The following is a 71,442-nucleotide window of genomic DNA, read 5'->3' on the forward strand; positions in this document are numbered from 1 at the left end:
CCAGGACTTCTGTCCACATGAGCCACTTAGCTGTTAGCTGCAGCCGCTGGGCCATTTCATACATTTGTCCTGTCTCCTTGAAGGCAGGGCTCAGGCACTTGCTCAGCTATTGTTCCCAAAGCAGGGCAGCACCCAAGACACACTTGTGAAATCTCACTAGGTGGGCAAGGCCTGGGGGCGTCTGGGGTGAGCTGGAATCATGTCAGCTCCCGCTCATTGTGCACCCACTGTGTACGGTACTGCGTACTCAGCCCTGCGCTGAGTGTGATACACACTGCTGCTACTGCCCGGACAGGAAACCCGTGCCCCCAGAGGGCAAGAAGGTCACAGGGTGCAGCCCACACCTGGGCTTCCTCTTCTGGGAAGGCTTCCAGAGAGAGGCAAAAGCTGGATTTCTGTGGGGTTAAAAAGAGTTGGAGGGACAGACAGGAGCGCGTGTGCGGAGATTTATCTTCCCAGAACTTGAATGGAAGCTGTTACTGTCAACTTCATCTCTAAAGAGCCCTCCTGGACATGTTTTAGTGTCCCAAGACGGGGTAAAAGGTCTGCTTTCATCTCTAATCATAACCATCACCAGCTTTGCCTCATTGAACCCAGAGAAGGTCGGTTCCTTCCTCCTCTTTCCAGGGAAGTAAATGGGAGACTTGGAGAGGTGACTCCACCGGCTCTGTTTAGAGTCCGGAGTCAGGGAGGACTCTTTGCGGACCAAAGCATGGCGTTTCCAGTGCTGCGGGATTCAGAGTGATGGGCATCGTGGTGCGTCATTACCCAGATCCTTGGTGGCAGTAGCTTGGTGTGGATGGTTGAGGAAGAGGAGAAAGCGGAGGCTGGTGAACACCGCTGAGGGAGCAGATCTTTCTCTCCCTCCTGGGAGTACAGGCTCCCTGAGGCCCATTTCTCTCTCCACTGGGTGTGACTGGATGGCGCCACGTGCTTGTGCTACCCCAGATACAGAATGATGCCACACTGCAGGGAAGAGGGCCCCAGGCATGCTCAGGAGGCCTTCATGAGCCCCAACGAGCTGGGATAAGGAGTTCCAACTCTGCCACCCCAGAGGTTTCTTCATTGGTAAAAAGTATGTATCCTTTCATTCAACAGTTACAGAGTAACTTCCAGTGTGCGAATCCCTGTAACAGTTATCAAGAGAGAAGACGGCTTGTAAGTGAGTGCAGTGCCACCTGGGGAGTGATGATGCCTTATAAAGGGTATGGAAGGTGCCGGGGAATCTGGCTGAAGAATCATGATAGGATTTTGACCAAGCGAGGTCTGTCAATGGGGCATGTCATTGGCACAGAGCTTATTTACCAGGCACAGACTTAGGATGTATTTCTGTCTGCCGACATGGTGTACATCATATTCTGCCGACACACACAGGTGGTGGCCTCTGACCCAGCAAAGTCAGAGGAAATACTAGCGCCAGGCATTGCCCCCTCATACTCTCCAATGGAAATCTGGGAAGCTGAAAAGCACAGCCTAGCTTAGGTTCACATGTGTTAGGAGTAGGGAACCCAGAGCAGCTTCTTGGTCTCTCTCTCTCCCTCTCTGTCTTTTCCCCTCTCTCTCCACCACCATCTCTCTCTCCTCTCTCCCTTTCTCGCCTCTCTTCTCTCCACTGTCTCCCAGATTTTTTTTTTTTTGGGACGGAGTCTCGCTGTGCTCCCAGGCTGGAGTGCAGTGGCCTGATCTCGGCTCACTGCAAGCTCCGCCTCCTGGGTTCACGCCATTCTCCTGCCTCAGCCTCCCAAGTAGCTGAGACTACAGGCGCCCGCCACCACGCCCGGCTAGTTTTTTGTATTTTTAGTAGAGACGGGGTTTCACCATGTTAGCCAGGATGGTCTCGATCTCCTGACCTCGTGATCCACCCGCCTCGGCCTCCCAAAGTGCTGGGATTACAGGCGTGAGCCACCGCGCCCGGCCTGTCTCCCAGATTTAACTGGCACTGAGATGAAGATGTTTGAAGATGAAAGACTGAGAAGGCAAAATAATTGGAATTCTTGTAGGAGCACTTTCGCCTGGACTTGTGTTTGGCTTCTGTTCTTGCTAATATCCATTGGAGTCTTTCCTTCCCTCCTTCCAAACTATATTAGTAATAGAATCAAATGTCTTCTATTGTAATCAGCTAGCAAACATTTTTAAAATTTTTATTTATTCATTTTTAATTTTTATAAAGAAGGGGACTCACTCTGTTGCCTAGGTTTGTCTCCAACTCCTGGCAAGGAATCCTCCTGCCTCAGCCTCCCAAAGTGCTAGGATTCTAACAAAATATTTGAACCAGCTCTGTTTTCCTCTTTCCTGTTTTCTAGAAAAAAACTTATTGTGAGGAACACTCATATCTCACATATTTTCTGCAAGGAAAGAGTAAAGTGCATTTGACAGAGGCTGGGAAAGTGGAATTCTCTGATCTGAATTACGTGGACTTTTGAAACCCTGGACTTGCCCCGGGCTATGCTCTTGCCAAAGGTGACCTTGACCGGGCAGGGACAAGGTTTTGCACTGATGGCTGCAGGCAGCAGGGCCCCCACCCTCCTAGGGTCACAGTCCACACCTGGGCCCCGCCTCATCCTCTCCTTCCTTTCCAGCCCTTGGAATTCTGAGTATGATCCCAGCAACTTGGCCTTCGGGAGAAGGGCCAGGCCCACTTCCCGGGAGCCGCTGTGCTGGGCCTGGAGCTCAAGGAGCCCGGCCCAGCAAGTGTTGGGGAAAAGGTGCGAGGATGGGGAGGAGGTGCAGCTGGTGGAGATGCTGCGCCTCTGCAAGGGAGAGGGGCCCAGCCCTGAGAGCCACACTAGCCTCAGCTCGCTGAGGTAATGAGTTCCAGCTCTGCCTTTCCAGAGGCTTCTTTGTTGGCAAAAATTATTTGATATTTGTCCTTTCATTCAGCAAAAAGTTACAGAGTAACTCTCCAGTGTGCCAATCCCTGCAAGAGTTATTAAGAGAGAAATGATGCAAAAGAATCCCAATCCCCCAGAAAAGTCCCGGGACCCCTCAACCCAGGGCTCTGGCCTGTGCCCTGGTGCCTCCTTTTCTCTCCTGTCCCCTGACCTTCCCACCAAAATTTATATGTTGATGTCGTAACCCCCAGGACCTCAGAATGTGACCTTCTATGGCGATAGGGTCATTGCAGATCGAATTACTTACCTTTAGGTAAGGTCACATGGGCATAGGGTGGACCCCTGATAACTGTGTCCTTATGGGAAGGGAAAATCTGGACACACACACACACACGGAGAAAGTCACATGAAGATGAGGGCAGAGATCGGGTGATGCTTCTACAAGACAAGGGGTGCCAAGGACGGCCAGCAGCCACGCAGGTTGAGGCCTGGAACATGCCCTTCCCACCCAGCCTCAGGAGAAACCTGCCCTGCCCACACTTTCATCTCTGACTTCCAGTCTCCAGAACTGAGACCAATTTCTGTCGCTTAAGCCACCAGTGTAGGTGCTTTTTAGAGCAGAGAGTGGGGCTCAGAAGCCAATACCCCAAAATATGGTGCTTTGTGCCAATTGAACTGAAAAGGAGTTTCAAGGCCTCTCGCTCCCCCACCCCCACCATCTCTCCCGGAGATCCTGAAGTGTCCTTATCTCCTTCAAGTCTGACCCACCAAAGAAGAAAGGTGGCCCCTTCCCTGAGTTCCCGTTAACTGAACCCGTATCTCAGGAAGGAAGGCTGACACCGAACACGCCGGACAGACTTGTCAAGACCAGTCTGCTCTGAGGCCCAGCGGACTTGGCCGAAGACTGTGGTGTACTCATCAAGCCCACCTAATCTTCCCTAGTGAGCATTGATTGTCCTCAGCTGAAGTCCTCTTTGCTCCTCCCGTCACCTGTTTCGCCAGCATCCAAGCCGCCACTCCTTGTGGAACCTCAGGAAGGTGTCTCAGCTTCCCAGCCCCATTGGGTATTGGTCCTTCATTCTGAAGGCTCCCATGTCACGTAAAACTAGGATCAAATCAATCTGTATGCCTTTTCTCCAATTCAACTGCCTTTTGCAAGATTTTTCAGCGAACCTTCAGAGAGCGGGGTAAACGCTCCCCTCGGCCCCTACACAGCCCTAGGAAGCTAATCCTCAGCCATAACATTCCATCACGAGGGCCCACAGCCACAGCGTGTGGGGGCCCGTCACGTGAGGGGGCTGTCACCTGAGGGGGCTGTGCCGCTGGCTCGGCTCTGCCTGCTGGCCAGGGCCCACTCCGTCTCAGAGATGATACACTCATACCCGCAAAGAAGAACCCGGGGAGTCGCAGGCCGAGCCAGGCTGCTGGCTTCCAGTGACATCACATGACTTTGGGGCCACTGCCTCATCCTGTATCTGTGCATATGAGATGCATTGTCTCTTCCTCTGCAGTTGAGCTGAATGAATACCTCCGAAGCCGCTTTGTTCTCCAGATGTGAATAGCTCCACTATACCAGCCTCGTCTTCCTTCCACGGGACAACGTGGGTCAGGGCCCAGAGAGATATTTAATGTCACCCTCTCGGGGCTTTGACGGGACTAACTCTGCCACATCTTTTGGAGGTCGGGAAAGTTGCTAGAGGCTTCAGAACTCCAGCCGAATGGATCCCAAACTCGGGAGAATGGTGAGTAGGACCTCCACCCTCAGAGTCTGTGCACTGGGCGCCACACTTCCATTTGTCCCAGGAGCACATGTGTTAAGCCCAGGTGGGTAGGTCGGGCACCCAGCGTGGCCCCAGATGCTGCTCCTCATGGTGTTCTCAGGTGCTGTCTTGGCCGAGGAACGTGGTGTTTGGAATTATATTTTATCAGTAATGCTTTTGGATGGTTGTGTGTTCTTAACAATAATTAAATGGCATTATTGTCAAGTAGTTCACATTCAAATTGTTCATGAACTCGGTCTTCTTGAATCAATTTTTTTCTGTACTTTTTCTCTTAAAAAAAAATGAGTTTGCTCCTGGAAGAATTTGCCTAAATAATGGTAACAGTGTGCTGTGTTGCCCTGGTCCCAGTTTCCCGGCTTAAGGGCTAGCGTAGGAGAGCTAAATCGCCGGGCTAAATCGCCCCAGGCCTTCCTCGGGGAGGTTTCCGTGGCTCAGGTGCAGACCTGAGTGTGGGTGTGGCAGGAAGGCCTCTCTCTAGGAAAACAAGCAGGCAGGCGTCTTTGGCTGTGAGGTTTTGTGGGGTTGTGTCCCAGACTACTTGGAAAGATAAAATTCATGGACCCTTTTATTTCCATTGCAAACACACACATACACACACACAGAAATTTTCAGAATTTTGTGGAAGGTTGATACGTAGAAGACTCTCAAAAGACCCTCAAAAGACATACTGAAACAAATACATGCAAATGCAAGGCTAGAGACGCAGTGAGAAGGCAGGCGGCGACCTGACCACAACCGGATTCTAGAAGTAGTCTTTGCCCACCTGCAAGACCGCGAGACTCCCAGACCACGCTGCAAAATCGCTGCTCTGAGAGAGAGAACCTCACCCTGTGGCCTGGCCATGCTTTCCATTGCTGACTTTTTTTTTTTTTTTTTTTTTTTAAGAACCCATGACTGGCCAGGGCACTGGGGTGAGGGTTAGAAGAGGACATTTCACTGAATACTGTCTGTCTTTTAAAAAGTTTTAAACTGTGTCATGATAGTATCTATTCAAAACATGAACGTTAAAAGCAATATGAAAGAAAATAATTTCCCTGGCTGGGCATGGGGGCTTATGCCTGCAATCCCAACACTTCAGGAGGCCAAAGCGGGAGGGTCGCCTGAGCCCAGGAGTTCAAGACTGGCCTGGGCAGCATAGTGAGACCCTGACTCTACAACTTTAAAAGTAGCCAGGCAGGGTGGAGCATGCCTGTGGTCTCAGCTACTCAGGAGACCAAGGCAGGAGGATGGCTTGAACCTGGGAGGTCGAGGCTGCAGTGAGCCATGATCACACCACTGCATTCCAGCCTGGGAGGCAGAGTAAGACACCGTCTCAAAAAAGAAAGGAAATAATTTCTTTTGGACTCAATATCATACCTTTTGATATGAAAGAGAGGAAGAGATTGTAATATATATTTTCCCCTTTGCTATTCTTCTACTTTTTTTTAACTTTTGTTTTAGGTTTAGGGGCACATGTGCAGGTTTGTTACAAAGGTAAATTTGTGTCATGGAAATTTGTTGTACAGATTATTTCATCACCCAGGTATTAAGCCTAGTACTCATTAGTTATTTTTGCTGATCCTCTCCCTCCTCCCTTCCTCCACCCTCCAATAGGCCTCCGTGTGTTGTTCTCCTCTATGCGTCCATGTGTTCTCATCATTTAGCTCCCACTTACAAATGAGAACATGCGGTATCTGGTTTTCTGTTCCTATGTTAGTGTGCTAAGGATGATGGCCTCCAGCTCTATCCATGTTCCTGCAAAGGACATGATCTCATTCTTTTTTATGGCTGCATAGTATTCCCCATGGTGTAGATGTACTACATTTTCTTTACACAGTCTGTCATTGATGGACATTTAGGTTGATTCCACGTCTTTGCTATTGTGAATAGTGCTGCAGTTAACATTCTCATGCGTGTGTCTTTATAGTAGAATGATTTATATTCCTCTGAGTATATAACCTAGTAATGGGATTACCGGGTCAAATGGTTATTTTGTTTTTAGCTGCTTGGGAATTGCCACACTGCTTTCCACAATAATTGAACTATTTTATACTCCTACCAACAATGTGTAAGTGTTCCCTTTTCTCGGCAACCTTGCCAGCATCTGTTATTTTTTGGCTTTTTAATACACTTATTTGACTGATGTGAGATGGTATCTCATTGTGGTTTTGGTTTGCATTTCTCTAATGATCAGTGATATTGAGCTTTTTTTCGTATGCTTGTTGGCCACATGTATGTCTTCTTTTGAAAAGTGTCTCTTCATGTCCTTTGCCCACTTTTTAACGGGCTTGTTTGTTTTTTCTTGTAAATTTGTTGAAGTTCCTCGATGCTGGATATTAGACCATTGTCAGATGCATAGTTTGCAAATATTTTCTCCCATTCTGTAGGTTGTCCATTTACTCTGTTGATAGTTTATTTTACTGTGCAGAAGCTCTTAAATTTAATTAGATTCTATTTGTCAATTTTTGTTTTTGTTGCAATTGCTTTTGGTGTCTTTGTCATGAAATCTTTGCCTGTTCCTATGTCCAGGATGGTACTGCCTAGGTTACCTTCCAGGGTTTTTAGGTCTGGGGTTTTACCTTTAAGTCCTTAATCCATCTTGAGTTGATTTTTGTATATGATGTAAGGAGGGAGTCCAGTTTCAATCTTCTGCATATGGCTAGCCAGTTAACCGAGCATTATTTATTGAATAGGGAGTCCTTTCCCATTGCTTGTTTTTGTCGCTATTGCTGACTTATTACCATCACCTTTTTCTAATACTGAGAGAGAAAAGAAAGTCATCAATTCTGTTCTTGGGATCTTGAGCCCAAGATTGGGCAAACGCTTTCTTTTACTGTGGCACAGATCAAATGCCCACCAACAGCCAGGGTGGATCCCTGGTTGTGGCCAGGAGGACTGGATGAGGTTTGGGGAGCTGGACCACAAGATGCAGAGGGGGCTCTATGCTGTGAGCACTCGCCCTTCGGATGGGGCACGTGCAATCAGCATGTGTGATGTGCCTCCTGTGTGCTCTAGTGCCTGGGCCCAGTCACTCTGGGCAAACAGTGGTACCAGGGATGTGGACTCTGGGACCAGGAAGCTTCTCTGGGGGGAATGAACGAGGTCATACATCACTACACTTTGTCCACACTCCTTGTTTCTTTCCACAAAAAGCAGCATTCTTGTTAAAACCATAGAGTAGAACTTCTAACTGTTGATTACAAAAGGCAAAGTACAATTTAGACGAAGGTGAGAAGTTACCCATCCACGTACTATTTACTGCCTTTTTCACTAAATCCCAAACTCAGGGTTTTTTTTGGTTTTTTTGTTTTTTTTCTCTCAAACTTTATTGTGAGCAGTTTTAGGGCAGAGGCCCAGGAATCAGCACTTTAAAGAGCATCATCCAATGGCGTTTAGTATATTCACTAATGTGTGCAACCATCACCACAGTCCATTTCACAACACTGTCCTCATCTGACCCTCCCATTCCCCCTCCCTCCCCTTATCCCTAAACAACTACGAACCTGTTTTCTGTCTCTATAGATTTCCCTATTCTGGACTTTCATATGAATGGTATCATACAATATGTGGCCTTTTGTGACCGGCTTCTTTCACTTAATGTAATGTTTTCAAGGTCCATTCGTGTCATAGCATGTATCAGGACTGCATCCCTTTTTGTGGCCAAATAATATTCCACTGTGTGAATATGCCACATTTTGTATTTATCCATTTGTTTGTGAGTGGAGATTTGGGTTGTTCCCATCATTTGGCTGTTATGAATAATGCTGCTCTAAACATTTGTGTCCCAGTTTTTGTGTGGATATGTATTTTCATTTCTCCGGGGTGTGTACCTGGGAGTGGAATTGCTGGTGGATACGGTAGCTCCATAGATCACTCTCTGAGGAACTGCCGGACTGCTTTCCACCCTGGCTGCACCCTTTTGTATCCTCACGAGCAGTGTACGAGGGCTCCAATTTCTCCACATCCTCAAAACACTTGTTATCTGACTTTGTGATTGCCGGCATCCTCCTGGGTGGGAAGTGGTGTCTGGTTGTGGTTTGATCTGCATTTCCCAATGCCTAATGATACTGAACATTTTTTCTCTCACTTCTTGGCCAAAAGATCTACCATTTTAACAGTGACCCTCCACCTCACCCCAGTCAAGGGATTCTGACAGAGGCGCTCCACCTATCGCCTTTGAGAACATTTTCGACTTCAAGTATAAAGAGTCTCCCTAGATTTTTCTTGGCTTTTCCAGGGCGTATCTCTTGCTCCAAGGTTCTGAACCTAAGCCCAGCTCTTATTTAATCTAGCGTTCAGCTGATTTCTAATTAATCAGTTCTGCTGTTGATTTGCACAAGATAGGAACTGGCATTCTCTCTCAAGCAACCTGTTAAAGCTAAACAGGGAGAGATTATGGCCAGAAAATACCTGGACATTCGCTGCAAACACTGTCTTCCTACAACAAGCTTTCTCCCCCTTCAGAAAAAAAGGAAAAAGCCTTCCCTCTCCAGCAGGGATTGGACTAAGGCGATCTACACCTGTTTGTTCCCACCAGCTTTTAGTTCTTTACGTTAATAGACTCCCAACTCATGACGGAAGGATGCAGGCTTTTCCCAGAGCCTGGATTTCTAAGTAGGCGTGTGCTAATTTTCCGCCACCCACTTCTCCTGCGCACTGTCTCATAAAGGGTCTGAGGATGCAGGACTGCCAGGTGAGCTCTTTTCCAGCTCCCAGAGGCTTCCTTACCTCTCATTCCCAGTGCCAGCAGATGCCGGAGGGAGCCATCCTGCCTTGAGGCATTCGATCCTTCCTTGGCCAGCTGCTCATCCACAGCCAGGGAGTTTCCCCACCTGCAGGATTCCTCTGACCAAACGCCTTGTTAGCGTTGTTGGTGCAGATGGACCCCCAAGCACAACCAGCTGCTCCTGAGCAGCAAGAGGTTCCTGGGATCAGTGGCGTGACCACAGGCGCGGTGGCCATGAACTCACGTTGGCCCAGGGCACTGCCTGCTTGCCAAGGCTCAGCCTGCCCCAACCCTGCTCTCTCGTTTTAATGGGAAGTTTCAAACAAGCACAAACATAGACAGATGAGGATAGTGAGTCCCTGTGTGTCTATCGGCCAGTTCCAACAATTACCAACACGTGGCCCATCTTGTTTCAGGAGGGCCCCTCCCAGGACCCTCACTCTCAGCATCCGGATAATCCTACAGCAAATTCCAGACATTGCATTATTGCTTCTGCAGGTTGTTCAGCACATATCTTGAAGGCGAGCACGTGTGTATATCAACAATACTGTTAACACACTATAAACTAGCAATAATTCCTTTAGATCAACAAATATACAACCTACAACCTGTGGTCAACTTTACCATGTTGTCCCCTAAAAATATTTTTACCATTGGTCTTTCGAATCAGAATCTAAATAGGATCTACACTTTACATTTGTTTGGTATAAATCTGTTTTGTTTGCTTGTTTGTTTGTTTGCTTGCTTTTTGAGACAGAATCTCGCTCTCTTGCCCAGGCTAGAGTGCAATGGTGCAATCTCAGCTCGCTGCAACCTCTGCCTCCTTTTAGCTGGGATTACAGGCGCCCACCACTGCATCTGACTAATTTTTGTATATTTTAGTAGAGGCAGGGGTTTCACCATGTTGGCCGGGCTGGTCTCGAACTCCTGACCTCAGGTGATCCACCCGCTTCATCCTCCCAAAGTGTTGGGATTACACGCATGAACCACTGCGCCTGGCCTCTGTCCTGTCTAATCTGACCTTGAGTGCCTGGATGGGCACCCTGCCTCAGCCTGGCCCCCTGTACATGACATAAGAGGGAATAGCAGCAGCTCTCTTGGGGAACCTCGGTGAGGATTGGAGGGCAAGTCGAGAAAGGAGAGCTGTGTTGAGACACGTGGGGGTGTAACCTACTCATCCTGGCTGTGTGATCCCAGGCAGTCTCTTGATCCCTGTAGTGCTTCAGGTCACTCGTCTGTGAAATGGAACCACAGTGGCTCTGCCTCACTGGATTTTCAGAGTGATTGATGACGTCGTGGCCACGAAGTGCTCGGCTCCATGCGTGTGAAGACGCAATAAAAATGTAAATGTGACCTTACTGCAAATGGACACGACTTCTATTAATCAACAAATCACATGATGTGTGGAATCCCTAACTCACTCCAGCACTAGAATCTGAGGAACATTGCAAACATCACATTTCAGATCTGGCTTCTAATGAAGTGATGCCGATTTTCTTGTATCATGGGTGGTTTAGCACAGACTGCTATAGACAGTTAAATGCTAGTTCCAGACACCCACTAGCAGCGTTCTGGGACAGCCCTGTGAGTTGTTGGGTACTGGAATACACTTTTCTGTGGTTCACAATGGAAACTTGTGTCTGAAAGTGGAACGGGGAATGGGGCTGCGGTCGGGAGCCATCACCCGCTGGAGGCTCACAGTGAGCACAGCCCCAGTCATGGGCTCTGCCGAGGCACCTGGGGAAGGAGACGGGAGGCGTGCAGAGGCACTGTTTAGCTGCCACAGGAGCTGCCAGGAAAGGCGCAGCGATGGGATCCTCCCCTGAGCATGCACTGTCTAGGGCAGCTGTCCTAGTTTCTCAGCAGGTTGTCATCTGTGGCTCACCAGAGAGAGACGCTGCCCTGGTGACTGCCACTCTGCTGGCTTGGGACCCTGGCAGGTTCAGGAGCTGATGGCATCTGGAGGGTGGGTGGCATTTGTTGGCTGGAGCTGAGAGCCAGCTCCTGGAGGAGTCACAGAAGGAGAAGGGGTGGGTGGGCCCAGCCACCATCCTCCTGGTCCCAGCGCAGAGCTCCTGCCCGGGAGGAAATACGCACCCGCAGTTAGTTTATGGGAGGGAGCCTGGGCGGGCTGTTGCACGGTTGGTCTCACTGTCACAGGGCAGGCAGCAGCAAGGCTGGGGCAGGGGACCTGAGCCCTGAGGTCCTCCCCAGCCCCATCGTCCCCGCCCTAATGAGGAGGTAGGGGCTTTCTGTCCCCAGAGCACCTCTCCGCAGGCCCCACAATGCCCCAGTGTTCCAAGTCTCAGTTGCTCTTTCCAGCAGTTACAATCCACTACTTCTTCAGAAGCACTGTGTTTGGGACAAAGGTACCTTTCATGGTACACGTGGCTCAGCTTCCGGCACCACAGCACATAAAGTCGGGGCGCTGTCCCCTCCCGACCCCAGAAGAAACGGGGCGCATTGTGAAAGGGAGAGAAACAGTGCTAAGACAAGGCACGCACAGATGGAACTCCCCAAAGACTGCAGACGAGGAGGGGTCCCCTGCGCCTTCTAGGACAGCTCCAGTGCCCTGGGATCCCAGAGTGCATGGTGGTCAGGGCGAAACGCCTTTGCATGTTTCAGCTTCACGGTTTGCCTGGGGAAGTCTTGTTACCCAACGTTGCACCTTGTACTGCAGGCCAGAGGTGTGGGCGGGAGCACTGCCCTGGAGCCATCCCAGAGGCCCTGTCCCTGCTGACAGGGTGAGGTTTGCTTGTTGAGCTCCTGCTGTCAAGGCCTAAGTTATTAGTTCTTCTTTGCTAATTCCTGGAGGCTGAGGTTATCCAGGATACAAACATTTATGCCTTTTAAGGTTATCTAGGATACAAACTGAACAAAGCTTGTGAGCTTTGAAGTGGACCCTTTTTATCTTCACCCGAATCTTGCTCTCCTCCAGTTTGGAAAAGTTTGCACCGGGTTGCGTTCCCAGCGCTGAGCCTGGCACTGAGCCAGGCTGTGGGGACACTGCCTCCCAGGAAGTGAAATCATTGTCAGGCAGTCCCGATCAACACACAGTATGAGTTCACCCTTAAAACTCCCCATCCACTTCAAGCAAAGCAATTACATATACTTCAGGAATTTTTTTTTTTTTTTGAAACAAGGTCTCACTCTGTGATCCTCCCGCCTCAAGCCTCCTGAGTTACTGGGACTACAGGTGTGCACCACCTTGCCTGGCTAAGTTTTAAAATCGAACTTAATTTATGTAGAGACAGTTTCTGTGTTGCCCAGGCTGGTCTTGAACTCCTGGGCTCAAGTGGTCCTCCTACCTTGGCTTCCAAAAATGCTGGGATTACAGGTGTGTGCCACTGAACACTGTTTGAGAACTGTAAGCCACCAGTTTAAGACCTGGACCTGGAATGGGCATCCTAAAGCACCAGGTGGAGGCAACCATTGCATTTTAGGCAGAACTCATAACAGAGAAGGAGAATAAAATGACTATCATTCAAGTCGAGGCTGCAAGCCAAAGTTCTGAAGTGTGTAAGCCTTAAGAAAAACAGCTCTTGCAATGTGTTAGAAAATGGGTTTACCAAGACTGACATACAGAGTAGAATATGTTTAAAACGGATACAAATGAAGTATGTTTAAATTCTTCAAGAGACAAATGAAAGACTAACACTCACATTAACGAATGAGAAAATACAAAACGTAAGCGGGCACCTATGAATCAGGAGCCGATGGGGGCCGGGCGTGCTGGCTCATGCCTGTAATCCCATCACTTTGGGAGGACAAGGCAGGCAGATCACTTGAACCCAGGAGTTCGAGACCAGCCTGGCCAACGTGGTGAAACCCCATCTCTATTGAAAATACAAAAAATTAGCCGAGTGTGGTGGGAGACGCCTGTAATCCCAGCTACTTGGGAGGCTGAGGCAAGAAAATCGCCTGAACCCGGAAGAAGGAGGTTGCAGTGAGCCAAGATCGCGTCACTGCACTCCAGCCTGGGTGACAGAGCAAGGTTCTGTCTCAAAACAAAACAAAACAAAACAAAAGGATATTATATAGTGGTAAGAAAATAATAACCAGGGTGTACTGGATTAAATAACGCTCCTCCAAAAATGCCTGTCCACCTGGAACCTCAGAACGTGGCCTTATTTGGAAACAGGGTCTTTACAGATGTAATTCGTTACAAAGAGGTCATTCTGGAATAGAGTGGGCCCTAAATCCAAAACCCAGTGTCCTCCGAAGATGACAGTACACAGAGAGACACAGAAAGAGGCTGACTGTGCACACACAGAGGCAGAGACCGGAAGGACACCGCGACAGCCAGGAGCGCCAGGGTCTGCCGCCAACACCAGGAGCTGAAGGGGCAGGAAGGACCTCCCCTGGAACCTGCAGAGGGAGCCCGGGCCTGCCAACACGTGATTTAGGTTTCTGGCCTCTAGAACTGCGGGAGAGTAAAGCCCTGGTGCTTGGCCCCCGCTTTGGGGTGCTTTGTTCCAGCAGCCTGAGGAAGCTAGTGGAGACCCATGGGAAAGCCCCACCCTCTCCTCGAACCGGCCCTTGTTCTCGACTTTACATTTGTTGATCTTTTGTTCAAAGCCAAAAGGTGGCCTGAGATGCCATTGCCAGAGGTGGCCAAGCCCTGGAGTCCACTCCCGCCTTTAACCAGGGACCTTGGTTCACAGGCATCAGGGATGCCTCAAGTCCTGCACTTTGAAGTCAAAGTAATTTTGCTGTGAGTTGAATGTGTAAGATAACTTTAAAGGCTGTGTACATAATTGCAGGTTTCTGGAAAAGAAACGTGTTCTTTGGTGCTGTCTGCATTTTGGTGTCTCCACCCTGGCCCACGGTCCCACCAAAACCCTGCCAGGCTCTCTTCTCCTGACTCTGTGAGAAATCTCTGCTCTCTTCCTCGCCACCCCTCCTCTGTCCCCAGTCCGCGTCCCTCAACTCCCCGTTCCCTCAGACCCTTCTCCTCCTCTCCGCTATTCTGCAGCCGGCACATCTCAATTTCACGTGCTGCCCCCTGAGATTGTACAGTCTCCCCTGCAGGTATTCTGTAAATATCCTATCGACACTTTTACACAGAAATCACTCAAATGAGATTTAAAGGAAGAAGAGCCAGTGGCTCTGGTGTGGCCACAGCTATGAGATCTCCAAAGGCGATTTTCGCCTTGGGTTTTGGCTCCAGTGTCAGGCACAGCCTCGTGGATCCCTTAGGATTTACACCTTTCACTCCTCAAAACCGAGAGCCACGTCCTGCTCCCCCATTGGAAACACGCTCTTGCCTCTGAGGAACTCACAGCCCAGCCTTATCTGATGACGCCACTGTCCCTGGTAGAGTATACTTCAATGTATCGATTTAACTGTCATGAGATTCTGGCCTGTTGGAGAAATAACTGAAAGCACTGGTTATTTCATTCACTCTTTTTTGTCATTATTGTTTGGCGGGCTGTGTCATTGTGCTACAAGCCGCTGTTATGTTTCTAGATGACGGAAGGTTCTGGAAGTGGTGCAGAGTGGTGCTGTGCTGTCTCTCTGGCTGATGTCTGACGAGACTCAGATCCCCGTCCAGACTTTGGGGAGTAAAAGTGTCTGAAGGGACATTGTTCCGGTTAGCATCACACCAGCCTCACATCCTGACAGTGTGAGCTTTCTTTTCCCCACCGCCTACCCATGAGGACCCCAGACACAGGTGGGAGCACCGAGGGCCCACCTGGGCGGCTTGGCTGCTGGACTAGCCATCTGCTGCCCAGGAGTGAAGACATTGTACAGTGCCTTGGGCTGTGATGTGCCAGATGTGGTATCGTCTTGTGCCACCCCCCGAAGGCGCTTCGTAGGTGCCACATGCGATATTCTCTCGTGCCACCCACCCTGAGGGCACATAGTAGGTCCCACTGTCCCTGCTTCAGAGCCTGTGTCCTGAGTCAGCCAGTTCCTAAGTGCTAGCCCCTGAGCTTCAGGCCAGCTCTCCCTGCAAACCACGAAAACAACCACCCCGTGACTGGCACTCAGTTCCTCCTCCATCCCCTGGCTTTGGTGGTCTCTGACTTCTTGCAGCTCTGCTCAGCGTTCAAGGAGCAGCTCTGTGAGGATCCTAGCAAACTGAGTAAACTTTGTTAGTTCCGGCCATTTCACGTGGTGTGTGGCCTCACATTCTGGGAATGAGTCTAAACTGAACTTGGCCTCAACCAATGTTCTTCTCCGGGGTCAAACTCACAGGTTAGGCCAGACTAGAGGATGATGGAGAGACTCACAGTTCTTGGGATTTTCTGGGGAATTGTGCTCCCTGGAGTTTGTCCGGGCTGCTGACTGAAGGAAACCACGCCCTCGCTGATTCCTCCACGGGGTCTTGCTGCCAGAGTGAGTTAATCAATCTGCAGGAGCCACGTTGGCTCAGCTCTGTGCCCACAGGAAACCAACAGAATCCAGGAAAGCCTGTTTTTGTTGTTTATTAAAAATCCTGTGATGGTGAGATAAACTAGGCTACTAAAACATTCTTTTCTGTGTTACAACAAATTCATCAGAGCAGACCCAGGACAGAGCAACTTCTATAAAACAGTCCCACAAGGACTCTCGACTAGGAGGTCAATAGAATTCTTGGTATCCGGGATGACTGACAAGCACTGAGGTTTCTTCCCCTGAACAAGGGTCTGGCTGATTGGCCATTGTGTGGACACCAAGGACCCACCCTTGGCCTGAGGCTTTGTGGGAGGTGGAGGCAAGAGTGCTTTCTTTCATTTTCTATTCTTTCTTCTGTTCAACACCCCAAATAAACAAAAACAACCAGTGCAAAAGTGGGGTTTTCCCACAGCACCCCTACTCCATCCTCCTTTAGGGGTACCTGCTCCTCTCCTGGCAGGAGACAGAAGTGTCCACGTTAAAGTATCTTGGGCCACTGTCAAGGCCTCGATCAGCTAAGCCCACAGGGCATCCAACTCTCCAGTTGTTAGTGAGAGCTAGGAGAGAGGTGGAGGTGAAGCCAATGCCAAGCTGTGGGAGGAGAAAGAGAAGAACGATATGTCAAGACACTAAGAAGACTCAGGAAGTGCCCCAGGATCTCTCACTTTGGGGAAGGGCAGGTTGTGATGGTAACACAGCAGAGGATGTAAACCTCCCCTAAGAGTTACAGTATTTAGAAAGAAGGCTCAGCACAGGGACACTTGGAACTTTTGTTCCAAATCTAAAAACCTAAGGACAACCAGCTGGGATAAACACAAGCCTCTGCAGCAAATGGGGTTCCCCTCAGGGTCCCATAGCCAGTGGGAGCTTAGTACCCTCAGCTGGACAACTGCCCACCCCGGCCATTCGAAAAGACTCTCTCAGTCCAGGACTCACCCTGCGCATCCCTAACCCCAGCCCCCCGCAAGTGCAGCTTCCTGTTCTGCAGCTCCTCTTTCTTCTTTTTGCAAGGTCAAAAGCCAGGAATAACCTTTCTACATCCCTGGATTTTCACTGAGTGATGAGAGTTTGGATCTGTGTCACTGCCAAATCTCATGTTGAGATGTGATCACCAGTGTTGGAGTTGGGGCTTGAGGGGAGGTGTTTGGGTCATGGGAGTGGATCCCTCCTGGCTTGGTGCTGTCCTCACAATAGTGAGTGCGTTCTTGCAAGATCTGGTTGTTTAAAAGTGTGTGGTGCCTCCCACTCTTGCTAACGTCCTTGCCATGTGAGGATCCTGCTCCCGCTTCACCTTACACCATGGGTGAAAGTTCCTTGAGGCCTCCCCAGAAGCTGAGCAGATGCCGGCACCATACTTACACAGCCTTCAGAACATGAGCCAATTACACCTCTTTTCTTTATAAACTACTCAGCCTCAGGTATTTCTTTATAGCACTGCAAGAACAGTCTAACACAGAAAAGTGGTACTGAGGAGTGGGGAATTGCTACAAAGATACCTGAAAATGTGTAGGCAACTTTGGAACTGGGTAATGGCTAGAGGTTGGAAGAGTTTGGAGAGCTCAGAAGAAAACAGGAAGATGAGGGAAATAGTTTGCAGCTTCTTATAGACTGGTTAATGGTTGTAACCAAAATGCTGATAGTGATTTGTGCAGTAAAGTCCAGGCTGATGTGGTCTCAGATGGAAAAGAAAAACTGATTGGGAACTGGAGCAAAGCTCACCCATGTTATGCCTCAGCAAAGAGCTTGGCTGCATTGTGTTCATGCCCTAAGGGTCTGTGGAATTTGAACTTAAGAGTGATGACTTAGGGTATCTGGCAGAAGAAATTTCTAAGTAGCAAAGTGTTCAAGATGTGACCTGGCTATTTCTAACAAGTTATGTTCAGATGTGGAAGTGAAGAAATGACTTAAAGTTGGAATTTGTAGTTAACCCGTTTCTTGGTTGCCCCATGAATATTCACCAGTGGCACTTGTGGCTGCAGCATTTACCCTGAGATAACTTTGCCATAAACTATCTTGCTTTTATTATTATTTCACATCACTCTAGTATATTGACTTTGGAAACAACAGACATCATTCTATTTAGGGCATTCTGGTTTTTGTTAGTGGTATTTCCATTTACAAAATGTAGTAATTTTCAACTGCTGAAAATGTCAAATCCTAGAAAATGTAGCATTCCTGCATGTGATGTTAACGTTCTTGAACAATTGTGGGTCGAAGATTCATTTGATGAATCTGAAATAGATGATTCTGATGATTTAGTTGATTCTGATGTTCTGTTTAGAAAGAACTCCATGAACAGTTTTTATATTTTATTTTCACATTGAAAATCAGTCAGATTTGCTTCAACCTCAAAAAGTGAGTTTATGTAAAATTAAATGAGCGCTGGCAATGAGCTGCACTTTTTTTTTTTTTTTTTTTCTCTAAATGGGAAAAAGATTAAAAGGAAAGCAGAGCATAAAGCTTGGGAAATTTTCAGCTTGGCCATGTGGCAGAGAAAGAAAAATCATTACCAGGAGAGGAATTTGAACAAGTTGCAGAGCAACCGCTTGCTAGAGAGACTTGCATAACTAAAAGGTAGCCTAGTGTTAAAAGCCAAAAAAAATAAGAACATGGTCTTGATGGCATTTCAGAGACCTTCGAGGCAGCCCCTCTCACCACAGGCCCAGAGGCCTCAGAGGACTAAATGGTTCCATGGGCCAGACCTGGGACAGCACTGCTCTGTACAGCCTCAGAAGGCTGCTCACCACATCCCCACTGCTCTAGCTCCAGCTGTGTCTCAAAGGGCCCCAGATACAGCTCAGTCCACTGCTTCAGAACTCGCAAGCTGTAAGCCTTGGCAGCTTCCACATGGTGTTAAGCCTACAGGCACACAGAGTGCAAGAGTGAGGGAGGCTTACCAGCCTCCACCTAGATTTCAGAGAATGTATGAGAAAGCCTCAGTGCCTAGAAAGAACCTAGGGGTGGAGGGGTGGAGCCCTCACAGAGAGCCTCTACTAGGACAGTTCAAAAGGAAAATATGGGGTTGGAGTCCCCACATAGAGTCCCCATGGGGCACTACATAATGAAGCTGTGAGAAGGGGGCCATCATACTCCAGACCCCAGAATGGTAGATCCACTGGTAGCTTGCATCCTAACCTTGGAAAAGCCATAGCAGTGGAGCTTCCCAAGGCCTTGGGAGCCCACCCCTTGCAGCAGTGTGCCCTGGATGTGGGACATGGAGCCAAAGGAGATTATTTTGGAGCTTTAAGATTTAATGACGCCTCTGCTGGGGTTTAGACTTGCATGGGGACTGGAGCCCCTTTCTTTGGACTGATGTCTCCCTTTTGGAGTGGGAGCATTTACCCAACGTCTCTACCCTGATTGTATCTTGGAAGTAAATAACTTGTTTTGATTTTACAGGCTCATAGGTGAAAGGAACTCATCTCCAGATGAGATTTTGGACTTGGGAGTTTGGAATTAATGCTGGAAGGAGTGAAGACTGGGGGACTATTCGAAAGGCATTATTGTTTTTTTAAAATTTTTTTTTTTTTTTTTTTTTTTTTGAGATGGAGTCTTGCTCTGTTGCTCAGGCTGGAGTGCAGTGGCACGATCTCCGCTCACTGCAAGCTCCGCCTCCCGGGTTCACACCATTCTCCTCCCTCAGCCTCTGGAGTAGCTGGGACTACAGGCACCCACCACCACGCCTGGCTAATTTTTTTTTTTTTTTTTTTTTTGTATTTTTAGTAGAGATGGGTTTTCACTGTGTTAGCCAGGATGGTCTCGATCTCCTGACCTCATGATCTGCCTGCCTCGGCCTCCCAAAGTGCTGGGATTACAGACATGAGCCACCATGCCCGGCCCATTATTGTATTTTCCAATGTGAGAAAGACATGAGATTTGAGGGGCCAGCAGCAGAATGATCAGTTTGGATACGTGTACCCGCCCAAAACTCATGTTGAAATGTAATCCTCAATGTTGGAGGTGGAGCCTGGTGGGAGGTATTTGGGCGCTGTCCTTGCAATAGTGAGTTTATGCAAGATCCAGTTGTTTAAAATGTGTGGCACCTCCCCTGATCCCTCTTGCACCTGCTCTGACCGCATGACCTGCCTGTTCCTGCTTCACCTTCTGCTATGAGTAAAAATTCCTTGAGGCCTCCTCACAAGGTGAGCTGATCCTGGCACCATGCTTCCTGTACAGCCTGCAGAACTGTGAGCCAATTAACCCTATTTTTTTTTTTAAGTAAATTACCCGCCACAGGCATTTCTTTATAGCAATACAATAAGAACAGCTTAATACAGGTAACTAGTTCAAAGTCAAGCACAACTGAACACACACACACACACACACACACAAAAACAAAAACACAGAGGCATGGAGGAACAGGAGGAAAATGGATGGAGTCTCCGATCCCACTCAGATGGTGAAGGGGGGATTCATGCCCAAAGTCAATGTCCATGAACCTGGATAGCAGGCTGCCCTGCTCTGTGGAAAAGGGAGGGAGGATGAAATCATGCACTTCCCCTTGTCAGATCCCTGCTGTCACGGCCAGTCGTCAGGTCAGGGCATCAGGTCAGTCTTTTATTTGAGACCAGGGCTAAGTTGCTCTCCCAGGGCCAGAGGAGGAGGAGGGGGCTCCTGCTGAATCTGAACTATTCTGTCCTTACAATAATCACTGTTTTCATATTTTTTTCCTGCAGCTTATTTCCTTCTTCCAACTTTCCTTTTTTATTTTTCACTGGAGAGGAACACCAAATTTTTTTTAATGGAACTTGTCTGAAGGAAAAATAAAAGCTCAAATGTTAATGTAGATGGATCGATTGCAAAAAAAAAAAAAAAAAAAAAAAAGAAGTAGCCACTGTTGTCTCCAAGAGCCTTTACTGAAGCCTTCCTCGCACCTGAGCTCCCTCTCTGGCTACTGGAGGGCCAGAGGAGTCTCTCCCACAGACTATCTGCCAACCCTGGCTCCTGGCTAAGTCCCTCAGAGCTGGGCTGGATCCGGCTTCAGCCTTCTGAGTGCAGGGCAGCCAGGGAGATCATGAGCGGCTCATCAGCACCACCTACTGGACGCAGTTCTTAATCAGCTCATGAATGGGCATTGCTCACCTTGACCTTGCCTTTAACCAATGCATAGCTTCCTCTATCTACAGTTTTCATACTCCATAATGTATTTGTATTGTCAAATGAGTGGCTATAGCTATGATTATTTGTATAATGACTGTATTGTGATATAATTCTTATACCTTACAATTGACCCATTTAAAGTGTGCAATTTTAATGGTTTTTAGTATATTCAGAATTGTACAACCATTGCACAATCGATTTTATAACATTTTCATCACCCCAAAGGCACCCCTATTCATTAGCATTCCCTTCCTATTTTCCCACTGGGTAACCACCAATCTACTACTTTCTGTCTCTATGAAGTTACCTACTCTAGACTGTTACGTAAATGGAATCACAATACGTGGCCGTTGTGTCTGGCTCATTTCACTTAGCACAATGTATTCAAAGTTTGTCTGCACTGTAGCATGTGCCAGTACTTCATTCCTTTTTATGTAAGATGAAAATCATTTTGTATAGCCAAATAATATTTCAGTGAAATATAGATTTTATTTATCCATTCATTCATTAATGAACATGTCTTGTTTCTGCCTTTTGGCTACTATGAATAATGCCGTTATAAACATCATGTACCAGTTTTTGCGTGGACATATGTTTTCACTTGTCTTGGATATGTACTCAGGAGTAGAATTGCTGGGTCATATGGTGACTCTATGTTTAATAGATTAAGGAACTTCAGACTGTTTTCCACAGTGACTGCAGGCTTTTGACTTCCCATCAGCAGTACATGAATGTTCCAATTTCTCTACATCTTTGTCAAAACTTGTTAGTGTCTGGCTTTTTAATTCTAGCCATCCTAGTGGGTAGGAAGTGGTGTCTCATGTGGTTTGATTTGTGTTTTCCTGATGGCTAATCATGCTAAGCCTAAACTTTCCATGTGTTTATTGGCCATTTGTATATTGTCTTTGAGGAAACATTTATTCAAATCCTTTACACATTTTTAATTTGGCTTTCTTTTATTATTGAACTGTAATTGTTATTTATATTCTCAACATAAGTCCTTTATCAGATATATGATTTGTAATCCCCCCCATGCACACACACATTCTATGTGTTGTCTTTTCATTTTCTTGATGATGTTCTTTGATGGACAAATGTTTTTATTTTTTATGAAGTCCAATTTATCCATCTTGTCTTTTGGTGTCATATCTAAGAAACCATCACCTCATCCAAAGGTAGGAAGATTTACAGCTATGTTTGTTTGTTTGTTTGTTTTTAAGAGTTTTATGGTTTTAGTACTTTCATTTAGGTCTTTGATCATTTTGGGTTAGTTCTTATATGTGGTGTGAGGAAGGGGGTGAAACTTTAACATTTGCATGTGGATATCCAATTCTCCCAGCATTATTTATTGAAAAGACTATTTTTCCCCCATTGAATGATCTCTGCACCCTTGATGAAAATCAGTTGATCATAAATGTGAGGATTTATTTCTGGGTTTTCAGTTGTATTTGATTGATATGTATGTGTGTCCTTAAGCCAGTTCACTCTCCAGAATATTTATAACTATTCTTAAACTTTACAATTTCCTCTCGATTATTCTCCAGCAAAATTCAGACTCTTATTAGAACGTTTTGATACATTCTCCTGCTTCAAAAAGAGGAAACTTCCAGAGGTTAAAACTTCTGCCCCGAATGCCTGCCCTTCCCCAAACTTACCCTTCCTCCCCGTCAGTGTTCAGCACCAGTTTCCTCCCAGACGCTGCTATTGACCACCCCCACCCCATGATGGGACATGGTCTGCATTTCACGGCATGTCTGACTGCTTTCCTGACAGCTGGTGAGCTCTCTGTCTGCTCGGAGCCACACATTTTTCTATAGCTCTTTGGTTGGGTCCTCAACCACTGTGAGGCTTCCAGTCCCTGATGACCGTTGAGGGAATTCAGGCTCAGAGAGGTACCCGAAGGAGCACAACTGGGATCTGGCAGGGCTGAACTTGGTGCTGGCCCTCCTGACTGTTAGGCCTGTGGTCTCCCTGTGATGCCACCCCAACTGCACTGCTTTATCCACATGCCCTCACCCAGCATTGACTCTCACTCTGCTGCCTTGTTCTGTGAACACAGGTTCTCTGTGGTCGCTCAGATTTTGTGCCAGCTGAATCCTAGCTGAAAAGTTCTTGAAGCCTGAACATCCCTGTAGCATTTCAGTGATGATCTGACAGGAGGTAGAACAGCCTGGGAGTGACTGTCCTTTTGGGCATGGGATGGATTGACCCCAGGTGCTAAGTGACACTCTGGTTAGGGAGATGCACTCTTTCTTGCCATCTGGGACATTTTCAGTAGGACTAGATGTTTTGTTGGAAGTGAACTCCTAGAAGAGACAGAACACAGCTCCCTGTGCACAATTTCATTTCAGATACCTGTGCCATGTGTTGGGGGGGCTCATCAGTTTGGATGCTCCCCAGCTCACCTTTGCTCCATGGGGGCTTGAGGCCAAGGGATGGGCAGGGGCATGGAGGAAGATTCAGCAATGCATTTGGGAACAGGTGGAAAGTGATGGAGGGGCCCTGCATGGTACCCCAACAAGGGAGGAGGTCTGGTTGGAGAAGCAGGTGGGATCCACCATGTAAGTCCTGGGGGGCATGGGGATATTTGCTTTACCACAAGGGCAATGGGACCTCTTGGAAGAGCTAAAACAGGGAGTCTTGCGATCTGCCCTACCTTTAAAAAGATCACCCAGGCTGCTTCGTGGAGAGTGGATTAGAGGAAGCCATGAAAATGACAGAATGAAAAGAAAAATATTCAACCAACTGCTTTTCAAACAGCCTTGCAGATGCTCCATTGTAAAATAAGCAGCATTGGCGGGGCCACATCCGTAATGAGCGTCCTCTCGTTGTGAGCACACCTGTCTCTCAAGGTCTCGGGGATGGCACTGAGACTTCACCAGCCTAGTTCCCTTTGTTTTCCCTGTAACCCCTGCTCACCTCCACCTATGGAAAGGTGGGCATTTAAAGAATCATGGATTAAACAATTATAATTTTATAATGTAAAACATCTCAAACATTTAAAATGATAAAAGATGGGATTCCAGAGACAAAACTAACAGAGACAGGCTGGGTTAAACTCACCTCTCCTTCCTCCTGCTGCAGGAGGGTGGGTTTGGCTTCTGAAGTGGAGCCCAGCTGGTCTCCTGGGGATAGCGGGTGGCTTTCCTAGCCAAGAACCTGGCGTCGGGGGTCTGACCAAGGGCTGCAGCCCCCTTGGCCCTTCCCATCCCTCACTCCCTCCCTCCTCTTCTCCAGCCTCTGGTGGCGGGGGCTGCACTGGGGGAGATGGTGCTAATGGCCCCTCCAGATGTGCAGGTGGCCCCTGGGCCTGATGCCGGCAGCTCCCACTCCAGACAGGGCTCTGGGGGGCCTCTGTGAAGGGGTGACCCTTGCCCACCTTGCCACAGGACCTTCCTGTCGGGCGTCAAGGAGGAATGCTGGCTCTCAGGCTCTTGAGGACTCCCAGGTGGAGTCATTCCAGCTGTGGATGGGCTGGGGAGACTGAGCAGGGGTCAGGGAGGGGAAAGGAGGGAGGAGGCAGGGTTGTGGATGGGTCTCTCAGAGACGGGGTTTCACCATGTTGACCAGGCTAGTCTTCAATTCCTGACCTCAAGTGATCCGCCCACCTCGACCTCCCAAAGTACTGGGATTACAGGCACGAACCACCACCTCAGACCTTTTTCTTCCTTTCTTGTTAAAGTACTGTGATTTCAGGAGCCAGTGGAAAGAAACCCCACAACACTGGATTTTAGGCATTGCTCAGAGATTCCTTTGTCTAGTGCAGTAGTTCATCACACATGGAAGATTTTTGCGTGTTTGTTTTCGGTTCTACCTTGCTCTTTTCTGTCTTGTAAAGATCGTCCTTCACTCCTGGGCAGCAGAACTGGCCTCCCCAAGGGGCCAGGAGGAAACACCTTATCCTAGGAATAAACGGAATGATGTTATTTAAAGATGAGCTTGTTAACTCGATTTTTGTCTTATTAAAATTCTTTAGCATTGGAAATAAAGTGTTTGGGGAAAGACGTAGCAAAAAATAACATGTTTGGTTCTACCGCCTTGTGTTATTTTATTCCGACTGACTGGAGGCAGCTGTGTGAGATAACAACCCTTCTTGAGGAATTTGGAAGGTCCAAAGTCCAGCGACTGGTGCTGATTTTCATTCGTTCCTCCTGTGTCAAACCCTTCCAGGCTGCGTCCCTGCTGGCCGTGCTGCTGCTGCTGGAGGGAGGCATGTTCTCTTCACACTCCCTGCCCCCGGCGCTGCTAGAGAAAGTCTTCCAGTACATTGACCTCCATCAGGATGAATTTGTGCAGGTAGGAGAAGGAAACTGCACACAGAATGCATGGATTACCTCCTTTGGTATTTGGGTGAGACAATTATTTGCTTGGAGATGTGGATATTTTTGCCTAATTCCATTTAAAATGCCTGTGACTGCTCATTGGGTTAAAAATCTTCAGTATTCATTAGATGGATGGAAGAGATCCCTCCTAGCCATTCCTCCTGCAAAGGGCACTGTCTCTTCATATCCAGCACACTTGATCCAGGGATGTCCACGCAGAGACGACCAGCACCTCCACTGAGCTCGAGTCTGCCCTGGTCCATCAGGTCGCCCATTCCTAATGCCACCTGATGTTATTGTAAGGCCTAGGCAGAGCTGGGGAGCCAGGGAGCTCTGCAAAGTTCAACAGCAACGTTTTTTATTTTGTAGTATGTGTGCAATAGGCATTTTATCTCCTCCATTCGTTCATTCATTTATTTATTTGTTTTGAGACAGAGTCTTGCTCTGTTGCCCAGGCTGGAGTGCAGTGGTAAAACCCCAGCTCACCACAACCTCCCAGGTTCAGGTGATTTTCCTGCCTCAGCCTCAGCTTCCCAAGTAGCTGGGATTACAGGCACCTGCCAACATGCCCAGCTAATTTTTGTGTTTTTTCAGTAGAGATAGGATTTCCCCATGTTGGGCAGGCTGATTTTGAACTCCTGACCTCAAGTGATCTGCCCTCCTCGGCCTCCCAAAGTGCTGGGATTGCAGGCATGAGCCACCGCGCCTGACCCTCTTATTTTTTTGTTATTATTTTTTGAGACAGGGTCTTGCTCTGTCACCCAGGCTGGAGTGCAGTGGCACAAACACAGCTCACTGCAGCCTCGACCTCCTGGGTTCAAGTGATCCTTCTGCCCCAGCCTCCCAAGTTTATAATCCTCTGCTTCACCCCTAATTCACCATACCGGGTCTGTACATATACGGGGTGGGAGTGGGGTAAAGTAGAGGGAGGGTGAGGTGGAACGGCAAAAAGAGGGAGGCCTGGGGAGCAGGAGGAGACAGGAGGAGGAGTGGGAAGGCAGGAGCTTGCTGGAGCCCACAGATTCACCAGCTCCTCCCCAGCCCCACGCTCCTAAGCTCTCTTGTCCCCTCTGTGGCCGACTGGTTCCATCCCCACACACCCCCACACATGTGCACACTGATGTGGTATTGTCTGTGCTCACCAGACTGGGAGCTCCTTGAGGTCTCCCTGAACTTTGTACCCCAAGCCCCCTAAGTCCCTCAAACATACCCAGATCTACTGAACTGAGGGAGAAGCCGGCAGTCTCTGTTCTGTAAATTCCAGTTTAAAAATGTAAAACATCATATTCATTAGGATTAGATAAATGCCTTCATAATAAAAATGAAAGCACTACAACCAGGATAGAGAGATCAAACTCAAATGAGTCAGGAAGAGAAGTCTAAGATCAGTAAATCTGTGTAGTTTTTCATAAAAATGCTGACTGTCTCAGTATGAGCCACTCAGGTTCCAACACCGGTGTGTGAATGGTTCTTATCAGTCATTCATATCAGCCAGCACTGCTGGAGTGGCCGCCAGGTGCCCGGCACCAGGCTGAGGCTTGTGCACACGTTACCTCAGTGGTCCTCGCCATCACCCTATCGTTAGGGAGCATTACTTTCTTGTGCAGATGAGAACACTCAGGCTAAGGGAGGTTAAGGAATACACCCAAAGTCACACAGCTATGACAGGCTGAGCTTAAGCCCGACGTCACAGTGCCTGTGGGATCCTAGGAGCGCAGGGAGGGGCGGGCCGGGGAATCTAAGTGCAGAGCATGTCAGAAGGGACCTGCAGCCCAGCGGAGGCCACTGTGGGGTTCAGTCATGGCCCGGAGGCTTCCAGGGCCAGGTGTGGAAAGCAAGGAGTCCTGGAGAAAGCTGAGAAGGAGAACCCACCAGCTCTTCAGTTATTAATTAGAAACAGTGGGTGGGGACTTGCCCTTCTTGACAGCCCTGGGGAACCCAGCGAGGACCCAGACCATCATCTTTCTCCCAGCCCACCCTGCCTGACCTTCTATACTAACCAGGCGTCTCTGGCCTCCGGGTTCCTGATTAAAACCCCAGCTATTCTGTCTGTTACTCTTGAATGTCACAGTGTTCACTGGCACTGTCATAGGTCCTCAGGTCCTCAATCAACAGAATAGCACCTGGGGACTCGCCATCTCCTGTCCTCCCCTCGCTGCCCCCAGAGCAGATGTGGGACCCCCATGCTAATGGCCTGCTTACTCTTCCTCCTAGACGCTGAAGGAGTGGGTGGCCATCAAGAGCGACTCTGTCCAGCCCATGCCTCGCTTCAGACAAGAGCTCTTCAGAATGATGGCTGTGGCTGCGGACACACTGCAGCACCTGGGGGCCCGTGTGACCTCGGTGGACATGGGTTCTCAGCAGGTGCTGTGGTGTTCCCGCCCACCGAGGGAGCAGCTACTTCTAGATGTCAATTGTGCCTTCCCGGGGGTGGCAAGGGAGAGGCTCACCCTGATCCTCAACCAAAACCCCCCAATTCCCAATGAAGATGAAGCATTCCCTTGGTCTCGAACGAAGCCGTGTTACTGCTTTCCAGTCCTATCAGGACTCCAGGGCTGGGACGGGCTCTTAGAAGCCAGTGCAGATGACAAGTGAAGGTCCCTTTATTATGGAAAGGACCCCCTTGTACTCTTCACTTCCTGGACACAGGTTCCAATTTCTTCTTTACGGAAAAGGAAATTGTCCTTTTCTTTAAATTCATATGCATCTTTCTCAAAGGCATTGTATCTGGAGCTGTGTTTTTTTCATCAGAACCGTCTCTTAGAACTCTACTCCATCATGAATGTCTTAAATCTAAGCACCTGCTGTGCTTATTTTAGCACTGAGGAACCTTGGGATCATCCACATTTTCTAGGATTTGTCCACCTAATTTAAGCCAGTTGTCATCTGCATTCTTTTTCTGTTTGTTTGTTTTGAGACAGAGTCTCGCTCTGTAGCCCAGGCTGGAGTGCAGTGGTGCAATCTCAGCTCACCACAAGTTCCACCTCCAAAGTCCCGGTTCAAGCAATTCTCTTGCCTCAGCCTCCTGAGTAGCTGGGATTTCAGGCGTGCACCACTACGCCCAGCTAATTTTTGTATTTTTATTAGAGACAGGGTTTCACCATGTTGGCCAGGCTGGTCTTCAACTCCTGACCTCGTGATTTGCCCGCCTTGGCCTCCCAAAGTGCTGGGATTACAGGCATGAGCCACCGTTCCCGGCCCATCTGCATTCTTACTGAAGAGCACATTCAACTAATGATGCTAATTGTCAATGTGGATGTAAAGAAGCGCTTTACTTTTAATTAGGTTTTATATCTTAATTAAAAGCGTCTTGGCTGGGTGCAGTGTCTCACACTTGAAATCCTAGCACTTTGGGAGGCTAAGGCGGGCGGATTACTTGAGCCTGAGGGTTTGAGACCAGCCTGGGCAACATGGCAAAACCTGTCTCTACCAAAAATACAAAAAGGTAGCCAGACGTGGTGGCGCACGTCTGGAGTCTCAGCTACTATGAGGAGGCCGAGGTAGGAGAATCACATAAGCCTGCGAGTGCGCCACTGCACTCCAGCCTGGGCGCCGGGACTGAGACCTGTCTCCAAAAGAAAAAAAAGTGTTTCATGGGACTCATTTTAGAGATGGAGAAACTGATGCTCAGAAAAATGACATGGGCTCTCCAAGGACCCAGGGATAGCCTGGCCAGGACTCCCAATATCATGTCTTTGAGTTTTCTGGAAGAACAACACAGCGTTTTTAAAAATGTGATTCCTGATCATTTTGCAGCTGCCCGATGGCCAGAGTCTTCCAATACCTCCCGTCATCCTGGCCGAACTGGGGAACGATCCCACGAAAGGCACCGTGTGCTTCTACGGCCACTTGGATGTGCAGCCTGCCGACCAGGGCGATGGGTGGCTCACGGACCCCTACGTGCTGACGGAGGTGGATGGTCAGTGAGGTACCCGGGCTACAGTGCGGAGCTGCTGTGCTTGCAAGATTGAAGGGGTGAAGATGTGGCTCTGTCCCTGGATTTCGGGTCTCTCCCTGTTATTAAGAATGCAGAGTCCTGGTGCGGTGGCTCATGCCTGTAATCCCAGCACTTTGGGAAGCCAAGGTGGTTGGATCACTTGAGGTCAAGAGTTCAAGACCAGCCTGGCCAACATGCAAAACCCCGTTTCTACTAAAAATACGAAAAAATAGCTGGGCATGGTGGTGGGCGCCTGTAATCACAGCTACTTGGGAGACCAAGGCAGAATTGCTTGAACCTGGGAGGTGGAGGTTGAGATCACACCATTACACTCTAGCCTGGGTGACAGAGCAAGACTCTGTCTAGGGGGAAAAAAAAAAAAAAAGCCTGGCATGCTGGCACATGCTTGTAATCCCAGTTACTTAGAAGGCTGAGGCAGGAGAATCACTTGAACCTGGAAGGCAGAGGTTGCAGTGAGCTGAGATGGCACCATTGCACTCCATTCTGCCTGGATGACAGAGTGAGACTCCATCTAAAAAAAAAAAAAGAAGAATGCATAGAGAGGCGGCTCTCATAGCCTACTGATTGGTTCACTGAGGCTGGTTTTCTTTCATTTGTGAAAAAGACAACACACTTTTGTGCCCCTGGACGGAGGTTCTTGAGTTGTGAGGAAAACAGTTGTCGAGGCCACACACTTTCCTTTTGAACAGTATCAAATGTAATTCGCATTTTATAAAGAAAAAGAAGAAAGGTTAATAGAGATATACACACATATTTTTTTCATTCTTCTACTAATTGTAAAATCCCAAAATGAGAAGCTTTGCCACATGGCACTCCGCAACAAATCCCCGGTGGGTCTCTTCAGTGAACTTGGATAAAATAGCTAATTATTGTTAAGGACAGTGGGATCTGTCTATTGCAAATTTACTTGTCTTATCTGACTAGCTGACGACTGTACTATTTGTCAGGGAAGAGATCCAAGGATCTCTTGTGTATGGTCTTATTTGTACATAAGAAATCATACTTTGCAATTTCATAGCAAGATTCGTGCCTGGAATATTATTATAGAAAGCACTGTTAACATTAGTACCCATGAAACAACATTGGTTTTTAACTCATGTGGCAGAGGTGTCCACACTTCTCTGAACATTCTTCTTCCCTTTGTAAAGGGAAACTTTATGGACGAGGCGCAACCGACAACAAAGGCCCTGTCTTGGCTTGGATCAATGCTGTGAGCGCCTTCAGGGCCCTGGAACAAGTAGGTGACAGCTGTGTTCGGGAGGGAGGAGGAGGAGGATGGTAACTAGAACTTACTTTGAGTTGTTTGCTGTGTTCTGAGCAAACTGCCTTAGGTCACTTATTCACTCCAACTGTCTTTGGAGGTGTGTGCGACAATTGTATCCATTTCACAGATAAGGACAGTAAGGCTTGGGAAGGTCAGAGAACTTACCCAGAGCAGTGCAGCTGGTGGCAAGGCTGATACTTTGAGGATGGATTCCAGCCTGCACTTTTAACCACGTTAAAAAACAAGACACAGCCAAAGACACAACAAGCCTGTGGCCAAGCTGCTATCTGATGGGACTTGTCTTTTTTTGTTTAATCCTTATTTTATCTTATCTTGTCTTTTTTAATCTTCTTTTTCTTCTTATCACAAAGTATGATTTGTTAGCAGAGACAAACACACATTTTTTAAATGTATCGGCTGCTTTGCAAATGATCAAGATAGAAATCTCCATGACATTCCGCAGGAATCCTTGGATCTCTTCCCTGAGAGCACAGTGGTTCTCTTTAGATGTCCAAATAAGGGCTCTGGAGCAGAGGCAGGGGTACAGATTTGAGGAGGTGGGTCCCCTCTTTCCGGCCTCCAGAGGACATTGTTGGTGGACCCAGGTTTGTACCTTTAACTATCTCATGTTTCAACACAAGGATGGTTTTATCTCAAGCCACTCTTCTCCCGCTCCTGGTGAATGTACTTAGACACCAGCAGAGGACTGGATCTAGCTGTGTGAACTTGGGCAAGTGACTTGACCTCTCTGGGCCTCGGATTCTGTTCTGTGGAACAGAATCAGGTCAACCTTGGGGTATGGTTCCATCTGCCCTGTCCTGGGCACCGCCTCAGCCCTGTCCAAGGCTGCAAGGCCCTGAGGGCTGAGGGGCCTCCCTGGCACCCCGTCCTGCAGAGAAGACCCGGGCTTCTGGTGTGTCTTTTCCTGAAGATTATTTCATTAGGTGCTGGGGGCTTCCCTCAGAAGTTTATTTTCTCCTGAGACATAAGCAGATGGAGGGGACTTAAGTACTCTGACTCCACTCCTGAATCTCACAGAAGACACGCTCAGGAAATCAGCACAGGTCTCGGCGGTGTCCTGCAGACCACTGCAAAGCTGTCTTCTTATCCAGGAAGCTCACACCACCCATGCCCTGAGCATTCCATGTGGCTTTGGTTTCTTTCTCTGTCTCCCTCCCTGTTTTTCCTTCTCTCCTTTCTTTCTCTTTCTTCCTCTCTCTCTCTCCTTCTAAGGGATAGCAATATTTATAAGATTGTTCCGATAAAAAGGCCAAAATCTGTTTTCCTTTATGAATTTCAACTCTGAAAATTACACAATCACAAAGAAAACAGAAGAAATATTCACTGCCCTGGACACGTCAGTTCATCTCTGAGCCTCACTTTCCTTGTCTGTGATCAAAGTGGGAATGGCAGTTTCTACCTCACAGGCTTACAGGGATTCAGTGAAGAAATATCTGCACTGGGGGTGGTGTGTGAGGTCCTTCGAGAGTGTCCCCTTCTTCCTCCCTCCCTCCCTTCTTCTCCTCTGCCTGCCTTGCCTACAGAGCTCTTAGGACACATTCCCTCCCTGGGTTATTTTCTAGGAGGCAGAGTGAGTACTAATATCCATATTTCACAGGTAGAGCAGTGAGCTGCCAAGGGGAGGCTTGGCAAACCCAGCTGCTAATGCATGCGGCCTGCATGCTGAGTGCTATGGGTTTGTATTTTATTAAAAGTGACTTGCCAGAAAATTCTTAAGATTTCCAACTACTCTTCAGCAATTGTTTGCTAGTTCAGTGTTCACACAAAACCTTCAGATATTAAGATTTCAGAACTTCAGATGGACTTCCTAAGACACACAGAAACACAAGGGATACATATGAACAAATCACTGTCCCCCAAAAGCTCTTCTCCAACTGAATGACTGATTTTCTAATTTTCTCATTTTAATTACTACGTAACTTATTATTTTCTCATCCATAATACTGTGCTCATGTTGCATTTGTTAATCTGTGGTGAGTCAAGCCCGCTTATTAGAACTGATTATAGTGTGTGCATGCTGTTTATCTGCATGTGATCACTTTTAGAGTTCTGCACGCATCCTGTGCTCTAGGAAAAGACTTTGACCTCTCCTCTTAATGTGGTTCTCAAAGATATGAAGTTATAAATTATAAAGATACAAAAAGATCAAAAGCAAATGGGGGAAGAAGCATGTTGTAAAAATTTTAAAGGAGCTATTCCTTGCCCTAATATTAACTAAAAAAAACCCCTCAAGTTCCATTTTGCTGCAAGATCAAAGCCTTTGAATAAGTTAAAAGGCAGATTGAAATCACAGCTGAAAAATAACAGATACTTGAAGTAAAAATTAACCTGAGCCTTAACAATCTTTCAAAGGAGAAATTTCTCCTTTTTCATGTTCAGAATTATGAGGACAGAAAAGCGATTTGTAATTGCCTAACCTTTCTTGAAAAATTCCTTTTGGGGAGAAAGAGAAAAATGCCTCCCTCTGCGGCCACACGGGGAAGGTCTGTAGTATAGAATGTGCTTTCCTGTAGATGCCCCTGTCCCCAATTCTTCATCATAGCATTAAATTGTCAGGACATGTTGGAGGGCACGCACCAGGCGTTACCTTGAATTCTCCTTCACAACCATAATTACGACTCCATTGCTGTAACAGAACTGTGGGGAATGCACATTCATACATTGAATGTAAATAATAATTTCATGTGTTTATGTTATATGCAAACAAATAGTGGATCTTCAAAGGTGAATGGGCAATGTAGTAGTCTGTTTTCACGCTGCTGATAAAGACATGCCTGAGAGTGGGAAGGTTTAATTGGACTTACAGTTCCACATGACTGGGGAGGCCTCAGAATCATGGCGGGAGGTGAATGTCATTTCTTACATGGCGGCAGCAAGAGAAAATGAGGAAGAAGCAAAAGCTGAAATGCCTGATAAACCCATCAGATCTCATGAGACTTACTCACTATCATGAGAATAGCACAGGAAAGACTGGCCCCCATGATTCAATTACGTCCCCCTGAGTCCCTCCACAACATGTGGGAATTCTGGGAGATACAATTCAAGTGGAGACTTGGTGGAGACACAGCCAAACCACATCAGGCAACTTGTGCAATTTTTTTCTTCTGTTGTTACTTAGGATCTTCCTGTGAATATCAAATTCATCATTGAGGGGATGGAAGAGGCTGGCTCTGTTGCCCTGGAGGAACTTGTGGAAAAAGAAAAGAACCGATTCTTCTCTGGTGTGGACTACATCGTAATTTCAGATAACCTGTGGATCAGCCAAAGGAAGCCAGCGATCACTTACGGAACCCGGGGGAACAGCTACTTCACGGTGGAGGTATCCACAGAGAGCAGTGCATGGATGGAGGCCTGTGGGGGTTGTGAATGGGAGCGCCAGTCCATTCTGGGATCTTGGAGAGGAAGAAAGAAAGCTTTCCTGAGGGCAGAGGCCTTACTTAGGCCTCTTAGGGGAGGTGGGGTGGGTGCAGAGGTCTTGGGGTTTGGGGAGGTCATGAACCCCCTGACACTTGGAGTGGATGTGGCTATGTACCTTGTTCTGGAGAGGGGATTCACAGGGGTTTGTGACTCACAAAGCAAAGCTTGGAAACTCTGGCCGTGGGATTTGCAGGCAGGTATGGCAGCCACAGGGAGGTAAGCAGACTGCCTGATCAATGCAGGGGCAACTGTGCTGTGTCCCGCTCCCGGCGTGGGCCTGCTGGCCGCAGTGGCAGGAAATCTAAGTGCTGTGGTTACAGGGAAGGAGAAGGAGCATTGGTGTCGCCCGAGGCCAGCATCTGAAACCTAGCTTCTACCGTGCCCAGCCTTGTGCAGGTGGCTTCATCTTGAGCCTTGGTTTCCCACCTTGAAAGATGGCACAATAACGCCCCCTCCCAGGATGGCTGTGTCATTACATGCAGCGTTTAGTTCAGGTTTGATGCATAGTCAGTTTCCTTCCCCTTTTCTCTTTTTCTAGTAATACAGGCAACCTGTGATAATGCATGAGACTTAGAAAGTCCCTCCCGGGTAAATAGCTAATTATTTCATCATTTCAGTCTGTTTTCTCATATAGCAATGTGTAGGCTGATAATCCATGCTCTATCCAATCCCTAGGCAGTTTTGAGATTCAGATGTGAGCACATACATGGAAACACATGGCTATGCATTTGAAAAACAGTGAGTGCCTTCTATTTGTCAGATAGGAGGATGCTAAGTCCCAGGGGCACAGAACTGAATAAAATAGTCTCTGCCCTCAAGAAGTTTACTTCTAGTGAGATACAGATACTAAAGAGATGTGGGAGTGACAGAGAAAACGGGAAGCAGGGACTGTTCTCTAGAACCCGCTTTCAGGAAACATGGCTGTGAAAAGTGGGACAGAGCTGGGATGATGGCTGGAGGAAGTCCTTGGGAGGCAATCCAGAGGCAGCAGTTGGAGACCTGGGAGGGAGGGGGAGGATTTTTGAGAACAAAGGCTCTGAGGAGGTGGGAGGGGTCGAGCTCCAGACCCATGGGAGGAAAGTAACCTCTTTTGTGAGGGCCTTGAGTAGGTAGAGAGCTCCAAGTCCTAGAGTTTCTTCCCTCTTAGCCTCAATTTTTTTTCTGTTTAGCAGGAAGTGAGTGTATCTGCAGTGAAGTGATGGCTTGAAGTGGTCACTTTGGGACAGGGGGAAGAGAAAGGATGGGAGGATGAAGAAGGGCCAGGCAATGTTAAGGTCTGGAGTCATCTATCCGTGCAAACTGATGGCTTCTGCAGCATGCTCAGTGGCCAGGGACAGAGAAGGCCTCGGAAGGGCAGACTGGCCCTGGGGTTGAGGTTACTCCAGAGGGTTGTGGTGGAGAAAGTAAGGAAGAGCTCGTCAAGGTGTTGAGCAGAGGGGCTGAGGTGATCAATGGTGGTATTCAGGTTGAACAGGGGAAAAAACAGAGGCAGAAGGGCAATGTGGAACATCTTGGAAGGGTCAAAGGACTGACGTCTTGATGAAGACCGAGAACAGGTGGTACAGCAAAGTTACAAGAGAGGAGGAGGAGAGCTGTCATCAGGATGTGAGACAGCCAGCTCAAGGTTTCGAAGTAAGACCGTCCATACTCCAGAGTAATTTAACTAGCGTTATTGCCTAGTGAACTGAAAGTCTTAATGCTAAAGTGAATAAACCGAAGATTGCTCTGGTACTACATTGAAGAGGGAGTGGAACACCGTAAAGACCAGCTGGGCTGGAAGGATGGGAGGGAATGAACTGAAGAATCAACTTCAAAAAAGCCCAGCCTGTAGAAACTGGTAATTGATTGGATATGGCGTACATAGGAGAAATCATGCTGGTAGGAAGTAATAGCAGAAGTGGTTGAGTTCAGGTCTAGATCTCCTGAGTTTCAGAAACTGGAAGCATGCTCGAGTGGAATGCACTGTAAGCACCCCAGAGTTTTAGGTCTGGTGTTTATGTAGTAGGTCAGACCTCCAGGGATGAACATTTAAGGGCATGGAGGTGTTAATAGTATCCCTCCCCTTAAATTATCGTGAGCACCGCATGGTCAGAGATAACCAGGTCCACACATGTTTGTGTCTTTCCACAATGTCAGGCTTTTACTGATGCTATCTCAATAATAAAAGCCACAGGCTCCATGCAGTTTCCAAGGAGGCAATTCTCCTTAGTGCCTCCCATTCACTCAGGAGTCAGAGCTGCAGGCACACAGGCCCAAGCTACTCCACAAGGCAGTCGATATTGTAAAGCATACATCGTTATATACCTAGCCAATATGTGAATGTTATAGACTGAATATTCCATAACAAACAAAGTAACATTTACCATCAAGAGAGAAGGAGCTGGGCACAGTGGCTCACACCTGTAATCCTAGCACTTTGCGAGGCTGAGGAAGGTGGATCATCTGAGGTCAGCAGTTCAAGACCAGCCTGCCCAACATGGTGAAACCCTGTCTCTACTAAAAAATTACAAAAAAATTAACTGGGCATGGTGGCGTGCACCGGTAGTCCCACCTACTTGGGAGGCTAAGGCAGAAGAATCACTTGAAGCTGGGAGGCGGAGGTTGCAGTGAGCTGAGATCATGTCACTGCACTCCTGCCTGGGTCACAGAACAAGATTCTGTATCAATAATAATATAATAATAATAATAATAATAATAATAAAATAATAATAATAATGAATAATTTAAAAAAAGAAAAGAAAAGAAAAGGGATAGGAAAACAGGTTAATGAACCAGTCCGGGGAGTGTGACATAGACAAAAACAAATCCTGACCTGGCTCGGGTGGTTCAGTGGTCTTGTAAGGAAGAGCCTTTGATTTGGGCAGAGCCTTTGGTAGCAGATGCTGGGTTCTTAGCACAAGTGACAGCAGGACCGTGTCTGTTAAGTTTTGAACTGCTGACGTCCTGGTTGTTTTATGACTGCCAAGTCCTCTGATGAGAACCAATAGTGAAAGAACGTGTTTGGTTATATCCTTATCCAGCTGGATGCAGTCTTTATTGATCAGGCAGAACACCTAGTCCCTGTTGGCAAAGTGCCTTAGGAAATGTAAGATGGAGTCTTTTTCTAAGACAGAGTCACTCTTATGTCAAGGGTGCTGTATACATAAATGCTATCCTATGAGCTCTTGAAGCTCATGTAGAGGAAGGATGAGCCAAGTATTAAGCTTTAGAGGTGGGAGGAAGAAAAGATGTTATTACAGGAGATATCAATAGAATTGTCCTGCAGGCAAGAAAAGAAGAAAGAGAAGAAAGCTTCTCAGAAACCAAGGGAAGAGAATTTTTCCAGAAAGAGGGGTGATCAACAATATTGGATGAAACCAAAAGGAAGACAGCTGTGTAAACGTCAATCATTTGGCCAAGGAGAGCCTCATGACCTTGGCTAGAATAAAGTTGGTGGTAAAGCTGGGGAATGAGTCAGCTTCAGGGTATTCAGGAGATGGTGGGAATGAAGCAATGGACAGCGGGTAGGAACTCCAGTCCCCATGACTGAGAAACATGGAAAGTGAAGTCAGGTCTGGAGGTCGACTACCTGAGTTCTGAGGGATACATGCAGATATGTATTTCACCACATGAAATGCTTCCACTAAAGCAACCAAGGCAGGAAGTATATCTCTTGCCTTTTATCTACTCTATAGGTGAAATGCAGAGACCAGGATTTTCACTCGGGAACCTTTGGTGGCATCCTTCATGAACCAATGGCTGATCTGGTTGCTCTTCTCGGTAATGCCTTATTTTGTTTCACTTTTTAAGCATCAGGGATCAACTAAAAGACAGTTCTACTTGATTCTATGTGCCTCTGCTTGCTTTCTGAACCAGCTCTGAACAAGGGTGTAGATGCTCAGATTTTCCTCCCCTTGGCTAACTGTTCCCTCCTCTTTTAAGTAAGTCTGCAAAACTCTTCTTCAGTTCCTCCGTTTTCTTTTATTGGACATTGTGACACATCCAGCTATACTCAAGGACAAGAGGGCAGAGACTCAAAGGATACAAAAGACTGAGAGGCCACCCTGACTCCCTTACTGCTGCTCCTAGAATGCCGGGCCGGGTGGGGTGTGGTATTCTCAAGCCAGTTGAACCACAAGTTCAACTTCGATAGACCTGGCATGACTTTTTGACTGAAGATAAATCAACAAAGGGATGATCAAAAGGAAAAGGAACTAAGCGACACACCAGATGAGGCCCTTCCCCCACTTTCTCAAGAGCATCTTGTTTTTCATGACAGACTGGCCCTTCTGCAGACCAGCCCACACCTTGTAGCATGTGGGTTCTGCGTGTGGATGACCAGGTGTGTCCTCGCTCTGCCACAGACCACCTGCGTGACCTTGGCGAGTTACTTGAATTCTCTAGTCTTCGGTTTCTCATTTGTAAAGGGGCACAATCTTCTATTTACCTAGTATTGCTTTTGGGATGCAAAAAGGTGATGTGTGCAGAGCACTTGTCATGGTGGCTGGAATGCAGCATGTCCTTCAGTGAGTAATGGCCTGCCCTGGCCTGACTCCAGAAATGGTGTCAAATACGTCAGCACCACTTGGCTTCATTTTCCAAGGTTGCTGTGGCCCTGAGTGGCACAGCAACGCTGACGAGTTCCCCGATTGTCCTGGTGCTGTCCTTGATTTCCCATGGATTGCTGGTGTGTGCAGTAGGGAGTTGTGTGTTTTTCTCGGGGAGCCTGTTTGCCCAGGCTCAGTTCACCTACAGCTCTTCTAGGCATCAGGGCTGCCCATGGTGGGTTCCCAGGGAAGCTAAGGAAGTTTAAACTCCAGGGGCCTCACTTACGAAGCTCCTTCCACAGTCCTGGCAGGGACACTCATCATTTTATATTCATAATTCGGTGTTCTTTTAAAAAAGAGGTTCACATATTACCTATGCTTTAGACTCTGCAAAACCTCACTTTGCTCCACTTGACATGTATAGCTCCTTTATGCAAATTTCACAACGTGGCCAGGCATGGTGGCTCATGCCTGCAATCCCAGCACTTTGGGAGGCCAAGGTGGGTGGATTGCTTGAACTCAGGACTTCAAGACCAGCCTGGGCAACATGGTGAAACCCTGTCTGTACAAAAAATACAAAAATTAGCCAGGCATGATGGTGTAGGCCTGTAGTCCCAGCTACTTAAGGGACTGAGGCAGGAAGATTGCTTGAGCCCAGGAGGTGGAGGCTGCAGTGAGCTGAGATAATCATGCCACTGTACTGCAGCCTGGGTGACAGAACGAGACCCTTTATAAAAAAAAGAAAGAAATAGAAAAAGCAAAAAAAAAAAAAAAAAGAAGTTTAATAATGTGCCCCTTTTGAGCAGACAAATTGCCAGAAAGCATTTACTCCCTTGGCCTCAGTAGTCCAGGCCATGGTACAATCAGCCCAGATGGCCCAGGTGTTGGGAGAATCTTCTTAAGGTCTTTTGCATCATTTTTAGTTGCACAGCTTTCTCTTTCATTTTCCCAAAGTGAATAATGAAATTTACCTATATTTCTACCATCTATCTAGCTATCCATCCATCCGTCTATTATCTATCAATCTATCATCTTTCTATCCATCCATCCAACTATCCATCCATCCATCCATCCATTATCTATCCATCTATCATCTTTCTATCCATCTGTCCATCCATTATATATCCATCTACCTATCATCTATCTGTCCATCCACCCAACTATCTATCTATCCATCCATCCATTTATTATCTATCCATCTATCATTTTTCTATCCATCCATCCATCCATTTATCCATCTATCATCTTTCTGTCCATCCATCCATCTATCCATCCATCCATCTATTATCTATCTATCCATCCATCCATCCATCTATCCATTCATCCATTATCTATCATCCATCCATCCAACTATCTATCTATCTGTCTATCTATCTATCTATCTATCTATCTATCTATCTATCTATCTATCATCTATCTATCTATTCTTCTATGGCCTTCTAGTTTTCCTGAAATATAGCTCTTGGATGATATTTCCCATGCTTGACAATTCAGACAGAATACACCCAGCCATTTTCCTTTAAAGAGTTTAAATGGTTTCCAGAAGAATCAGATAGTACGCAACTTACGATTTTGGGGAGTGGAGGTTAATTTCTGTTTTACCAGAATGAATGTTTTCTTCCCTAGGAACTGCATCTGAAATCTTTAGCAGCACATTTTGCTTTTCCCACAAGCATGACTGCTGCATGGCGTTCGTCAGGCTGTGTGGCTTCAGCCAGGCATAGGATTCCATTCAGCCCCAAAAATGCACATTGCTCTGCTAAGGAAGAGTCGGCTCAGGGTCATGAATGAAATTAAAAACGTGATTTGACTTTCTTTAGTTTTTGATACAAATCAAATAATCAATCCACAGCACAGTAATTTCTGGATTGTGTCCTCTATGTGGTTTTCATATGTTTTGCACAAAAACATAAGGACATAGTGTTGAGCTTTAGTGTTTATCAGATGACAAGCAGGAATTTTGCTTGCTGACAGGCTGGGCTGTAGTGGAGATGCCCGGACTCCCAGGGCCCCCTGATGTCAAGTGAGAGTCGGCTCTGCTCTGTCCGCTCCTGCAGGCTGACAATCAGCCATACACACTAGTCAGGATGTGGGAATCCATGGGCAGCCCTTGCCTCATGCAAGCCTCCTAACCTCTCTGTCTGTGCTGTGATCATGAACAGACAATAAACACTAGTGCGTGATAACCTCCACTAGGGTACAAAGCAAAACCAAGTTAGTTCCCTGTCTGAAAAGGGGCTTAGTGCGCAGGGGACGCAGAAGCTGCTAAGAGGATACTTGTGTTTACAAATGGAACTCTAACCTTCTGTGGTTTCCCTTTGCAGACACTTTCCTACTCTTTGCATTTCCCTAAAAGCCATAAAACAGAAAAGGCCATTGCACCAAGGGCATTTTTATAAGCACCAAATGATGTTATTTAAAATGTTCAAATCCAAGATGGCTGCTGGGTGGGCATGCAGGATTCTGTTTCCTGTGGGCAGTTTTCAAAGGCACTTTCTGACTTCCCTGCACTTGCCAAGACGGCTGTGGCAACTGCAGAAATGACATCATGTCATGATTGCAAGAGGAAAATGAACAGGATGGGAGGGAACACGCTCTTAAGCATAATATTTTCATTCAAATGCTTTCAATATTAAAGAACTAGGGCAAAGATATGGAAAATGGGATCTGCGAAGCAGCATTATTTCTGAGTAGCACAGATATCAATGGCTCCCCTTTCCCTGTGATGGTGTTTCAGGCAGGGCTGAAGTGACTGAGCCGCACTCCATAGCTCTCTAATCAGATTTCTCTGCAAGCAAATTAAAAGGGAAAGGAAGGCCAGGTACAGTGGCCATGATCATGCCACTGCACTCCGGCCTGGGTGGCAGAGCAAGCTCTGTCTCAAAAAAAGGAAAGAAAGAAAGAGAGAAAGAAAAGGAAGAAAGGAAGGAAAAGAAGGGAAGGAAAGGAGGGAGGGAGGGAGGGAAAGAACAAAGGAAGGAAAGAAGGAAGGAAGGAAAAGGAAAGGAAGGAAAGAAGGAAGGAAGGAAAAGGAAAGGAAAGGAAAGGAAAGAACAAGGAAGGAAGAAAGAAAGAAAGAAAGAAGAAAGAAAGAGAAAGGAAGAAGGAAGGAACTGCTAAGAGGATGCTTGTGTTTACACAAGGAAGGAAGGAAGAAAGAAAGAAAGAGAAAGAAAGAGAAGGAAGGAAGGAAGGAAGGAAGGAAAGAAAAAGTAAATAAGGAAATCCTCTTACTCTTCCTTCTCCCAGTCCAGGAGTAGGGAAGGCTGCTTGTATGCTAAGAGAATAAAGTTGCAATTTAAAATGATGCCAAGAACAGAGGCTTGGATTGTTTTACTAGTGAGGTACAGGCGTGCTTAGAAAGCACGACTCTGCAACTCTATCCTTACACGGAAGACTGTCAGCAGAAGTTTAGGGACATACCCTCAAGGGAAGATCTCATGATTGCATTATCAGTGGGGACTCACTGAGCTGCCCTGGAGACATTTTTGTGTCATGTGTGTCGGTCTACTGCCTGGCTGCATTTTGCCCTTGATAAGCACTTTCTCCAGACAGTGGGCAGCATTTACTGAACTTCAACATCTGCTGCTCTTCTGGGTATTTAGTGATGGTTTTTTCCACTTGTATTGATCCCTAAACTGTTTCATGAAGAGCACACTAGTGTATATAGAGGATTTTGTGGTCATGATGGTATCTCATAGAGTAGACCTGAAGGGTATAAAGCTTTTAATTAAAAATGAGTGTTTATTATAATATTTTGTGTGTGTGTGTGTGTGCATGCGTGTAGGGGAAGAGAAGTTGAGAAGAGATGACAACAATTTTTGGTTTCTCAGGTATGTATGTACGTAGGTGTGTATACATGTATGTGTGTGTGTGTGTGTGTGTGTGTGTGTGTTTTGAGATGGCGTCTCACTCTGTCACCCAGGCGGGAGTGCAGTGGTGTGATCTGGGCTTACTGCAACCTCCGCCTCCTGGGTTCAAGTGATTCTCCTGCCTTAACCTCCCCAGTAGCTGGGACTACAGGTGCGTGCCACAATGCCCTGCTAATTTTTTGTATTTTTAGTAGAAACAGGGTTTCACCATGTTAGCCAGAATGGTTTTGATCTCCTGACCTTGTTATCTGCCCGCCTCGGGCTCCCAAAGTGCTGGGATTACAGGTGTGAGTCACCGCTCCCAGCCATATAATTTCTTTTTTGAGATAGGGTCTGACTTTATCTCCCAGGCTGGAATGCAGTGATGTGATCATTACTCACTGCACCCTCAACTTCCTGGGCTCAAGTGATCCTCCCACCTTAGCTTCCCAAGTAGCTGGGACCACAGGCATGTGCCACCATGCCCCACTAGTTTTTGTATTTTTTGTAGAGACGGGGTCTCGCCATGTTGCCCAGGCTGGTTGGGAACTCCTGGGCTCAAGCAATCCACTTGCTTTGACCTTCCAAAGTGGTGGGAGTACAGATGTGAGCCACCGCACCCAGCATGTATTTTAAATGTTTTATAGTGAACACGTATTACTTTTTAAATCAGCATAAGGTAAAACTAAAAAACAAACCTTGTTTATATATAAAAGGCATAGCTGAGAACGTGAACGTGATGGAGGTAACTCGCTCCAAACTCACTGGTTGTCGGCCCAGGTGTTTTCAGCCTCACCTTTGACAAGGTGAACACTAAAGCAGGGCTGATTCCAGCTGCGTGAACCTGGTGACCAGCTCCTTTCTCTGACAGTCACTTCTTGGATGGAGTTGCTGCCAATGGCTTTGGCCATGGGGACCCAGAGAGCCTGAGGCCTGCTGCAGCCCTGAAGAGTCCTCCCACAGTCTGTGGCTCCAGGACCACAGCATGGGCACACTCCTTTCTACCTGGCTTTGTTTGCTGTGTGTGTTTTGTAGGTAGCCTGGTAGACTCATCGGGTCATATCCTGGTCCCTGGAATCTATGATGAAGTGGCTCCTCTTACAGAAGAGGAAATAAATACATACAAAGCCATCCATCTAGACCTGGAAGAATACCGGAATAGCAGCCGGGTTGAGAAATTTCTGTTCGATACTAAGGTATGACCACAGACTGATGGATAAGCTGGAAGAGGCATGAGGCTAGTAGATCATATTTGCCCGCTGTCTAAATCATTGTCTGGTGCTAATCTGCATATCTTAGAGTCCAAAGCAGATGTGAATTCCTAGGCAGATTTTTGATGTCCACGGCCACTTCCCTGTGGGCTGGATCAACCAGTCCTTTTTCACTGGTGTCTAATGGGCACTGGCTTCTGGCATTTAACTACAAGCAGTTACCCATTTCCCAGCCATGTTTTCCAAAGCTGTTTATTAACCTAAATCCCACGCCAGCCTTCAGCCAGTGAGCTGGACTTCTTACCTTTTCAAAGACCAAGAAAAGTCTGAGATGATTCCAGCTCCAAGACCTGTAACTGTTTATTCTTCCAGACAAAACCAAGAGCCTTAGGGTCTAATCTGTAAGTGAATACATCACTGCCTCAGTGGACTAAGTAAACACAAAGCCAAAAACATTCCTTACTGGAAAATTTAGAATTGTTTTGCTTTTCTCCTCCTTCTCTTTCTGGGCAGCATGCTTGCCTGAGAAGGTTTTCGGTAGCAGGGCTGGTTCCTGGGAAAGGGGCCACAATGGGGAAAAGCAAGCTGAAAAGAAGCAGTAGAGTGAATTATTATGAAGCAGGTGTCTTCCTGCAGACCAGCTCGAGGATGGCCAGAAGGAGAAAGAAAACTGGCTCAAACATATGGACAGTTCTTTGATGTCTTTGGAATAAAAAAATGCTTTCATTACATAAGTTATTATTGTAATGATTGAGGTTAGAAATTTATAATTGAACCCACATTTCTGAAGGGGCCCATCTGTCTATGGCCATTCCATCCTGAACGTGCCCGATCTTGTCTGAAAGGACCCCTTTGCCATTTGTTCACTGAAAACTGCAAATCTTGGGCAAAGAGGGGCACTCATCAGTGGGGAGCATCTTGGGTAGGCGAAGGCATCTGAAGACAGCAGAGAGTTTGTGTCCTGAGGGAAAAGTCCTTGCGTCAGACACAGCTGAGTAAGGTGACAGTTAACGTGTCCTGAATGGTGTCTCAGAGAGACAGACAGTGGTAACACAAGCAACCCAGCTCCACTGGGGTCTAATTAAGCATGCTTTGGGTAATTTTATTTTAATATAGGAGGAGATTCTAATGCACCTCTGGAGGTACCCGTCTCTTTCTATTCATGGGATCGAGGGCGCGTTTGATGAGCCTGGAGCTAAAACAGTCATACCTGGCCAAGTTATAGGAAAATTTTCCATCCGGCTAGTCCCTCACATGAATGTGTCTGTGGTGGAAAAACAGGTAACAAATGCTTATTGTCATTCTGCGTAGTAACATGGTTTCTTAATCCTGCTTATCACTGCTTAGTGAGCAGTGAGGTTGCTACCATTGGAGTATCATTTTTTTCTGATACAAGAGGAGTGGAACAAATGTCAAGAAACCAATATTGCCTAGTGCAGTGACTTGTGCCTGTAATCCTGGCCAAGGAATTTGAGAGGCCAAGGCTAGAGGATCCCTTGAGCCCAGGAATTCAAGGCTGCAGTGAGCTAAGATTGCACCACTGTACTCCAGCCTGGGTGACAGAGCGAGACACTGTCTCTTAAAAAAAAACAAACAAAAAGAACCCAATCTTCTTCCTCAAGTATATGCAACTACAGCAGTCAGGTAAATAACCATTTGAAGCTAGAGTGCTAGGAACATTTGAAAGTTAGATGGTAGATAGAAAAGCAAGATTGGTTTACACATAGATGGAGTAGGGACCTGCCTATGCTTGGACAGAAGCAGAAGGTCTCAGGCTTCAGTCATTAGATCTTCATGATGTCTGAAATTAACACTTTGGAAGCAGCCATTTTAAGGAAATGTTTTCTGGAAGGAGTTACGTGTCCAAATTACCAACCAATCATCAATTTGCCTCAAGTTAGTTTAACGGAAAGTAGACTCTTGAATGAATGAACTGAAGAAATACTTCATCCCAACCGTCAGTCTTTCTCCATTCCATTATCCCTCTTTATTGTCTTGTTAGCACTAATTACATTCTAAAATAGTCTCTCTTCCTCCCTCCCTGCCTCCTCCCCTCCTCCCTTCCCTCCCTCCCTCCTTCCTTCCTTCCCTGCCTCTCTCCTGCCCTCTCTCCTTCCTCCCTTTTCCCTTCCCTTCCCTCTCCTCCCCTTTCCTTTTTCTTCCCTCCTGTTCCTTGCTCCTGCCCTCCTTCCATCGTTCCTTCTCCTTTCCCCAATCCCCTTCCCTCTCCATCCCCTCCCCCTCCCTTCCCTTTCCTTTTCTCTTTCCCTCCTTCCTCCTTTCCCTTCCTTCTTTTTGGAGGTGCTACCCCTTTTTCTCATGACATATAAACTCCATGAGGGCAGGGCCTTCCTTGTCTTGTTCACAGCTGTATCCGCAGCACCTAGAACAGTCTCTGGGACATGACACAGGTTCTATAAATGTGTGTTGAAGTAATTAATGGAAGAAGTTTGAGTATGGCACCTTCCCGGGAGGCTCTCCACAGTAACAATGAGAAAAGAGCAGAAGGGGAGAGAATGAGGCTGAAACGAGCCTCCTCCATAGTTGAGCCCGGAGTTGCTCCCACGTCTTGGAAATTTCCAAATGCTTAATGCTCCCAAATCACTCAGAGGGTACTGAGGAGTCCTAAAAGAGGACGATTCAAAAGAGAAGTCCTGCTGTGTTAGGTTTCATCACTTTCAACAGGCAATGCTCCAGCACCTCCGTGTGTGAGATGCTGTGGTTGGAAGGGGGTGGGCTGGGGCCAGGATTGCGGGGAGGAGGATAGAGGAGAATCTCCCTCTGGGTGCAGCCCAGGGTTTCCTGCTCTCAGCACTGAAGAAGGATCTCACTCTCGCCCCTTGGCAGAGCGAAGGAAAAATCATAACACTTGCACGTGTCAGGTTAGGGCCTTCGGTTTCCTGATGGAAGAGACTATATTAATTGTATTAATCAGTTTCTTGATGGAAGACTATATTAACTGTATGAGAGAATAACCTGACACTTTCTCTTATTATTGAAAACGTCACCTTTTAGGTGACACAGCATCTTGAAGATGTGTTCTCCAAAAGAAATAGTTCCAACAAGATGGTTGTTTCCATGACTCTAGGACTACACCCATGGATCGCAAATATTAACGACACCCAGTATCTCGCAGCAAAAAGAGCCATCAGAACAGGTGGGACCTTAAGATCTTCTGACTGGCCAATCTGCACTGAGACTCAGGGGTGGTACCTGTGGGACCGTGGGTAAAGCAGACACTTTTAAAACTCAGAAATCAACTCTCCTTTTAATATAGAGGACATTGTTGAATGCATGTCATGTGCAGGGCACGCTATACACGCCATCTCAAGTCATCCTCCCAGTGGTCTTCCCCATCTAACAGAGGAATAAATGCAGGTTTACAGACATGAAGTATTTTGCCAAAGGGTGCCCAGCTCACAAGTGGCAAAACTTGTGCTCAAATTGAAGTCTGGAGACCTGAATTTTGGGGAAAATGATGCACTAGAAAACCTTCAAACCCCCTGATACAAAACTCATAGAAATGTTGGCCAACATGTAAAAACATCCTTTCAAAACACAGATTAGGCCAGGTGTGATGGCTCAATCTTATAATCCCAGCAGTTTTGAGGCAGGAGGATCACTTGAGCTCAGGAGTTCGAGACCAGCCTGGGCAATATGGTGAGACTCCCCCCCTCATCTCTACAAAAAATATAAAAATTAGCTGGGCGTGGTGGCATGCGCCTGTAGTGCCAGCTACTCAGGAGGCTGAGGCAGAAGGATGGCTTGAGCCCAGGAGGTTGAGGCTGCAGCAAACTGTGATCATGCCACTGCACTCCAGCCTAGGGGACAGAGTGAGACCCTGTCTCAAAAACGAAAAACAAAAAAACACAGCTTAGCTTGTACGATCAGAGGGAATCCTTTAGGATTGAAAATGAAGAAGCTAAACTCTAGGGGAGTGAATAAGCAGACCCTGGGCTGGCCTGCAGGGATCTGCTCTTCCTGGTCACAAAGAGACTGGAACTTTAATGGCCTTGGGCCAGAGTGAGGCAGGAAGTTGAAAAGGAGACCCACTATTCGCAGGCAGGGCATCCCCGGAAAGCCACACCTATCCTGCGTGTGTAAGCTTGACTGCCTTTGCGTGGACGTTGGATGGACACAAGATCTCCCCTGAGAATTTTTAACCATGGACCCTTGCTCCTGTGGGTTTGGGTGTTTAATTTTTAGCTAGTGCATGGTCTGGTTCTCGCTAGTGCCATGGCTGGACTGCCTGCTGATGCAAGCACGGCATTACCCAGGAGGACACAGCCCCAGGCAGGCCAAGGAGATTCCACAGGAGCTTCCTGGAGATGAGCTCGCTGTATACAATTGCAAAACACATGAGAAACCCAGTTCCAGTGTGTCTGACCCTAAAGCCGGTGGTCTCTTCACAATGCCACATCGCTTCCCCAGAAGGCAGCACAGCTCTATTTCGAACTTCTTTGGTGGTGCCTGTTTTAATTCCATGCATTTCAAGGTCCTGGGTAGAGCCATGTGCTGGGCTGAGCAGAGGGCGTGTACTTGGGTGCTGGTTGTGCATCAGGGAGCAGGGACACCCAGTCTCTTTGGCTTCTGCACCAGGAGGGGGACCCTGCCAACAATAGCAGAATGGGGGCTCTTCCCAAAGCAGGGAGTTCTAGGTCTCTCCAAAAGCTAGGTGGAAAAGCAGTGGCATGCATTTTGGTAGACCTATGGCATCCTATTACAGATGATACCTGAGGCCACATTGGCTAATGGTGGCAAAGCCGGAAAGGGAAGCCTAGATCTCCTTGAAGCACTAACTCTCTCTCTTGGGCTTATCAGTACAAGGGACACAGACACGGAAAACTAGAGAACAAGTCCAAGACAGGGAGCCATGCTTCTTTCCATCACCATTCCTGCTGCCCCCAACCTTAGCAGGTATTTTGCCAGTAAACTGTAGGATTGAAGAAATGTAATGGCAGCTGAAGAGAGGTGTGTGTTTGAAATACCCCAGTTGACAACAATAAATAAATCTGAAATAGCCTTTCAGGAATGTATAAGACACCTTTCGGTCTGTTTGTGTGCTAAACTGGTTCTACTAACAAGGTACATTACTTCGATTCACATCCACATCTTGCTGTGTGAGTAAAGAAGAGGTGACATGTTCTCTCTGGTTTCTTTGTTTCATTTTTCATCCCACTGCATCACTGGCAGCATGTCCTCTAAGCTAGAAGGTTTGAAATAATCTCTTTCTAAAACCTAGGATAGCAGTTAAAACTATTTTGTGCAATACTTTGAAAATTGCCAGAAACATTGTGATATTTGAGTGATAGTACAGCTATTGGCATATCTGTCACCAAAAAATCCAAATAAGTCCCACTTCCATAATATTTAATTCATGAAGAAACAATAAAGGTAGGCACATTGTCTTGTGTTGTGCCAAACACGCATGACCTCTTGCAATCACAAGATAACATCAGACAAACCCAGAATGAGGGATATTTTACAAAACTACCAACTGATAAGCTTCAAGATGGTCAAGGTCATGAAAGACAAGGAAATAGTGAGAAACGTCCACAGCATACAAGAAACTAAGAAGCAATAATAAAAAAGCAGTGTGGATTCTGGATCAGATCCTGGAATGGAAAAAGGGAAAGACTGGTGAAATCGAAAGTCTGCAGTGGAGTTAACAACATTGAACCATTGTCAGTTTCCTTGTTTTGATCATTTTGCAATAGTTGCATAAGACATTTACATTAGGGAAAGCAGAGTAAGAGATAGATGGGAGCTCTCTCTGTACTATTTTTGCAACTTTTCTAAATGCTAAACTTTTCTAAATGCTAAACTTATCTAAAATTAGTTTAAAATAAAATTTTTATTTACAATTTTATTTATTTATTTATTTAGAGACAGAGTCTCACTCTGTCACCCGGGCCTGAGTGCAGTTGCAAGATCTCGGCTCATTGCAACCTCCATCTCCCACGTTCAAGCGATTCTCCTGCCTCAGCCTCCCGAGTAGCTGGGATTACAGGCATGTGCCACCATGCCCGACTAATTTTTGTATTTTTAGTAAGACAGGGTTTTACCATGTTGGCCAGGCTGGTCTCAAACTCCTGACCTCAAGTGATCTGCACACCTCAGCTTCCCAAAGTGCTGGGATTACAGGCATGAGCCACCACACCTGGCTCTAAAATCTTTTTTGAAGTAGGTAATTGTGAAGAAGACATCCATAGTTTTCTTCTTGACTCTAGCGTCTATCTTAGAATATAATTGCATGATATCAAGGGGTTTCCTTACCCCAGGCACCAAATCTAATGGTAAAAAAAAAGAAAGATTAACAAGGAAAAAGAATTAACAAGGAAAAAGAGGAAGGTAAAGGAGGCACTGCCCTTGAGGAGCTTACTGGGGGCGGTCTTGTCCTTACCCTATTCAAATGCCTTCTTTTCCTGTTTCAGTGTTTGGAACAGAACCAGATATGATCCGGGATGGATCCACCATTCCAATTGCCAAAATGTTCCAGGAGATTGTCCACAAGAGCGTGGTGCTAATTCCGCTGGGAGCTGTTGATGATGGAGAACACTCACAGAATGAGAAAATCAACAGGTCAGCTGATGCCTGTGCAATGTGCCTCTCTCTTCTTCCTTTACTGCACACACACGGGTCTACACATGGGTGACCTCCTGTTCAATTTATGCGAGAATGGAAAATTGTACAGACTGGGGGCTTAAACAACAGACATTGATTCCTCACAGTTCTGAAGCCTGGATGCCCTAGATTGGGTGCCAGCCCATTTGGTTCCTGGTGGGTGCCAGCTGTCTTCCTGGCTGTCCCTGTGCTCACATGGTGGGGTTAGGTGGTCCTGGTGTCTCGTTCTCTTTTTATGGGGGCACCAGCCCCACTGGATTAGGACCCCCATTTTGACCTCATTTAACCTTTATCATCTCCTCCAGGTCCTGTCTCCAAATACAGACACACTAAGGGGTTAGGGCTTCAACACCGAACTTTGAGGAAACACAAATGTGAAGTGCATAGCAAAAAAGGCTATTGAGGAATGTTTGCTTTATGCACTACTGGCAGATACTACAAGATCTCCTAAGCCTCCCAGACTAGTGAGAAACAGGAAATAGTTTGACCCTGATATCCATGTCATGTTGGTGATAAGAAATCAAGGAAAACTGACTTTTAGATTTGAGTCTAGGACTGATTCTCATGTTCTTAATAATAATAATGCATTTTTCACATGGAACTTACTAAGTGCCTTTCATACTGGGATCTCAGAAGTATGTTAAAGAATTTAGATGGAATTCATAACATCAAATCTTCCTGTCTAAATGACAGAATATTTTTCCTCCTTCATTTGAATGGAAATTGTAACAACATTTCTCTGTTTTTCCTCTTCTTAGGTGGAACTACATAGAGGGAACCAAATTATTTGCTGCCTTTTTCTTAGAGATGGCCCAGCTGCATTAATCACAAGAACCTTCTAGTCTGATCTGATCCACTGACGGATTCACCTCCCCCACATCCCTAGACAGAAATGGAATCTAAATATCCAGAGAATTTGGGTCTAGTATAGTACATTTTCCCTTCCATTTAAAATGTCTTGGGATATCTGGATCAATGATAAAATATTTCAAAGGCACAGATGTTGGCAATGGTTTAAGGTCCCCTACTGCACACCTTCCTCAAGTCACAGCTACTTGCAGCAACTTGATTTCCCCAAGTTCCGTGCAGTAGCCCCAGGATTGGATTCCTTCTAACCTTTTAGCATGTCTCCGACCTTGCAATTTGATTGGCATAATCACTCCGGTTGGCTTTCTAGGTCCTCAAGTGCTCATGACACATAATCATTCCATCCAATGATCGCCTTTGCTTTACCACTCTTTCTTTTTATCTGATTAATAAAAATGTTGGTCTCCACCACTGACTACAATGATTTCCCCGTGGATTCATTTTCAGAGGAGTTACTAAAGCATGGTACTATATTAACCTCTTGCCTTCCCTTCATTTATTTTTTCCCACTTCTTGAAAAGTTCTGAAGCTGAAATGATCAATATTCATACCCGTATGCCATTTGGGAGTCCTTGTGCAAAGATGAGTACTTTTTTTTCATTCCAAGCTTCTTTACCTTTCCTGAGATTGATGCCACCTTGTCAGCTTCTCTGCCTCCCGTTCCTTCTTCCTGTCCCATCAGAAAAGGCCCACTCTCTCTCTATCCAACATCTGTGCACATGCTGCACCACAGCAGAATTAATCCTGATAGAATTTCTCTCACCGCATTGAAATTTTACTCAATGACAACATCTAAATTGCTCAAAGCTTTTAATAGCATCAGTTTTAGATAGAGAACTAATCAACCCTGACATCAGTAACACATGCTAAATTTAAAGCCATCAGCTAATGCTGCATTCATTAATCATTTTAGTTAACCATCTTGTTTGGCTTGATTGGATTTGATGGTATAAACAACAACAACAAAAAAAGTCATTTTTCTACAGTTGAGTGTATATAAACAAATCAATATGAGTTTACGATTTAAATCACATTAATGGAGAATAATTTAGGGGCTTATTAACATTTTTTCTATTATGACTCCAAATAAAAATGAAGCAAAACACATTTGCGTCCAACTTTTTTACATCACTCTGTTGGTTCTTGAGATGTCAGTTTAAAAACGTGCTGTTCCACCTTTAAAAGGACTGGATCAGGCAGTCAGTGATTCCGTTCACCTTGATTCTAGTCACAGAAGTGGACCCAACTGAGGGCTCAACCTAGTTTTGGGTATTTGTGAAGGATTCCAGTTAGTGTTTGCTTTGGAAGCGGGAGGCTTCAAGCCACCACATCTCCAGTTCTATAGAATATCAAGTCCTCGTTACAGAACGGTGGCAGGTGTTTGGTATTTTGTGCTATTAAGCGTAGTTTGTGCTCATCTAATTATGCAGGGTTTCGTGGTGTTTCTCGATTCTGTTGAACCTACCTGATGTATTTGGCATTGCAGCTAAGGACTAACAGTGCGAGAGATTTAGAGTCGTCATGTTAGTCCATTAACAAAAGTTTATTATAAAATACACTGTAAGCATTTCCGACTAATGTACCATCAGATTTAAGAAGTCACCGAACAACAAGATGTATTCGCTGATCTTCATTCCTGCTGAACCTTTCTGAGACCAGCAGTGTCTCGGTTAATTATTACGTTGCTGCCAGGAGAGAAGGGGAGGAGAATGAATAGTTGTGGAGGTTGTAAAATCTAGGATATTCCAACCCTGGATTGCCAGAGTTCAGAGTCCATGTTTTTCTGTCACCCAGGGTCAGCATGGGTCTCCCCAGCTCTTCCCTCCTGGTTTTCCACTAAATTCTGAGCCCTGTGGTTACCCTACCCTGATGTGGGAGTCAGAAAAGAGTATATTCCAAGTTCCTTATACTCAAAGGGATAAGAGAAAGCTACTCAGTTGTTAGTTATTCAGACATATTAACCAGTTATACGGAGGCAAAAAAGTTAAGGCAGACAGAAATCGAAATATTTGTTTTTTAACATTTTAATGACGACATATATGCACATGGACAAAAACGATCACCCAGTATAGTTGGGGGTACATTGTGACATGCCCTTCGGGGGGGACTTTATTGTATTGGAGGAGGGCAATGTATCCAGCTTTGTTAGTAGATGTAGTGTATTAAAGGGTAACTATTGTGATGAGGTTTAGGGGTTAGGAATATCATTTGGGTTTGGTAGGTGCTCTTCTGGAAAACAATGAAGCTGGGAATGTTTCTGGCTTTCTGTTGTATTAATAAAAATAAAAGGTACTGGCCTGGAACCTTTGGTGATGGTGCGCCAGACAGCACGAGAGCCCTGGTCAGTGACACTGTGCTTTGCACTTACTTGCTGCTGGGAGAAGGGAGCGAGCGAGGGCTCTCCTGAGGGCTTGCTCCCGGCCACTTCTCACTGTTCTCACTCATGCTGGGGACTCCTTGGCCTTTGTATTCGCCAGATGCCCATGACTCCTAGCCCAGCCCCCTCTTCTAAGAACCAGGCCCACCCATCTTCCTGCCCATTTCACATCTGAAACTACTCACCTAGTACGAAAACTTCCATCCCTTCCCCGAGCCCGTTTCCCCTCTGGTGCTCCCTCCCTTGGTAAGTGGACCATCGGCTAGTTGATAGCAGAGCCCTGCACCGTCTTCCACACTTCCCTCTCTTTCCAATCCAATTCAGTATCAAGGCCAGTCCAGCCCCTTTCTCAAAAGCCACCACTTCCTTCTAGTTCTGCTTTCACCTCGCAGAGCTCATAAGCCAACACTCTTAAGTTTTGCTGGGTTATTGCAGAAGCCCCTAACCAGTCTCTGCTTACACGACAGCCCCTCTCACTGGATGTGCCATGCTGCAGCCGGCTTGTCCCTCTCACCCTGCTTAAAGCTGTCAACCTGCGACATGGTCTGAGGATTAAGTTAGACATCCCAAGAAGGTCTACAAGTCCTGCACAACTTGCTGTCTGCTTACTCTTCTGGCTCGCTCTGCTGTCACTAGCTATGCCATGATAACCCCATCCTTCAAATTCTCCCAGTTTCGCAAACATCTAAGAGCTTCCCTGCCTCAGAGCTTCTCAGTCTCTTCCTCCTCCGGCAACACCCTTACAACCCCCTTGGTCTCGCAAATACCCCTCCCTCCACATTATTCTTCAAATCTTGGTTTAGTTGCAATTTTTCAGGGGAGGTTTTTCTTATTCCTCATGAGTAAGTGAGGTGTCCCTATTACACTACCATAGTCTCCATAGTTCTTTGTAGCATTTATTATCATTGTCGTTAAATACATAGTCATGTACCACATACAATCTGGCCAACAACAAACATATACGACAGTGGTCCCATAAGATTACAATACCATATTGTTACTGTACCTTTTTCTGTGTTTACATACATAGATACTTACTACTGTGTTGTAACTGCCTATGACATTCAGTACAGTAACACACTGCACAGGTTTACAGCCTAGGAACAATAGGCCACATCATACTGCCTAGGCGTGTAGTAGGCTATGCCATCTAGGCTTGTGTGCGTACACTCTAGGGTGGCTGAAGATGTCCAGGGACACATTTCTCAGTATCCCTATTAAGTGATGTATGATTGTATTTCTACAATTTAAAAACTGCCAGCTCTCCTGCTAGACTGTAACATCTTTACAGGCAGAGATTATGTCTGTTTCGTCTATCATGGTGTCTTGAAAGTTCCAGGCATACTGCATGTCATCAGGAAACATTTTAAATGCTGAAATGAATGATTTCAACATTTATATCATCCATTCTCATGCTGTAATGCACGCTCATGATTTCTGTGCATCTCTCTCCCTCCTATTAAACTTCAAGCTCTATAATATCAGAGACCATGTCCTACTAATCTCTGCATTTCAGGCATCCAGTGGGGTGTGCTGCACACATTAGGTGATCAGTATGATTGCTAACATCTTCCTCTTGACTCTGCAGCTGCGATTTTTGGGGTCTTCCCTACCAGGTGTGCTATACCCTTCCTGGACTTCTCTTGTCTTTATGCTCTCCACTTCACGTTGTTCCTAGTTTGAAACTTTCTTGGAGCAGCTAGTGCTGGGGAGAAGCACAGAAAACAAGCCATGCAGAGGTATCAATAGCTAATAATGTTCAATGTGTTAGGCTTCCCAGAAGTGCTTGTATCTTACCAGGGGCCACACCTTCATTGAGAGGCCACAAACCAGAAGCCCAGGAGCCCTGCACTGGCTCCCTCACCCCCGCTGATGTGGCTTTCACGATGTCCTAAGCACTTTTGAATGGGAAGCCAACATTCCCAAACTGGAATATGTCACACACACACACACATGATTCCTCTTGAGCAATAAGAAGATGGAGTTAGATGACACTACTCTGCCATTCCTGCAGGTGACAAGAAGTTAAGCTGAGGAGATTACGAAGCCCAGCACCTGACCCTTAAGGCATGCTCAACAAAGTTCTTAGAAGAAGCAGAGTAAGGAGAAAGCTCACCAAAGAAAACAAATGCTATTTTATCTGGCTTCTCACTTCTACAGATATCTGTCTTCACTTAAAAACAAATTCCCAAACTCTGTTTCATGAGAGGGCCAAATGACTTTTAAACACAATCTAGTTTAGTAGACAGTATACTATACTATTTTAATGACTGGGCGTGGTGGATCATGCCTGTAATCCTAGCACTTTGGGAAGCAGAGGCAGGAGGATCCCAGTTTTGAGACCAGCCTGGGCAACATAGGGAGATCCTGTCTCTTAAAAAAGAAAAAGTGTACTATACTATTTTAAACGTCTACTTTTAAATGAATTCAGTGTTATCTGTCATTTTTAATATTATTTTTCACATCAAGTTTGAATATTAATTGTATATGTAATGGCTAAAAAATCATGATTTGAGGTCTTGATTATACAAGACAAAATAAAATACTTGTTTCTATCTTAATGTACAATGGTTAGATCTAGCATAACTATGATAATGATCTGTAATACTATTGCCTTTCATAACGCAGAAAAACTTAAACCAAATCCTAACAGTAGCACATATTCCTTCTGCTCTTCCACTGACCAACTATGTAACATCTACATTCTATATTGCAGAGCACTTAACAAGTAAGAAAGCTCATCTTCCTCTTTACCATGTTGAGAAAACTTTCTTCTTTAAGAAGTATGTTCCTGTAAGGCAGAGGTTGGGTTGGATATGTTCTATACTTTGCTCAGCTGTCCAAAGTCCTAATAAATTGATAAAACACAAAGACAAGAATGCAGGAGATTTTCTGAAGCAACAAAATGATGCATTCTTTTTAATTCCCAGCGTGATGTAGAAGAGAAGTGATAGCAGGTGTAATAAGTATAATTTATCTTCTCTTCTTTTCTTCTTCTTCCCCTTCCTCCTCCTCTTCCTTTCCTTTCCTTTTCCTTCCTTCCTCTCTCTCTCTCTCTCTTTCTCTCTCTCTTTCTTTTCTTTTCTTTTCTCTCTCTCTCTCTCTTTCTCTCTTTCTCTCTTTCTTTCTTTCTTTCTTTCTTGAGTTTCATTCTTGTTGCCCAGGTTGGAGAGCAATGGTGTGATCTTGGTTCACTTCAACCTCCACCTCCCAGGTTCAAGTGATTCTCCTGGCTCAGCCTCCCGAGTAGCTGGGATTACAGGCGCCTACCACCACACCCAGCTACTTTTTTGTATTTTTAGTAAAGATGGGGTTTTATCATGCTGGCCAGGCTGGTCTCAAACTCCTGACCTCAAGTGGAGGTCACCCATCTCGACCTCCCGAAGTGCTGGAATTGCAGGCATAAGCCACCACGCCTGGCAAGTATAATTTCTTAACAGTTATGATAAGTAAACACTTCGGAGCTATTTTAGTTTAGATAGAATTGAAAAGAAAAAAATGTCATTATGTGGACACATGTTATTTAAAAACATTATTCTAGTGTTATTCCTTATGCAGGATGAAAAAAGATGTCAGATAAATTATGCCTTTGACTATAACAGAAAAATCTAAAGCTTTAAATAATCTCACCTCCCACACTGAAATTCACCAAAACACCATTGGAAAAGAACTCAGATTTAAAATTCTAGTGTGGGAGGTTAAGTGTTCATAGCATATTCTTATTGCCATTGTGAGTAGGCACTTGAATGGAATGACAAAAAATGTTAATTTAAAGGAAATGAAACTTTAAATGACACTTAAATTAGTCATCAAAAATGACTAGTCACCAAAAATGACCATCGCTTCCTTCAAATTTTAAATAATAATAACCAAATAAAGGAAGCCATCTATAGTTTGTTTAAAATCCCACTTTCAGTCCCAGAAGGCAGAGTTCAGGGATACTTTAGCAGGTAAAAGTAAGGGGAGAGGGCTCTGAAAAGGAGAGATCAACAGAGAAAAAGCAACAAATTCAGCATACTCTGCCTAAATCACTGGTTGATCTCTGAACTATGCATGTGTGAGGCAGATTCAATCCTTTCAGCAAAGGCTAAAGAACTATATGAGATTTTAGTTGCTCCCCATGAAAGGAGAGAAAATGTTTGGAGTATGAATACAGCCAAAGGAACTACCTGTTAAAACAAAACAAAGAAACAAAAAACGCTCTAATGCTTGTCAGAGGAACATAATAGAATCAGGAATCTCTGCACTGTATTTCTCAAATGTCTAGGATACAACCACAAGATTACTAGACATTTAAGAAATAAGAAAACATGAGTCATAATAAAAATAAATGGGAAAATTAATGAGAATTAACATCAAGATACTCCAGATATTCAAATCAGCAGACAAAATTTCAAAGTAGCTATTATAACTGTGCTTAAAGACATAAAGGAAAATGCATCTGTAATAAATAAGCAAATAGGAAATCTCATCAGAAACAGAAATTATAAGGAAAAAAATAAAATTTGAGAACTTAAAAATATAATATCTGAAATAAATCATGAGATGATTTTAACAGAAGGGTGGATGTGACAGAAGAAGGAATCAGGGAACATGGGAGATAGATCAACAGAACTTATCAACCTGAAGGTCAGAGAAAAAATAATGGAAAAAGAGGACAGAGGTTTGGTGAGCTGCGTATAATATCAAAAGGTGTGACATATTTAATTGGAAACCAAGAGAAACAGAGTAAAATAAAATTATTTGGAGAAATAATGGTCCCAAACTTCCCAAATTTTGTGAAAGACATATACTTACAGATTTCTAAAGGTCAGAAAGTGCTGAGCAGGAAAAATCAGATGAAAATCGTGTCTAGTCATATCACAAATTATGGAAAACCAAAAATAAAGAGACATTCTTTAAAGCAGACAGCAAAAATGACAAATGACATATAAGGAAACATAAAGGCAAGCAAAGATCTGAATGGCCTCTAATTGCTTATCAGAAGCAAATGGAGGCCAGAAGACATTTAAATATATCTTTTAATTTAACAAACATCTTATAGATGACAGATGGCTAAGATTTGCCTCTTAATCCATTCTAGTAATCTCTTCCTTTTAAATAGAATGCTTGGTCACTAACATTTAATATAATTAATAACAGTTGAATTAAGGCTTCTCATTTTACTATTCACTTTATGCTTTATCTATAACTTTCAGCTATAAACCTTTTTGGAGGTTATACGTAAAAAATATAGGGGAACAAGACAAAAAAATGTGTGCAAAAATATGAGTAAGGTCTGATTATTAGGGAGAAGTATTATAACCTGATTTTGATAATTGCATTGTGGTGGTTCACAAAAAATATGCATAAACCATAAAATATGGTAAAATGTGAATAATTATAGAATCTGGGTGAGGGGTATATGGAAGTTCTTTGTCCTTTTAATAAATTTTATGGTAAGTCCAAAATTATATTAAAATAAAAATTACAAAGCAAAAAAAAAAAAATGAGGCCAGAAATTAAATGCTCTCTAAATTCCAGGTGAGTCTGAGTGATTACTTTGTAAGAAGAAAATTAAACTTAGTATTTTTTCTTTCTTTTTTATCCTAATTAGGGAAAACACACCATTGATCATTGATCCTAATTAGGGAAAACATGCCATTGATCATGAATTCAAAAGTTCTTCTGAGATGGTTCAGGTGTCCATTCTTCCTGTTGACAAAAGTCTCCTGTAATATTTTTAGCTTTGGATGGGTGAGAAATGCAGTGAAAGGGAAACCTGAAATTAGTTACTCTAAAGCAGAACTCCTGAGAAAGAGGATCACTTGGGAATGAGAGTATACACCATAAGCCCCTAAGCTATCATTCACTGCTCTTGGCCTTGGAAGAAAAGATTCTGGTTTAAATTCCTGGCTGAAGAGGCAACATAATATAGCACAGTGGTTCCCAAACTTTCCTCCACATTGGAATTACCTGGGGACTTTAAAAAGTAGTGATGCCTGGGTTCCTCTTCCCCTCCCCGCTTTCTAATTTTCTTGCTATGGGGTATCACCTGGGATTTTTTTTTTTTAAGTTCCTGAGGTGATTCTAATGTGCAGCAAACTCAGAAAGCACTGGTGTAGAGGTGAAAGTGTGTTGAGTGGACTCTGGTTCAAATTCGGACTCCAGATTTTACCAGTTGGATAATCTTGGGCAAAATATGTTATTTCTCTGAGCCTTGGTTTCCTTAGCTGTAAAGTAGGAATGGGAACATCTTTATTGCAGAGTCGTTGGCAGCACAATGGCAATATATGTGGAACACTTAGCACAGCACCTAGCATGCAGTAGACACTCAATACATGGTGTTACTTATTTTTGTTATTTTAATTTTCTATTTTTCCATTTATACATAGATAAATATTCTACAATTTCTTAAAGAGGAATAATTAGAAAGCAACTTATGTATGCGGCTGGGGTGTGTATAATGCAGTTACAAGTTGGGATCGTCTTTGTTCTGAAGTTGAAGTCTCTTGCTAGGAAGTGTCCAGGTACAGAAAGACAGTAGCAGTGAGGACCGAGGTTACCACACGTTCTTGGTATTATCTTTCAAATCTCAACAGAGAATGACAGATGTCATATTGTCCTTGCACTTTCTTTTACTTCATTGATTGAATGTATTAAATTAGGTCATCACATTTATAAAGATGAAATCAATCATATTTGTTTGAGATAACTACAACTATTGGCTTCCTACCCTGGATCCATTTCTCCTTTTCCTTCCTAATTCTTACTTTATTCATGTTTCCATCCCTTTCCCACTCAGCCAAGTGCCACAGGTAGAGCTGACACCTTCCCAAGATCCAGGTGATCTCCGAGACCTACGGGCAATCCCATTCCTGTTTGCAGTGCTTAGCTCAGGGTACATATGTGAGCCACTTCTGGCCATGGGATGTGAACGCACGCTTGCTGGGGGCTTTTGGGAAGTTCCTTTTCTCTTAAGAGAAAAATCGTAAGAAAAAAAGGAGTTCTCTTTTTTTCTCTCTAGATGTTATCCCTGGAATCACTCTAGCCATCTTACTACAGCCTGATGTTGAATCAGGCATTGAGAATTGAAGTGCAGATGAGAAAAATCTAGGTCCTCGAAACTAACATTCAACTCCCGAGTCAATAAATTCTGAAGCCTCCTTTATGTCTGGATGACAAATTTGTGAGCCAACACACTTTTTTATTGATTAAAGTAGTGGAAGTTCATTTCTATTATCTGCAGCTAAAAGCCTCCTGGTATAAGTGCTTTGCGTTATCCTCTCAATTATTCTACATTTCACCATCACTTTCAAAGCAGTAATATTATACATTTCTAATTTGCATAACTTGCTACAGTTTTCATTTTTTTTTTACCATAGTTAACACAAAGTCCTTGAAGTGAATATCATCTTTATCATGATTCTATTTTAGTAATAAGAAACTGAGGCTCAGAAAGTTTAGGTAACACAGTAGGAAATGATGCAACTGAAACAAGAAATCATGTCTATTTGATTCTGTTTCTTTCCTGTAAAGACAGTCATTAATGCTCTTCACTAAATGTTTTCATTTCTTCTGACAATGCCAAGATTGCACTTCCCCATCCTTTTGAAGTCACTTGCGGCCACGATAATTTCCTTGGCCCAATGCAATGTGAACAGAGAAGATATATTTTACTTCTGGGCCAAAGCTTCAAGAACCAGTGCAAGTTTTGTTGACTTCTCTTTCTCTCTAATGCAGATAATGGAAGTCCCATGAGCCTGGGTCCCACAAAGAGATATGGAGTGCAGCATCCAGCAATGTCTTGATAAATTTGTAGTGGGAATTAACAATACACATTTGTTACTATAAACTACTAAGATTTTGTTATAAACCACTAAGCTTAACCTAGCCATTGCTAACTGATAAATTCATAAAGTGGCTATACCACTTTCTGTGTTTTTAAGTGGTAATAATTTAACTCGGTTCTCTAATAGATACCTCAATTCTAAATATTTTTTTTTCTGAGAAATCTATGTAAATTTTACCCAGAAATAGTAAAGTTTAAAAAATGTTATTTCGATAGTTTTTGTGGAACAGGTGGTTTCTGGTTACATGGGGAAGTTCTTCAGTGGTGAGTTCTGAGATTTTGGTGCACTCATCACCCAAGCAGTGCACACTGTACCCAATGTGTAGTCTTTTATCCCTCACCCCTCCAGTTCCCAGAGTCCACTATATCATTCTTATGCCTTTGCATCCTCACAGCTTAGCTCCCACTTATGAGTGAGAACATACAATATTTGCTTTTCCATTCTTAAGTTACTTCACTTAGAATAATGGTCTCCAACTCCATCCAGGTTGCTGCCAACACCATTACTTCATTCCTTTCTACGGCTGAGTAGTATTCCATAGTGTGTATATATCACATTTTCTTTATCCACTCATTGGCTGATGGGCAGAAATAAATTAATTAGCTAAAAATACATTTACATAGTCATCATCAAACCAGGTGTTCATTTAGGTTAATAAAACTGTAGTTCCTGACAGCTTTCTTTGAGACAAACAGACTTACATCAGTTGGTTTCTCAACAGTTGAATCCTAGGCATTCTGTGTGTATTTAAAAATGTTGCCTCAGTATGAAGAAGTTGTTAGGATGAACTGCTAGTGCTTTATCTGAAAAGTATCTCCCTCCTCCCCGCAAGCCACTCTGTTGGGACTATATCCAGCGCAGAGGTCCAGAACAGAAGCAGCATGCAGGTGAACAGATGTTTAAGGTATTAGACAGAGGGAAATCGTCACCAGGTACCCAATATAGACAGAATCAGAGAACATGACGTCACTTCTTTGAACGTCATTTTTCTCATCTGTAAAATGCAAATGATGCATTTTAACTATTTAGAGTAGTTAGATTAATTGAAATAATGCATATACGGTTTGTAGCATAATGCCTGGCATTTATTTAATAGTTAATATATTTTAATTTTATACATCCTCATTTTGTCAACTTGCTATTGTAAAAGTGTTTACTATTCATTATCCAATGGAAAAAATATCACATATACCCAGAAAAAGATGTGAATATATTGATTGCTTTCTTTTCTCAGACACGATAAAAGCATACATTTTGAATTTATGAAGACTGAAAATCTTTGCTCTGAGTTTTTCCTTTGCAACTTTCTTAAGACTGTAACTGTAACTGGTAGATTTGGCAATAAAACTTCTGCATCATTTAGGCTGCTTCATGGTGCAAGTAAAAGAAAACTAGACTTAAATAAGAAAAGGATTTTTTTTTTTTTTTTTTTTTGAGGCGGAGTCTGGCTCTCTTGCCTAGGCTGGAGTGCAGTGGCCGGATCTCAGCTCACTGCAAGCTCCGCCTCCTGGGTTCACGCCATTCTCCTGCCTCAGCTTCCCGAGTACCTGGGACTACAAGCGCCCGCCACCTCGCCCAGCTAGTTTTTTGTATTTTTTAGTAGAGACGGGGTTTCACTGTGTTAGCCAGGATGGTCTCTATCTCCTGACCTTGTGATCCGCCCGTCTCAGCCTCCCAAAGTGCTGGGATTACAGGCTTGAGCCACCGCGCCCGGCCGAAAAGGATTTTTTTTTTTTTTGGTTAACAGGTCTCAAGTGGGGCTCGCTTCGAGGAGGTCTTGACCCCAGGGGTTCCTTGTGTCACTGTAACCACCCAACGAGTTCATCTTGCCCGCTGCCCAGACACAGTGGATTCATCAAGACAGAGGAACTGCAATGAAGAGTTTAATTCACACAGAGCTGGCTAAACAGGAGACCAGAGTTTTATTATTACTTAAAGCAGTCTCCTGAAAATTCAGAGACTGGGATTTTTAAAGGATAATTTGGGGAGTAGAAGACCAGGGAGTGGGGAGAATTGATTGCTCTGGTGTGACATGAAATCATAGGGAACTGAAACTGTCCTCTTGCACTGAGTCAGTCCTTGGGTGGGGGCCAAAGGACTAGATGAGCCAGTTTATCCATCTGAGTGGTGCTAGCTGATCTATGAGTGGGGGTCTGAAAAACGTCTCAAGCACCAATCTTGGGTTTTACAATAGTGATGTTATCCTTAGGAGCAATTGGGGAGGTTTAGAATCTTGTGGCCTCTAGTTGCATGACTCCCAAAACATAATTTCTAATCTTGTGGCTAATTTGTTAGTCCTACAAAGGCAGTCTGGTCTCCAGGCTAGAAGGGGGTTTGTTTTCAGAATGGGCTGTTATCATCTTTGTTTCAAACTTATACTATAAACTAAGTTCCTCCCAAAGTTAGTTCTGCCTATACCCAGGAATGAACAAGGACAGCTTGGAGTTTAGAAGCAAGATGGAGTTGGTGAGGTCAGATCTCTTTCACTGTCATAATTTTCTGTTGTAATTTTTGCAAAGGTGGTTTCATCACTAGGACGCTCTGTCTTCACTACAAGTCTGTGTTGTCCATGTCAAGCATTATTCATTCAAAAAGAAAGAGAGGAAGGAAAAAAAAAAGACTTCCCTTTTTCCTTAGAATCAGAAAATTAGTCTTGAATGAGATCAGTGGAATCTCTCAGTTGGAAATGAGGTCAAACTGACTTCCTTAGAGTTTTAGTAACTCAAAATACTCAAAATAGAACTGAAACATAAACTTAGATTTTACTTCACTGCTCAAGGGAGGAAGATAAATGTTAACTAAATCCCCAAGGTAAGAAAAGTAGCAAGATAAACCACCCAAAGATCACAGAATGCCCAATCCATATACAGAATTGTGCTACTGTCATTGTTAAGAAATTTATCACCTTGTTATACAAGACCAACAGTGCTGAAATAGCTATTAAAAGAGTAGGAAGTACTAAATTTTCAAATAAATTTTAAATTTCAAGTGAACTCTTTGAAGGCTGAACCCAGTTTTATCTTTTATATAACAGGGACCCAATAAATGTTGGTTAATGGAATAAAAATAACATCCACAGCTGGTCACCTGTTGTAAGGAAATTGTTTTCCACATTTTTCTCTAGAATTTTAAAATAACTATTACTATTAAAATGAGTCCACATGATAGATGGAAAAGGTTGACTCTGGAGTTTAAGGTTGAGTTCCACTTTTACTAGCTGTGTGATCTTGGAACAGTTTATTAGAGTCTTCTAAATTACTGTTCCTTACTGTGGATAAGAGAATTCATGTGGATTACAATCAGAATTAAAACAGATAATGTCTACGAAAAGTTCTCTATGAACTATTTAAAAAGGTAACTAATTATCACTTGAATGTATTCTGATTTAAACTGAACTGTGTTGGAATTGGCCTTGAGTGATGATTCGGTCTAGAAAGCCTATCCTCAGAACATTACCAAAAAAAAAAAAAAAAAAGAAAAAAAAAATCCAATTACTTACATTATTATTAAATCATTATTTTTTTGAGATGGAATCTCGCTCTGTCGCCCAGGCTGGAGTGCAGTGGCGCAATCTCGGCTCACTGCAGCCTTCGCCACTGGGTTCAAGCTATTCTCCCGCCTCAGCCTCCAAGTAGCTGGAATTACAGGCTCGCACCACCACGCCCCGCTAACTTTTAAATTTTTAGTAGAGAGGGGGTTTCACCATGTTGTCCAGGCTGGTCTCAAAATCCTAGCCTCAAGCAATCCACCGTCTCCACCTCCCAAACTGTTGGGATTATGGGCGTGAGCCACCCGGCCCGGCCAATGATCTTCCTAAATAGAAATCTGATCACATAACTTTCCATTACAGAGTCTAACCCTACCCTATCCGTAACCCTGCGCCTACAACATAGTCAAAACTCTTTAGCAAGGCAGATGACCTCAAGCAGGATTTCACCGCGTCTTTGTCACAGCACTTAACAAGCTGTGATGTATTTATTCGTCTACACAGGTCTTCCCTACTAGATTCTGAGTTTCAGAAGAAAGGCCTCCAACTCGAGGTTCATGAATGGACCTGCACAAGTGGGCAGGCGGGCTGTTCACCACCACGTCCTGATGTCCTGCCTTTTTTTTCCTAACAAGCCCGTGTGCTGGGCCGTTAACGTTCATAAAAAGTCCTTGTCGAACGTTTTAAACAGCCAAGGTGTTTCAGCTTTAATAAAAGCTGAAAGTTTGGCAATACCAAACTGGTCACCAAGCCACATTCCGCTTCTTGGTCTCCTTTTTGGTATCAGAGTTCGGCTGGTGGCTTCCTGTGGCCTCTGAAACAAGGACCTTATTTTGGGGAGCCATTCGAGAGATTTTTCTCATCGTTTAAAGTAGCATTCTCGCCTTGCACAGCTGAAAGTCATTTCTCGAAATCGGAGCGCCAGAAGCGACAGGAGCCACTCCAGGTCCCGGGGAAGCCGGCAGACACGCAGCGGGCTGCGTTTGCCAGCGTAGGCCTCTCGGGTCCCGCGCCGTTCTGGGCCTTCTCCGTGTTTCCGGCGGCGCCCTCGGGGTCCCTTATTGAGGGCGAGAGCCGGGTGGAGGGACAGGGCAGGAAGCAGGCGGGATCGGCCTGGGAAGAACCCATTCTGGGACCCTCTAGAAATCCCAGACGCTCCTCCCGGGTCGACATCGCCGGCCTTCGAGCCCGACGCGCTCAACGTATTTAGATTGACTCCTTCGGCTCTCCGTTTTCCTTGTCTAAGGGAGGGGTGGGACTTCCTGTTTTATCTCCGAGCGGCTTCCGGCAAGAGCTGATGGGTTAAAAACAAGACAACACATGAGCCTGCCGGCCGCTCGGATAAAAAACAAGGAACTCGACCTGGATCTTACTAAACCAGTTCCAAGATTCTGTTTTTCGGCTGTGGCATCCGGCGCTGCATCCACGACGGAGTCGCCCTGGATGTCACCGGAAGTCCTTCAACGGAGAAACAGGATGTCCCGCCTCTTCCTCCCAAAGGGAAGACGGTGAGCCGGAGGAGTCAGTCAGAGGGGCGAGCAGGAGCGATTCTGTCGCCAAACAGGTAAGTTATTCTCTGGCCGGGGCGGGGGGTTTGGAGGCGGGGACCGTCCAGCGTCAGCGCGGGGCCTGGGGGCGGTGGCTTGAGGGCTTGAAGCCGGGCGGCTGGGCGCCCAGAGTCCCGTCTGGGCCCTTCGCTCTTTCTCCTCCCCCCTCCCCCCGCCTCCGCCCCTCCCTGTCGCCTTCCTTCCCGACACCCGCCCAGACTCACGCCCGGACACACACCCTCACTCGCTCGCACACGCTGCCTCGCCGCCCTCCTCCCCCCGGCCCCCGCCGCCGCCCTGCCCTCTCACCCGCTCGCACCGCAGGCCGGTCCCGCGGGCAGCCTCGCGTCGCGCCCTCGCGCGAGCGGAGCTCTCGTGGACACCTCGGGGCTGCGGATCCAGCGTGGCCTCGGTTTCCCCTGCTCGGTCCGCCTGTCCGCGCAGAAACAGCCCCCCACCCTCTCGGGATGCACCCCTGCACCGAAATCGGGCCGTTCTCGCTTGCCCAGGTTGCTCTCAGGTGGAAAATAGATGCTCCCTTAGCTGCATAGCTGCAAGGTTTAGCGTCTGGTTTCCAGCAGGGACTCCCTGGACCGCCCGCCCACCCATGTGTCACCCCCAGGTGCCCTGGTTGCGCCGCTGCTACTCGCGCCTTCTTCCGTTAAGCGACGCTGGTGTGGGCGGGCGGAGGGCACACGAGTGCGTTGGCCGAGAGCACCGCCGTGGCAGCGCAGGGTCCTAGCCACTCCCGACTTCAGTCCGCTTTGCGCCACTGCGGGGAGACCCCCGGCTGCCTGACACCGCTGCGGGCAGCAGTGGGTTTCTCAGTAGATGCTCACCTCTTCCCAGCCAGCCAGTTAGCACGCCTTGGGTGCGTGGCCTCCTTCTGGAGTTTAAGCTGGTGGAGACAGGGTGCAGTGGCCGCTGACCTCTGTCGGTTGAGCTGGGTTTTCAGTAGCCCTTTTATTTCATTGGGGAATTTTGGAATAGGACATCCCACATCTGTGGACACATATGTAGAATACTTTTATAGGTAATTACAGTCTTAATAGTGATTTGAGTTACAGCTTTGCAGTCTATGCCTGGGGACATCCTAGTCGTAGTACGTATCTGTTTTGTGGTGAGGTGCTAGTCCATTTAGAACACTGTAGACAAGGGCCCTAACATATACTCATCAGAACTCTGTTAAGAAGAGCTCATATGTCATTTGGCATACTCACTGTACTTCATTTAGTACAGCAGTCTTGTGTAGTAGGAATTATTCCCTTTTTACAAACAGACTCACTTTGCTGTATACAAAATTACTGCTACTGGCACAAGGTAAAGCTCTTTTCTTGCACAACATGTAAGGCAGGTGTGATAATTGCTCATAACACAGTTGCCACTGGTGTGTGTGTGTTTTTTTTTAAACTTTATTTTGGAATAAATTAAGATTTACAGAAAAGTTGCAAACAATAGGACAGTTCCATTGGTACCTTTTAAGCAGAGCAAAGTGGCTCCATTTCAAAAACACTGGTTCTTGCTTTATGCCAAACACCCTTCTAGTGTTGGAAATAATAATATACTTCCCTAGAGGATTTTGAGGTCTGGTCGAAGAGACGTAAATAAATATAATACCCTTTTCTACGTACTAAAATAGAGAGATGGGAGCACAGTGGAAGTTACGGCTGATTGATAGTGGAGAGTGGTGAAAGCTTCTTGTAGGATATATTATTTGAGTTAGGTCTCAAGGACTAGTGGGTATTCACCTGGTTGAAGGGACGTTTTCCCCAATATTCATTCCAATTAGGTTTGTTTTATTAGAGTAGAACTCGCTAACCTTAATAAAATAGACTCTCCTAGTTTGATTTCTTCTCTTTCTCATCTCCTTTAAGAAGGTGGTTTGTATCCCAGATAGAAGAATCCTACTTTCTAAATCCATGAATAGGCGAATAAATTAAGCTGTATATTTCTAATTGGTGGTTGTGACTCTCGACTGTTGTTGAGATTGGTTTTTCAGGAATGCACTGTGGTCCTCCACTAAGCGTTTTCCTTGCTTTCCAACTCTGATTACTGGTGAAATTAAGTAATTCGTTCAGGAAACATTGCATGCTTGCTTTGTGCCAGTCATTGCACTAGAGTAAAATGAACAAGATGGTGGAGAATATAAGCCAGCAAATGTGCATTGGCAGTGCAGTCTAATGTCATGCACACAGAGTGTCACAATGCCAGTCATGATTCTTGGTTGTCAACCGTGGCAATGGACTTGGCTGACTTAAGCAGAAAAGGAATTTATTGGAAGGCTATAGATGGCTTTCAGAATTGATGGGAAGGCCGGGGAACTGGATTCAAAAAACAGGCAGCAACCAAAAGAGGCTGGCTGGATGGGGCCACAGCCAAGGCAATATCACATAAATAGCCTGCTTAGAAGTTTGCTACTGGTGACATTGCCACTGGAGAAACTGCCATGTCTGTTGCTGGACTTTTGACTCTCTTCTACCACTGAAAAATCTCTTATTGCTCCTGCATCTTTGTGACATTTTTTGCCAAGCCACTGCAGTTGCCAGGGAGCAGGGAGATGGAGAGAGATGTTCTTTATCTCTCGCAAAGACCCACACGTTAAAGGAGTCTTACTAAATAGAAGGCAGCTTGGGCTGTGGGTAGCCCTGAAAGCAAAAGTGTCCAGCATAACCACTGAACCTGGCAAGCCTAAAGAGGTTAGGGAGGAATACCAGGAGAGAATGACGATCAGAGAATGAACAGGAACTCATTGGGCAAAGAGAGAGAGAGCGGCTAGGGAATCAAGTTTCAGGTAGAAGACTTCCAAGTGTCAAAAGGTAATGTGGAACATTTCAAGAATTAAAAGTTTGGCTGGATCACGGAGTATGAGAGGAGGTGTGGAAAATAAGGCTGGAGAGGCCCTCCTGAAGAAATACAGGCAGCATAGTGACATGTACACACTTTTGCTTGTTTTAAGCCCTTCGGTTGCAGCTATGGAGACCAGTTGGCATGGCGTAAGGCTAGGGGACGGGGATCTTTCAGAGGCTGTTGCATTGGTACTAGATTAGACATCACAGAAGTCTGAATTAGGGTAGTGGCCCAGAGGTAGGGGAAGTGAGTGGATTGTACATGCTCAGTTAGTGGAGTGGGTTCGGGGATGGAGTAGGTGAGATGGACGAGTCAAGGTGGACACTGACGTGTCTGCTTTGGGTGACTGCGTGGAGCCTGGTGTTCCCTGTGTGGCGATGGAAGGTGAGCAGGTGCCCCAGTAAGATACTTCAGTGTGGACTCATTGCTGTGGACACGTTGAGTGGGCAGTTGTATGGATGAGTCTGCAATCCCAGAGGACCACCAGCATCTCACTGCAGCCTTGGTTCCTTCAGTTAGGGGTGTGTGTGTGTGTGTGTGTCTTTCACTAGATTATAGCAAGACTGGCTTTCATGTGTATGCACCCCAAGTCTCTTGGCATGGTGTCTCACACATAGAAGGGGGTGTTAGGCCATTCTTGCATTGCCTAAAATGAAGAGATAGCCAAGGCTGGGCAATATACAAAGAAAAGAGGTTTAATTGGCTCTCGGTTCTGTGGGCTCTACAGAAAGTGTGGCACTGGCATCTGCTGGGCTTCTGGTGAAGCCTCAGGAAACTCTCCACCATGGCAGAAGGCAAAGGGGGAGCCAGCATATCCCATGGCAAGAGCAGGAGCGAGAGAGTGGGGAGATGCCACACACTTCTAAACAGCCAGGTCTCACGAGAACTCACTCACCGTCTCAGGAGAGCACCAAGCCATTCGTGAGGGCCACCCCCACCATAGTTCAGTCACCGCCCACCAGGCCCTACGTCCAACAGTGAGGACATGAGATTTGGAGGGGATGCATATCCAGACTGTATCAAGGGGAATCAGTAAATATTGTGGAATTTAATGGAGTGATTAACGAGTCGTTTGGAGCAGAAAGGAAGTACAAAACATGCGTCTATACAATATATGCATACATATGTGTTTATATAGCTACCTACGTATGTATCTTAACTTGCTTGCGTCACTAGTAGGGGATCCACATCTGTATATATCTATATTTTGTAGTGGAAAGACTTTTTATTCTTATCAGTATTGTGACTAGAACGTCTCCTTATGGTAATTATATGGGTAGATCATAATTGTAGTAACTCCCTGCTTACTTTATTATCTTGCAATTCCAGCTACCTGGAACAAAACCCAGAAATAGCCTTGCAAGAAGCTGATGACAGTGTAGGAGTGTAAAGGAATTACAGCCTCCCTCAATAAAGTACAATCTAGAACTTCTAGAATTGGGCACTGAAAGAACCTTTTGTGGAAGAAGGTGGAGAGAGATGATGGTCTCCAACGCTGTCTTCTTTAAGTGTCATTTTTCCTTTGGAGGATTATCACTTTTATTCATACAGCAGTTTCCAGATATAATAATCCTGGTTTAACAGTTTGTTTCTCTTGAGTATAACTGAGAAAACTGGACATTTTAAGTGTTAAGTACTTAGGGACAGTAAAAGGCAAATAAACATAGAAGTCAATGGCGGTAGCAATAATAATGTTATCGAGCTCTTTGTATAAACACTGTGCCAGGTGCCTCTGTACATAATCTCGTTTAATCCCCCCAGATCTTTGGAGGTCTATACTACATTTTACTGATTTATGGGACACTCAGATTTAGGATAAATAGCTTGTGCAAGGGGACACAGCTATTAAATGGTAGAGCCAGGATTTGGACCAAGATGGTCTGACTTCAGAACCCCTATTTTTAGTCACTAAGTTATATTATCTTCTACAATATTTTAGCATTGATTCATTCAACTTTGTTTTTTTTTTTAGCTCCTCTTATGTCCAGTGTAGTCTGTGAGTTATTAGAGATCTCGGAAAGGGTAGGATAAACACAGTGTCCTGGTCCTGCTGCGAAACGCACATCCTGCGCTGTGTGGTACAGCCCAGGGTGCGGTAGGCTGAGTGTGTGAGGGGAGTTGGGGGCAGGGAAGAAGCCGCAGGGGGACTCCTGCACTGACCCCTGAGCCTGCCCTGGTGTATGGGGACAGGTCATTCAGGAGAGCGGTGAGGCTCCCAGGCAGCCCGGCAAAGCATCGGGCAGTGTAGCATTTGGAAGCAGCGGCCACACTGTGACGGGTCTTGAAGGCCAAGGTAATACTTGAAGAGTTTATTGTAAGGCCATTGGGGAGCCAGTGATAGGTTCATGCATTTGTTCATGTCTTAGCGTTTATTTAAAGAAAGTTTTGAGTCCTGCAGCACTCACTGTGCTCCACAGATGTTATGAGAGTTGCTTATAAGGAGTCTTGCTTTAATTTGGAAGAAGGTTTAGGGAGACTTCTCAGAGGAAGGGA

General features: G+C 45.6%; 2 protein-coding genes across 8 annotated transcripts in view; both read left to right on the forward strand.

The window, feature by feature from the left end:
- Positions 1 to 4,321: 4,321 nt before the first annotated feature.
- On the forward strand, positions 4,322 to 51,280 carry CNDP1 (carnosine dipeptidase 1). Of its 2 annotated transcripts, XM_003914488.5 has the most exons (12): positions 4,322 to 4,573; positions 24,969 to 25,094; positions 27,335 to 27,484; positions 28,877 to 29,039; positions 30,227 to 30,315; positions 33,482 to 33,682; positions 37,455 to 37,539; positions 43,193 to 43,353; positions 44,485 to 44,649; positions 46,384 to 46,525; positions 49,803 to 49,950; positions 50,751 to 51,280. In XM_003914488.5, exons 1-12 carry the CDS (start codon positions 4,550 to 4,552, stop codon positions 50,815 to 50,817), a joined length of 1,521 nt encoding a protein of 506 aa, XP_003914537.1. In that variant the 5' UTR covers positions 4,322 to 4,549; the 3' UTR covers positions 50,818 to 51,280. The 2 variants fall into 2 exon arrangements, with proteins under 2 accessions (XP_003914537.1, XP_017807339.2); XM_017951850.3 differs by lacking the exons at positions 4,322 to 4,573; positions 24,969 to 25,094; positions 27,335 to 27,484; positions 28,877 to 29,039; positions 30,227 to 30,315 and adding an exon at positions 30,355 to 30,947.
- Positions 51,281 to 65,813: 14,533 nt separating this feature from the next.
- The window catches only part of ZNF407 (zinc finger protein 407), a 459,414-nt gene continuing 453,785 nt past the window's right edge, over positions 65,814 to 71,442 (forward strand). For all 6 annotated transcript variants that reach the window (XM_017951851.3, XM_017951853.3, XM_017951854.3 and 3 more), the window contains exon 1: positions 65,814 to 66,119. The gene's annotated coding sequence lies outside the window, so the exon portion shown is untranslated. The remainder of the gene's footprint in view (positions 66,120 to 71,442) is intronic.

Source organism: Papio anubis, chromosome 19 (assembly GCF_008728515.1).
Source record: "Papio anubis isolate 15944 chromosome 19, Panubis1.0, whole genome shotgun sequence".
NCBI classification, from domain to species: Eukaryota; Metazoa; Chordata; class Mammalia; order Primates; family Cercopithecidae; genus Papio; species Papio anubis.

Coding starts and splice junctions, on each gene's coding strand:
- CNDP1 (XM_003914488.5), top strand. CDS start 4,550: ATGGATCCCAAACTCGGGAGAATG. Junction 33,683..37,454: donor ACAGCTACTTCACGGTGGAG/GTATCCACAGAG, acceptor TCTACTCTATAG/GTGAAATGCAGAGACCAGGA. Junction 37,540..43,192: donor TGATCTGGTTGCTCTTCTCG/GTAATGCCTTAT, acceptor TGTGTTTTGTAG/GTAGCCTGGTAGACTCATCG.